At 51.1% G+C, this 70,249-nt stretch overlaps 1 protein-coding gene and 1 long non-coding RNA gene across 4 annotated transcripts; both read left to right on the plus strand.

Annotated features, from left to right (window-relative positions):
- Positions 1 to 9,628: 9,628 nt before the first annotated feature.
- On the plus strand, positions 9,629 to 36,203 carry MAB21L3 (mab-21 like 3). 2 transcript variants are annotated; one of them, XM_077346280.1, is made up of 7 exons: positions 9,629 to 9,898; positions 10,048 to 10,192; positions 12,342 to 12,482; positions 13,342 to 13,633; positions 15,549 to 15,730; positions 19,264 to 19,458; positions 34,218 to 36,203. In XM_077346280.1, exons 2-7 carry the CDS (start codon positions 10,145 to 10,147, stop codon positions 34,296 to 34,298), a joined length of 939 nt encoding a protein of 312 aa, XP_077202395.1. In that variant the 5' UTR covers positions 9,629 to 9,898; positions 10,048 to 10,144; the 3' UTR covers positions 34,299 to 36,203. The 2 variants fall into 2 exon arrangements, with proteins under 2 accessions (XP_077202395.1, XP_077202394.1); XM_077346279.1 differs by lacking the exon at positions 34,218 to 36,203 and adding an exon at positions 21,250 to 22,956 and having other exon boundaries at positions 9,631 to 9,898.
- A 9,505-nt stretch (positions 36,204 to 45,708) lies between these two features.
- Positions 45,709 to 53,832, plus strand: LOC143841918 (uncharacterized). Of its 2 annotated transcripts, none has more exons than XR_013232942.1 (3): positions 45,709 to 47,237; positions 47,600 to 47,701; positions 51,485 to 53,832. It is a non-coding gene; the product is annotated as an uncharacterized LOC143841918 (long non-coding RNA). The 2 variants fall into 2 exon arrangements; XR_013232943.1 differs by having other exon boundaries at positions 47,600 to 47,687.
- The last annotated feature ends 16,417 nt before the right edge of the window (positions 53,833 to 70,249 follow it).

Consider the following 70,249-nt stretch of genomic DNA (forward strand, 5'->3'; position numbering starts at 1 on the left):
TGTCCACTAACTACAATTACCATGAGCCCCTGCAGGGTATCTCCAGATGTCCATTGACTACAATTGCCATGAGTCCCTGGATACTTTCCGGACAGCCTTCAAGGGCTGCCCCATGTGGAGTTTATTGCAATAATCTGATGTTACCAGGCCAAAATGGCCATTTGAAAGACCTTAATAAGAATTCTTAAACTGATCAGAGCTAAGTTGTTTTTTATATCCTACTTCTCACTATTCAAAGGGGTCTCAAAACGGCTTACCATCACCTTCCCTTCCTCTCCCTACCCTGTGAGGTAGGTGGGCTGGGAGAGCTCTGATAAAGCTGCTTTGTGAGAACCACTGTAATAGGACTGTGACTAGCCGAAGGTCAACAAGGTGGCGGCATGTGGAGAAGTGAGGAATCAAATCCAGCTCTCCACATTAGAGGCCCCTGCTCTTAACCACCACACCAATGATATAATTTCATTGGGGGGGGGCTGCAGGATGAGGGAGAAATAAGAATGAAGACTAATTGACTCCATACTGCACCCCACATGTTTTGATGATATCCATGTGCTCAAAGAGATCTCTGGTCACTTTTTAAATTTTGGCTGTCCTACCATGTCTACTGCCTCAAATAATACTCAAAGGTCATCCATTGCTAAAATGTAGGTAAGTCTATAAAGAACTGTCCTGATGTGCTCCTCTTGAAGAGTTTACCTTCTAGGATCAAATTTGGTTTGAAGACAATCTAGGAAGGCTAGACAGACCAGGATCTAGGAACTCACCAAGCTGTCCAGTGACCTCATCTCAGTCTTTAGTCCACCAAAAAAGGTGAAGAACCCCTCCCACAGATAGGGTTGCCAGCTTCCAGGTACCACCTGGAGTTGTTTCACCATTACATTTTATCTCTGGGTGACCAAGATCATAGAATCATAGAATCATAGAGTTGGAAGGGGCCATACAGGCCATCTAGTCCAACCCCCTGCTCAACGCAGCCCTAAGCATCCTAAAGCATCCAAGAAAAGTGTGCATCCAACCTTTGCTTGAAGACTGCCAGTGAGGGGGAGTTCCCCACTCCCTTAGGCAGACTATTCCACTGCTGAACTACTCTGACTGTGAAAAAATTTTTCCTGATATCTAGCCTATATCGTTGTACTTGTAGTTTAAACCCATTACTGCGTGTCCTCTCCTCTGCAGCCAATCAGTTCCCCTGGAAGAAGAAGAAGAAGAAGAAGAAGAAGAAGAAGAAGAAGAAGAAGAAGAAGAAGAAGAAGAAGAAGAAGAAGAAGAAGAAGAAGAAGAAGAAGAGTTGGTTCTTCTTTGGAGAAAATGGCTGCTTTGGAGGGTGGATTCTATGGCAGAGGTGGCCAAATGGTGGCTCTCCAGATGTCCATGGACTACAATTCCCATGAGTCCCTTGGGGCTCCAGACATCCATGGACTACAATTCCCATGAGTCCCTAGGGGCTCCGGACATCCATGGACTACAATTCCCACGAGTCCCTAGGGGCTCTATGGACTACAATCTCCAGATGTCCACGGACTAGCTGAGGGGCTCATGGGAATTGTAGTCCATGGACATCTGGAGAGCCACCTGTGTTATTGGCAATCTACTTGGCGTCATCCCCTTCTTGGTGGATGATGTCGATGGGCTAGAAGCACTCAACAAAGTGATTAACATCTTGCTGGTCTGTTTTATCATCACCGGGAGCAGATGGAGCTGCCTCTGGAGGATTCCTCTGGCTCCCGTGGGCCGCCGCAAGAAATGCTTCAGAGGGCAGCCATCTTGGTTTACAGCTGTATCGGAGTCCAAAAGCACCAGAGAGACCGCAAAGATCCTTGGGGTGTAAGCTTTTGGGAATCAAAGGGAGCTTTGACTCTTGGAAGCCTATAACCTTGGTCTGTAAGGGATTACTGGACTGAAATGCAGTGGGGAGAAATGTTGTGTGGCTCCCCTTCTTTTCAACTGACCCTCCTACAGCAGCAATTCCTGCTCCTCACACCCTCAAGGGCCTTCTCCGCAGACTCCGCACTTCATCTCTTCGTTGCCTGGCGAAGGTCAGCTGGCTCTGGTGGGAGTAGAAGAAGAAGGTTCTTAGATGCCACTTTTCTCTACCCAAAGGAGTCTAAAAGTGGCTTACACTCACCTTCTCTTCCTCTCCCCACAACAGACACCCTGTGGGGTGGGTGAGGCTGAGAGAGCCCTGATATCACTACCTGGTCAGAACAGTTTTATCAGTGCCGTGGCGAGCCCAAGGTCACCCAGCTGGCTGCATGTGGGGGAGTGCAGAATCGAACCTGGCTCACCCTGTGAGGGAGGGGAGGCAGAGGGAGTCCTGATATTAGGAGAAGAAGAAGAGTTGGTTCTTCTATGCCGCTTTTCTCTACCCAAAGGAGGCTCAAAGCGGCTTGCAGTCGCCTTCCCTTTCCTCTCCCCACAACAGATACCATGTGAGGTGGGTGAGGCTGAGAGAGCCCTGAGATTCCTGCTCGGCCAGAACTGCTTTATCAGTGCCATGGTGAGCCCAAGGTCACCCAGCTGGTTGCATGTGGGGGAGCGCAGAATCGAACCTGGCATGCCAGATTAGAAGTCCGCACTCCCAACCACTACACCAAACTGGCTCTTTTTATTTGGTAGCCAAATGAAACAGGGATTCAGGCGCCCCGTGCCGCGGCCAAGGAGAATAAGTCCGGCTCGTTGGGTTTGTTTCCCAGGATGGGCCACGGTTTGGACAGGAAAGTGCGATCAGGCTTTCAAGGCAAGAGATGCTGAGGGTGGTTTGCCGTTGCCTGCCTCTGCACAGTGACCCTGGACTTCCCTGGTGGTCCCCACCCAAGGACTAACCAGGGCCCGCCCTGCAGAGCTTCTGGGATGTGATCACCAAGATGGCAGACGAGAGCCATCCTCAATTAATTCAAAAGAAATTCCGTCTAAACATCCGGAAGAAGTTCCTGACAGTGGGAGCGGTTTCCCAGTGGAACAGGCTTCCTCGGGAGGTGGTGGGTTCTCCATCTTTGGAGATTTCTAAGCAGAGGCTGGAGAGCCTTCTGACGGAGAGGCTGATTTTATGAACTCAAGCAGACTGTGAGTGGGTGGGCAGGGAGGGATGGGCCAGTGCTTGGGTCTCGCGACCCTTTCTTGCATGCCCAGGGAAATGCCCATTGGCACTTGCATGCCAGTCAGAGTAGAAAACGGATGTTCACACAAGACCTGATATTTCTTACGAGTAAATTCACTCCATAACTCATTCCAGTACCAATCCTTCTAGAGCTATATATATATATTTTATTTTCAACATTAATTAAACGACAAAAACTAATGTATCGGACGTAATGTGTGAGGATTTTTTAAAAAAAGAAACAGAACATCTAACAGTAACTGTGAACGTATCAATCTGAGGCATTTTTCAACCCCAAAAGTTTGCTAAGTAATTGTCCTCCAGGTTGTCAGGGAGCATCTTCTGGGTTCTATAAACATCTCTGCAAAACCCTTGAAGTGCTTCCTCGCATCGGTGTTTTCTGGGGGGGAATGCATGGATATTTTTGTACCCCAAAAAGGAAGACTAGGGGGAGAAACAGCCAAAACACCAGGGGCAGAATCAATAGAAAAGTATTCATTATTTTTTTGTTTAAGATAGATGCCCAATAGATAAGATATTGTTTTATGCTTTTAAAACATTTTGGTGCTCTAATAATAAATTGTTTCTATGTTTCTATATTTGGCTTTATCCTTAACCTTTGTGGTTCTTTCATGAGTTTACGGGGGGGGGGGGCAAACTGTGGCTCTCCAGATGTCCACGGACTACAATTCCCATGAGCCCCTAGGGGCACCAGATATCCAGATGGGTCCCTAGGAGCTCATGGGAATTGTAGTCCATGGACATCTGGAGCCCCTAGGGGCTCATGGGAATTGTAGTTCCAGATGTAGTTCCAGATCCAGGCTCTAGATGTCCATGGACAACAATCTCCAGATGTCCGTGGACTACAATTCCCATGAGGCCCTAGGGCTCATCTGGATATCTGGAGTCCCTAGGGGCTCATGGGAATTGTAGTCCATGGACAACTGGAGAGCCACAGTTTGGCCACCCCTTATCATAGGCCAACCCCCAGTGACAACCTAGGTTTGCCAACCTCCAGGTGGTAGTTGGAGATCTGGGATTACAGCAGCTCTCCAGGCGACAGAGGTTAACTCCTCTGGAGAAAATGGCTGCTTTGGAAGGTGAACTCCATGGCCTTATTATTATTATTATTATTATTATTATTATTATTATTATTATTATCATTATTATCATTATTATCATTATTATCATTATTATCATCATCATTATTATTATTATCCTTTAATTTATATCCCACCTCCCCCCAGAGGCTTGAGGTGGGTCACATAAAATCAATCCCCTAAAAACAGTACAATAAAACACAGTACACCAATCACAACAAGGCAAGACCAGAATGGCGGCCAGGTTCATGCAACTAACCCAATTTCCTCTAAAAGGAAGAAAAAAAAGAGGGGGCTGATGGCACATGCAACCACCACATTTGTGTGTGTGGGGGGGGTACATCTCCCCTGCTGCCCGGCCTCAACCAAAAGCCTGGCGGAAGAGCTCCGTCTTGAAAGTTCCCGCAAGGCCCGCAGCTCTTCCGGGAGCTCATTCCACCAGACTGGGGCCAGGACCGAAAAGGCCCTGGCCCTGGTTGAGGCCAGGCGAGCTTCCTTGAGGCCAGGAATGACCAATAGGTTAGCCCCCGCAGAGCGTAAGGCCCTGCGGGGGGTATAGGGTAATAGGTGGTCCCTCATATACGCTGGGCCCAGACCACGGATGGCCGTGAAGGTCAAAACCAAAACCTTGAACCTGATCAGCCTCAGCACTGGCTGGATATGGGCCCCCCAAGGTGTAGCTGTGAGGACCCTAGCAGCCGCATTTTGGACCAGTTGCAGTTTCCAGGTCAAGCCCAAAGGCAGGCCAGTGTAGAGCGAGTTACAGAAATCTAATCTGGAGCTGACCGTCGCATGGATCACTATGGCCAAGTGTTCAGGGGACAGATAGGGCGCTAGTAGCTGACCCTGGTGAAGATGGGAAAATGCCTGGCCAGCTACCCGCTTAAACTGTGCCTTGAGTGTTAGTGAGGCATCAATGGTCACTCCCAAATTTCTGGCCTGTGATCTTAAGTTGCGTCCCGGCCAGAGAGGGTAAGTGCACTTCCTGGTCTGCTCCCCTACAGCCCAACCACAGGACCTCCATGTTGGGATGAGAGAGATTCAGACACACACGCAGGTATCTGAGTGTAAGGGAAGTCTCCTGACTTTCAGCCGAGCTCCCCCCGAAGAACAGCATCTTTTATTAACGTCACTTGCACATAACATGTATCCATGTATCTCTTTTGGCCTTCGGGCCTGTACTCAAACCCAGAAGCTTCTTGCATGTAAGTGTACAAGCTGCTATTGTTCTTTGAGGGGTTGAGTTTCAGGCGACTCTGCTCGAGCCATCCAGCCACGGCTTCCAAACATCTGGTGAATGGTTCCGGGGGAGAGTCCGGGCGGCCGTCCATGAGGAGAAAGAGCTGGGTGCCATCAGTGTACTGATGGCAACCCAGCCCATAACTCCACACCAGTTGAGCCAGAGGGCGCATAAAGATGTTAAATAATGTGGGGGAGAGCACCGAGCCCTGTGGGACCCCACAAGGGAGCCAGTAAGGGCCCGATAGTTCATCTCTCACTGCCACCCTCTGTGTCCAGTTTTGGAGGAAGGAGTGTATCCAGGGCAAGGCTGTGCCCCTTATCCCCATACCGGCGAGACAGCTCGCTAGCAGCTCATGATCGACCACGTCAAACGCGGCCGACAGATCTAAAAGAACTAGCACAGCAGAGCCGCCTCGGTCAAGGTCATCGAACAAGGAGACCAACACCGTCTCAACTCCGTGACCAGGACAGAAGCCAGACTGGTATGGATTGAGCGCCGAAGTATCTTCCAGGAACGCCAGGAGCTGGTCTGCCGCAGCCCTTTCCACCACCTTACCCAGGAACGCTAAGTGCGCTACCGGGCGGTAGCTTGTGGGGTCCTGTGGGCCCAGGGATGGTTTCTTGAGGAGAGGGCACACCACCGGGTATGCCCCATTGAAGTTCCTCTCCTCTTCAAAGCCCAGCTTCTTCAGGCTCCATCCCGCAAGATCTCCAGGCATTTCCCACGCTAGAGCGGGAAACTCTAGTGTCACCTTTTGCAGGAGTCAAAGTTTCCACGGCTGTCTTTGAGGGCATCTGCAGTCCAACCACAAAGCTACAGAATGCAGAAAGTAGCAAGGCTGGGTCAGCTGAAGCCAGGGAGGGAACAGAGCAGCAGCCGTCTGTGAGCCACACGTGGGAAAACAAACTCAGCAGAGGAGGCTGTGCAACAACCATTGATCTAATCGGATGAGAAGCGGGGGGGGGGGAAGGGTTCCATTTGGCCTCGGCGCATGACTTTCCTGCTGTCACCATGAATTAGCAGCAGCAGCTCTTCTGTTTCCAGGCTTCTGCCCCTTGACCAGCTCTATTGATAAGGCCTCCACACCAACAAGCATGCATGAGATTCCAAGCTAGCCAGGTCAGGAACACACTTTGCGTGACGACGGATATTGCAGAAAGACCCCTTAGATCAGCCTTCCTCAACTTTTCTTACCACTGAGAAACCCCCGAAACCTTCTTCAGGCTTTGTGAAACCCCAGAAGTGGTGCGCTCAATTGTGCAGAATATGGTCGGGAAGCAGAGCTGGGGACACGCCCACCCGGGGCCCCTCCCCTTCCCACCCCCTCCAGGCCCATCAGTGGCCACTTTGGAAGAGAACAGGCCAACATGATCATATATGGTCATATCACCTGATGAATGTTGAACAAATTTTTAAAAATATATAAAAAATGAATGAACTCCCACCCATTGGGAAACTCTTCCAGGGTCATCAAGAAACCCCAGGGTTTCACAAAACCCTGGTTGAGACGGCCTGCCTGAGATATATGCATGTGTATGTGTATGTGTGTATAAGTGTATGTGTGTATAAGTATAGTATTTGCTGGCATCTAAGACTACTTTCCCCCCCTGAAAAACATGCCTCCAAGTGGGGGGGGTTGTCCTATACGCCGGGTGCACTTCAGTTGGGATAGACAGAGCTGCCCATAGTGGCCCATAGTACTGTATTTTGAGTGGAAATGTTGGGGGGTCGTCTTATACGCCGGCAAATACGGTATATATGTATATATACAGTATATATACTATATATTGGGTCCTATCACCCGATAAATAGTTAACGAATTTATATATATACCCTATATATTCACGTATAAGCTTAGTTTTTCCAGCACCTTTTTTCACACTGAAAAAGTCCTCCTCAGCTTATATGCGGGTATATACGCTAATTGAAATAAAAGCCTGCTCCAGCCAGCCAATCCCGTGGCTTGTAAGACATCAACGGTTTGACTGAGGGACCCTGATCTTCTTTTCCTTTTGCCTTCCCTTCTTCCAAACTGTACTTTTGGTTTCTGTGGGTGGGGTGAGGGGGGGGGGGTCTGGGGGTGCTTTGGGATTTCTTTCTCCTAGTGTTTCTTTCTTCTTTTATCTGAGGGGCAGCATTTTTTGCCTTTTCTTCTTGGGGTGGTGTTTCTTTAGAAAGTTGATTTTTACAGTTCTTTCTTTCAGTGTTTTGTTCTGGGGGGGGGGAGGCACTGTAGCTGTAGTTAGAGTTGTCCATTCTCCCAGTCTGGTAGCTGTTGTACTTGTTGTAGGAGCTTGCCAACTTTGAGTGCTGTTGTTCTGCTCTGGTTTGCTGGCCTGGGGGGGGCACTATTTGGTTCTTCTGTCAGAGCTGTTCTCACAGAGCAGTTCTGTCAGTGCTCTCTCAGGGTGTCTGGCATCAAGAGAGGAAGGGAAGGCAATTGTAAGCCACTTTGAGACTCCTTTGGCTAGTGAAAAGTGGAGTACAAAATCAGCGGCTATTCATCCTCTTGACTTTTCTGTATTTGTTGCGGGGGGGGGGGGAGGCTGGATGGGAGAGCCTGTGATGATGGAGCATTTCCCACCCTCGGCTTCTATGCGAGTCGATAAATTTGCCCAGATTTTGTGGTAAAATTAGGTGCCTCGGCTTATACGCGAGTATCTATCTATCTATCTATCTATCTATCTATCTATCTATCTATCTATCTATCTATCTATCTATCTATCTATCTATCTATCTATCTATCTATCTATCATCTGTAATTAATTAACTCCTACCCATTCAGAAAACCCTTCCATGGTCATCGAGAAACCCCAGCATTTCACAAGACCCTGGTGGAGAAAGTGTGCCCTAAATTCAAGCTATTACTAGTTAAAAAAAAGCATCTGACACCCTGAGAATTTTGAAGAACAAATTTAGCATGAGAGAAGTTTATTTTGACACCCCACTTTTCACTGCCCGAAGGAGTCACAAACTGGCCGATGATCACCTTCCCTAACTGTTCAAGACCACCACTGGATGAAATCTTTTCCAGAGCCTCAGCCCCACCCTGCTTGAGTGAGAGAACTTCACAGCTCCTACTAGTGGCTCACATCGTTCTTCCCCGATTTATCCTCACAACTGCTCTCTGAGGTAGGTTACACTGAGAGGGTGTGAGTAGCCGAGGAAGGAAGGAAGGAAGGAAGGAAGGAATAGTGTCCAGGATAGAGGAAGGAAGGAAGGAAGGAATAGTGTCCAGGATAGAGGAAGGAAGGAAGGAATAGTGTCCAGGATAGAGGAAGGAAGGAAGGAAGGAAGGAAGGAAGGAAGGAAGGAAGGAAGGAAGGAAGGAAGGAAGGAAGGAAGGAAGCCTTTTTAACCATACTGCTCAAGCATCCATTTTTTCTCTTTTATCTCACAGCTGTGGGCTCCTAAGCAACTTCTTGTTGCATGATGAAAACAGGTTGAGCAGATTCCCATTGATTTCCAGGTGACAGAGAGGGGAGTGCCCTCAGGGAGAACACTGGCATAGAGTACCCCACCCTGGCTCTACAGATATGGATCTCTGCTGCCTGGAAATCAATTGCAATAGCAGGAGAACTCCAGGTCCCACCTGGAGGCTGGCAACCCTAACCTCCAGCCACTGGCTCAAGAATCCTGGCTCCCCCCAATGATTCCTTGCTGCTTGTCAATAGAGTTTCCAGCTCTGGGTTGGGGAATTCCTGGAGACTTTGGGGGAGGAGCTAGGAGCGGGTGGGATTTGGGGTGGAGAGGAACCTCAATGCAGTATAATTCCGTCGAGTCTACCTCCGAAAAGAGGAGCTATAATTCCAGGAGATCCCCAGGTCCCTCCTGGAGGCTGGCATCCCTGTCTGTCAGGAGCTTTCCCCTTGTGGGCAGGCAAGCCACGAGGAGGGGAAAGCACTTGACGGGCAACATGGGGCAGATTTCTGGCTCCGGCGGCTGCTTCCCAGAGACTTCCCAGCCGTGCTTGGGACAGAGTGCCTTTCCCCAGGGCTCTTGCCGCATGCTCCCCTCCACAAAGTGACCTTTTTGCAAAGAGCCACCCGCCCTCGTCTGATCGATGAAGGCGCGGATCAATTCTTTCCCTTTCAGAGCCAGGGGGGGGGGTCTGTGGGACTATGCATGCGGGCCGGGCCTGGCTGTGTTTGGCACCTCCCGAGAGGCGGCTCCAGCAGTGTTTACAGTCAAGAGAGCCAAGTTAGGGGCAGGCCAGGCCCCGAGCGAGCGAGCGAGCAGCGTGGCATTTACTGTCAATACAGCAGGAGAGAGAAAAGCGAGATAAGAAGCCCAGGCTGAGCTCCGGAGCCCTGCGTGTCAAAAGAACCACACCGCCGGAGAGGGGAGAGGGGAGCTCGAAAGCCGGTATTTTAGGAATGATCCGCAGAAGGGCACGGCCGAACGGCTGGGAGGTCGCGGCAGGCAAGGAAATGCTGAACCTCCAGCATGGCTGAAAAAGTGGGTTGAGGCTGAATTGGGGGTGGTTTGGGGCTTCCTTACCCTTCTCTGTTTTTTTTAATAAGCCACAAACAAATTTGGAGGGGGGGGGCAGCCTTAGGAATGGCTTGAAGGAAAGGTGGCTTCCTTCCCTCTTTCTCCGCCTGCAGGGAGCGCTGGCCTTTTCGGCTGAGAAAAGTCCCCCGTGAGAATCCAGCTCTCTGCCAGAATCGCTGCACCAGAGGGCCAGGCTCTGCCAGGAGGAAAATGAAACCGCTGACAGATGAGGCTCTGCAGCACTACCTCCGGAGTAAGGTAGGCGGGTTTCGGTAGGGGGTTTCTAGTGTCTTTACAAGGATTAGAACTCAGGACTGGAGGCTGTGCCCAAATATAATGACGGACAAAGCAAATACACCCCTAAGCCTCCCGTGTAACTCCAGTTGGTTAGGGGTCCCCAAGCTGCCTAGGGAAATATGAAGTTGCATTGCTAGGAACATAGAATCCAGAGCAAGGGAAAGGATAATCTCTCTCTATTTCGCATTGGTTGGACCTCCTTTGGAGTATTCCATGTCCAGTTCTGGCACCACAGTTCAAGAAGGACCTTGACCAGCCGGAAGGCGTTCAGAGACTAGGATGGCTGAGGAGTTGGACTCCATGCCTTACGAGGAGAGCTGGGTCTGTGTTGCATGGAGAGGAGGAGGACCAGGGGCGAGAGGAGGGCTGTGCTGAACTATGTCAAAGGTAGCCTATGTCGGAGGGAGAGGGGGCCAACTGGTTTACTGCAGCTTTAGAGACAAGGACAAGAGCAGCGGGTTCAAATGACGGGAAAGGAGGTTCCGCTTAAATATTGGGAAGTCTTTTCTGAGAGGGAGGAAGGTTCATAGATGGGATACGCTGCCCCGGAGGGTGGTGGAGTCTCCTTCCCTGGAAGTTACTTCCCCTGTCAGGAGGGTGTGATTTTTAAGCCTCTGATGAGGTGGGGGGCTGGTCTGGATGGCCCTCTGGGGGCTCTCCCACCTCTGTGTCATTTTGTGATTCTGGAATGATTTTGTAAAGTATGCCAGTCACAAAATCTTGGCAGATTCTTGGGAGTCATCGCGTTTGGGCCTTTCCCTAAGCCCCAAACAGGACTTGGTCTCCCCTTTGTATTGGGGATATGAATGAGTCGAGACAGAAGACCTGGCCCTTGTTAGAAGTGTGAGATTGCTTGTAGTAAATAAACTCCCAGAAAGTAGACGGCAAAAGGCAAACTGTACATTTGTGGAGGTAGATTCAGCTCACATCCACATGGATGAGGAGAGGAGAGAGCAAAGCCCAATCGAAAGAATACGATCCCCATCCCTACCCCAGGCCTCCAGCCCGTGCTGTTCCCCCTGCAGCATGAGAATACGAGGGGATGGTTTCTGCAGGAGAGACCAGCAAGAGGGTGGCAGGGGGTAGCGTTGCTGGGTCTCGGTTGTGAAACTCCTCAGTGGGGGACATGGTCATAGAATCCAGCCCCAATTCTCTCAGAGCTTTCTGAACCCCACCTCCCTCACAGGGTATCTGATGTGGGAGAGGAAGGGAAGGCAATCACAAGATGCTTAGAAACTCCTTCAGGTACTGAAAAGTGGCATACAAAAAACTCAGCTTGTTTCCTCCTCTTCTTCCTCAGATGCACTGAAGAGAATGTCCTTTTCCTCGTATTTATCAGTCATGTTAGGGTCGGAGAGGTCTGGTGTTGTAACTCAAAGGTGACCAGAACTGATTAGGTTGTGTGGCACATAATGGATAACATGTTTATAAACAGTGGCCCCTGTTGAGTTATAGAAAAGAATAACGAGTCAGGAAACCCAAGTCCCTGTTTAAACCTAGATGACAGGAAGAGTTTATTATCTTGCATAGCTCGCATTCCACACTTTCCTGTTGTACCTCTTGTGGACTTTCATTACATGTTTTGTCTTGTCGTGTGGCAGCAGCCCACCTCCTTTCTATTCATTCTCAGTTGCTGGTCAAGAAACACCACCAAACAGCCAGGTTGCCAACTCTAGGTCAGGAAATACCTGGGGATTTTGGGGGTGGCGCTTGGGGAGGAAGGGGGTTCATGGGAGAGTGACCTTGATGGGATATAATGCCATAGATTTCACCATCCAAAGCAGCCATTTTCATCTGGGCAACAGTTCTCACCTGGAGATTCCAGGAGATCTCCAGGTCCCACCTGGAGGCTAACAATCTTATATACACACACTCCATTATTCAAGGATCTACATGCCTACATGCAGGGGTGGCCAAACTGTGGCTCTCCAGATGTCCATGGACTACAATTACCATGAGCATGCTGGCAGGGGCTCATGGTAATTGTAGTCCATGGATATCTGGAGAGCCACTGTTTGGCCACCCCTGCACTAACAGATCACTTGTTCAAAGGCAAGGGGCTTGGGGCCATATGTGGCAATGCGCCTGATACACTGGCTTATGCTCACAGGTGGACCCGAGGCATCGTGTGGTGTCCGCGGCTGTGGCTGAGGTGCAGCAAAGAATCCAGCGGCTGACTGCCGAAATTAGCAAGAAGGACCCCCGGTTTCAGCCCATCTCTGTCTCTGGGGTTCATCACGAAAACCTGAAGGTGAAAGGCTGAGACCCTGTTGGAATAAGCAAGATCTGCAGTATGAATCTTTGAGCAGAATATAAAGGGTGTCCTGCAGGGGGCATCGGAGGAGACATAGATTTAGCATAGTTAAAATTGCAACTTCCTTTTCGAATTCTCTCCTTCAGTGTCTTGATTGCCTCCTGCTTTTTGGAGCACACTTTCTCCCTGCTTGCCTGCAGAACAGCAGTGAAGGCACACATGAATTTGCCTTCTCTTCACTGCCGGTCTGTTTGTGAGTTCGATTCAAGGTCCTGGTCCAGACAGGGATGCCAGCCCTCAAGTGGGGCCTGGGGATGCCCTGGAATTAGAACTCATCTCCAAACTAAAGAGATCAATTCCCCTGGAGAAAGGGGCTGCTTGGGAAGGGGGACTCCAGAGCATTCTACTCCACTGAGTCCCGCCCTGCTTTAAGTTCCAGAATCACATCCCCCCCCCCCGCCTCAATGGTTGCAAACTCTGGATTGAGAATTACCTGGAGAATTTGGGAGGGAAGGTGGGTATGGGAAAGATTTGGAGCAGGGACTATAATGGAGGGTATTCCAACACAGCCATTTTCTCCAGAGGAGCTGATCTTGTTTGTCTGGACAGCAGGTGAAATAGTGGGAGATCTCAGGAGCTAAGCAGGTCCCACCCTGGCTGGGATTTGGATGGGAGACCTGCAAGGATGTGGGTGGCAGTTCCTCCAGGGAACACCAGGGGTCAGGACGCGGAGACAGGCAACGACAAACCCCCTCCCAGCGTCCCTTGTCTGTCTGCCAGACAATTCCCAGATCTTCTGGCTACGCCATACGATCAATAAATAAAGCAATCCAGCTCCCTTTTGGCATTTCTTCAGGTCTTAGCGCCCAGCCAGTTCCTTGTCACCGTCCCGTTGGCTGGCTTGACAGGGTACAAAGAGCGCCAGGTACGGCACTGGCGTTACTACACGGTGCACGGAGCAAAGCTCCTGTCTCCTGTGAGGGATCCCGAGGAGCTGCACCAGTGGCTGGAGGTGGAGCAGTTCTCCAAGAGCTTTCCACAGTGGCACGTGGAAGACGTCAACATCGAGGGAGATCTCGTGCCTGCCAGAGTTCTTGCTGTCTTCCGAAATCTGGTGGAGAAATCGATCCAGAGTTGTGGTCTTGTGGGTGAGTCTCCCGCAGGAAGAAGCACAGTTTGCTTTGCATTGCTTGTTTGTTTGTGTAGTCCGTGGGCACCTGGGTGTAAGACTAATTTGCATGCTTTTCCTGGGAACTGGGGGAAGCCTGCCTGTTGTCAGTGGGGGGTGGGGTTTGCAGGGGTATATTGGCATTGCCTATCAAGTCAGCTTCAGCAAGAATAGTCATGAGCTTCATCTCACTACCTCAAGAAACTGCCTTTGCTGCTCATGCCAGGAGTGTTCATTGAGAAAGTTGATGGGGATCTGACCTTGCTATTGAAATGAGCCATGCTCGACACTGAAATGGTATCCGTCCTCCATGCGCCATGCGCTAAGTATCAATCTGGGCTGATCTCTGACCACAGCCAATAAAATTTGCTTGACAGACTAGGGTCAGCCTTCTGTGCAGACTGCATGCTTAGCCCATCCTGTTTCTTTGCAGGCAGGGAAAGAATGCAGCCATGGTAGGTGCTCTTCAGTCCAAATCCCGGTGTGTTTGTGTGTGTGTGTCTGCGTGTAGGTGTGCACCTTTTTGTGGAGCACCAACCTCCCCATTGGATGCCATTGTGCAGGAGACAGCTGGACTTATATTGGCCATGTTCAGAGAAACTGTAGGGATATGCAAATCTGCAGTGTGCATAACTGAGCAGAATATAAGGAGTGTCCTGCAGGGGGCGTTAGAGTAGATGTGCATTTAGCACAACTAGGACAGTGACCTGATTGGTCCAATAGAGACTTCCTGCTCTTTTATTTATTTATTTATTTATTTATTTATTTATTTATTTATTTATTTATTTATTTATTTATTTATTTATTTATTTATCATACTTCTATACCGCCCTCCCCGGAGGCTCAGGGCGGTTTACATTATAACAGAGAACCATACATAAAACAGTCTGTAGAACATGTACATCAATAACCAACAATTGCAACCAAACACAACACAGTATAACAATAAACAATCATAACACAAACAGGTCCAGGGCTTATTGATGGGATTCTGAGGGGGGTGGCTTATTGATTGAATTCTGAGGGGGGGGTGGGGGGGAGCAGGGGCCCTTGGTCGCTGTAGATTACATCTGGTCTCAGCCAAATGCCTGGTGGAGGAGCTCTTTTGAGAGCACTTCCTCCCTGCTTGCCTCCAGAACACTTGAACAGAAGAATGACTGCAGACACCAGTTAGAACAGTGGCCGGCAACCTTCTGGCTGCCGCGGCCCGCTGCTGCTGAGTAAGGGGAGAGGGCAGCCCGGAATCCCTCGCTTGTGCGGCAGCCCCATTGCAAACGCGCATGCGCGGACTTACCGCACGCGCGTGTTTGCATCCAGTGGGGGCACAAACGTGCATGCGCAGAACTGCCGCACATGCGCGTTTGCGTCGCCGGCATGCCGGCGGCCGTGGCTCCCTCTCCCCGCCCCACCAGACCGCCAGCATATCGGCCGCCAAAGCGGCCGATTAGCTTGCGGCCCAGCAAACTTCTCCCTCCCCCCCCCGAAGCAAGAAGCCTGCCGGGCTGCAAGTTAATTGGCTGCTTCGGGGGCCAATTTGCTCACTGCCTGGCGAGCTTCTTGTTGTGGGGGGTGCGGGAAGAGGGAGCTGCAGCCCGGCGCCGGGCCACGGCCCGGGGATTGGGGACCACTGAGTTAGAATAGTTAGTGAGATCTCTCTCTCCCTCCCTCCCTCTCTCCCCCCTCCCTCCCTCTCTCCCTCCCCTTTCCTCTCTGTCTCTCTCTCTACCTGTACATGGTTATTTTTCTTCTGAAACTTTCGTCATGTGTATTTTGTTGGCCACCTTGGCTGCCCTTGTAGAGGCAGGAAGACGGGATGCCAATGTTGGTGTTGTTGCTGCTGCTATTGTTAATGATGACGATAATAATCCAGGTCCTATCGGTGTCGCTTCTCCCAGGCAACGTCAGTATTGTGGAAGGCTTCGGCTCTGCGGTCCGTGTCCGGGTCCAGACCTCTGATTCCCAGGTGGAGGTGGAGCTGGTTCCGGCCATCGAGATCCCAACGGGCTGGCCTCAGAAAAGCAAGTGGCCCCGGTGCATCAAGCCTTGGCCGTGCCGGGAAAAGGTGCAGTGCGTTAAGGTATCGGCAGCCCTTGCAGACCCTGCCTTTGGGCCCCAAACCCTCTGGGTGCTCAGAGGGGGAACAGCAGGACTCAGGCCACAACACTGGCTCATCAGCTTGTCCAGGGATCCCAGCAGGTGGTTGTGGCAGCTACAGGGTAGCAAGGGGAGGCTCTGGGGCAGTTGTCTTCTGGGCTGAAGAATCAGAGAATCAAAGAGTTGGAAGGGACCTCGAAGGTCATCTAGTCCAAACCCCTGCCCAGTGCAGGACGCTCACAATTACCTGCCCACCCACAGGGACCCCAATCTCATGCCCAAGTGATCCCTCCACACCAGAAATCTCCAGAATCCACCCTGGCCTGGAGGAAATTCACCCACCATCCCTCAGTGGTGATTTCCCTGGGCATGCAAGGAAGGGCCACAAGGGCCAGGCATGGACACTATTCCTTCTGCCCACCCACTCTCCATCTGCCTCAGTTCACAGAATCAGCCTCTCCATCAGAGGGCTCTCCAGCCTCTGCTTAAAAATCTCCAAAGATGGAGAACCCACCACCTCCCGAGGAAGCCTGTTCCACGGAGGAACCGCTCTGACTGTCAGGAAGGTCTTCCGGATATTCAGAATATCCACTCCCCCTCTCCAGCCTCTCATTCCACCCCCTTCCAATGTGCTTTTGCTGCCGGATTTTCCTGTGCAAGCTTGGAAAATCTGCTTCTAAAGTGCAATGAAAGGGCACGATCCAACTTGCATGGGGTGAGCCCTAGAGGTTGTTTATGGCCCGAGTGCCCACAGTCAAAGAACCAAGGGGGACGGCTGCTGTCAGAGCAAGTCCGGGAGCAGCAGGTTAGCTGGCTGCTCTTAGAGGCCTCTTACTTACGGCCCTGCTAGACCACGGCTGTATTTCTGCGTAAGGTAAAATGGAGAAGACTTCTTTGAGTTTGACAGGCAAGACGCAGAGGAAGATGAATGCCGAAGGAAAAGGTATTTAATCAGAGGACTGTGGGGTGTGGGCGACTTCCATAAAGGAAAGGTGGCTCTCACAGCCAGCCAGCCAGCCAGCCGCCTCCGAGGGGAGCTCTCATCCCCCTCCCTCTGGACGGGTCGTTTCCACACTTGAGGGCTGCTCTCCTCTTTCACTGAGCATTTCCCCACAGAACTCGCACGACTGGCCAGGAACGTCTGGCCCCAAACAGGCTTCTTCGCACCACTAAAATCGGCTTTTTTTTCTCAGCCGACCCCCCAAGCCCTAATGAAAAAGCCAAATGGAAGCCTGGCAAGCCAACAGTCCTTTCCTGGGCAACACAATCTGGCTCCCCCAAGAAAAATTTGTTTTCTTCACCCATTCGTAAGGCTGGGGCTGGCTTACCCCCCCCACACACACACACACAAACACCCAGTGGATTTTCATGGGCTCTGATTGGCTGACGCCCGAATCAGTAGGGTTGGTTCAGAGCCCTGGAGGAGAGGCAGGACTTTGAAGGAGGATGCTCTTTCTGGTAGAGACCTGCCCCACATCTCCCAGAAACGAAGTTTATCTCAGCTTCAAACCTTCCTGAATCAGACCTTGTGTCCACCAAAGTCCGTAGTATCTACTCAGACCAGCAGCCGCTCTCCAGGGACTCAAGCAGAGGTCTTCTCATCCCCTCCTGCCTGGTCCTTTCAACTGGAGATGCTGCTGGGGATTGAACCTGGGACCTCCTGCCTGCCAAGCAGAGGCTCTGCCACTGAGCCAGAGTCGCAGTCAAGGTCTTTCTCATCCCTTCCTGCCTGGTCCTTTCAACTGGAGATGCTGCTGGGGATTGAACCTGGGACCTTCTGCCTGCCAAGCGGAGGCTCTGCCACTGAGCCAGGGTCTCAGGCCAAGGTCTTCCCAATCCACTCCTGCCTGGTCCTTTCAACTGGAGATGCCAGGCTTTGAACCAGAGACCTTCTGCCACCAAACTGCATTGCTAAGAGTCTAGAATCTAGAGCAAGGGAAATGATAATACGACTTTATTCGGCATGGGTTAAACCTCATTTGGAATATTGTGACCCATTCTGGGTGCTGTAGTTCATGAAGGATCTTAACCAGTTGGATTGTGTTAGGGGTAGGGCAGCTAGGATGCCTGAGGAGTTGGACTCCATGCCTTATGAGGAGAGGTGGGGAGAGGGCCAGGGGCGAGAGGAGGGCTGTGCTGAACTATGTCAAAAGTAGCCTATGTTGGAGGGAGAGGGGGCCAATTCACTGCAGCTTTAGAGACAAGGACAAGAGCAGTGGGTTCAAATGACGGGAAAGGAGGTTCCGCTTAAATACTAGGAAGCCTTTTCTGATGGGGAGGGCTGTTGGTAGATGGAATCTGCTGCCTCGGAGGGGAGGGGGTGGAGTCTCCTTCTCTGGAAACACCTGTGAAGCGTGTGTGGTGTTGAAGTCCCTGAGAAGCTGCAGGTTGGGGGACTTGACTGGATGGCCCTTTGGGGTCTCTTCCAACTCTGCCTGATTCTGAGCCATGGCCCTTCTCTCTCAAGAGAGCCAGTTTGGTGTAGTGGTTAGGAGTGCAGACTTGTAATCTGGCATGCCGGGTTCGATTCTGCGCTCCCCCACATGCAACCAGCTGGGTGACCTTGGGCTCGCCACGGCACTGATAAAACTGTTCTGACCAAGCAGTAACATCAGGGCTCTCTCAGCCTCATCTCCCTCACAGGGTGTCTGTTGTGGGGAGAGGAAAGGGAAGGAGATTGGAAGCCGCTTTCAGACTCCTTCGGGTAGGGAAAAGCGGCATATAAGAACCAACTCTTCTTCTTCTTCTTCTTCCTTGGGGGCAGGGCCTGGGGGAGCCTTTCTCAACTTTTCTCTGGTTCAGAAACCCCTGAAACGTTCCTCAGGCTTCAAGGAACCCCAGAAGTGGTGCGACTGTGCAGAATATGGTTGGGAAGCAGAGCTGGGGACACGCCCAGCTGGGGCCCCTCCGCTTCCCATCCCCTCCAAGCCCATCAATGGCCATGGGGGGGCGGCCAGTCAACATGACCGTATACAATCATGTCACCCAATAAATGTTTAATCAATTAAAAAAATAGATAGCAAATTAACTAGCCCATCCGTGAAACCCTGCCAGGACCATAAGGAACCCTGTTCTTTCCCATTACTCCTTCAGGGGAAGGTGGTCACTTCCAGATTCTTTAACGTGTTTCTCTGAAGATAGCAGAGATTGCATGGAGAGATTTTCGCCATGTTTTGCCTGGCCCCTCAGTGCAAGGGGAGGAGAAGCTCCTTAGCAAACTCAACTCCTGCAGGAGAATCACAAACGCCAACGCTTGAGTGTCATTGTTGTGAGATTTTCCACGAGCACTAAGTGCTCTGAATGGACCATCGCCCTGTTAAAACTTTAAGTCTCCGTTGGGTGCTTTGGTTTCATCGTCTTGGAGCCCACCCAAGGCCTTTGGGATAGGGAGGGTGGGCAGACTTGAGTCCATGCACAGTGTTCTGTTGAGCCCCTTCCCTTGGGCGAATTCTGGCAGTGTCCACACTGACCTTCCTTCTCCCCCCTGCCCCCGCTCTCTGCTTGCTTCGGCCGCAGTCTTTTGGCTTTGACCTCTGGGCCGCCTCCAACTACCACTGGCAGCTGAACCTCTCCCGTGCTGAGCGTGTGTTGATGCAAGGCCTCGACGAAGACGGCGGGTGCCGCCGGGTGTGCTTCCGGGTGATGAGGCAGATGAAGGAGGACGTTTGGTGTCCAGGGAGCAGGCCCGTCCTCACCGCCTTCCACCTGCAGGTAAGGACCACTTTGTCGGCTCAGCACATTCCAGCAGTGTGCGCCACAGGGCCTGTCATGAGCCCTCCCACGGCCCTTTTGGCAGAGTCGGTAACACTAGCCCCCTCTGCGCAGCAGCTGGAAAAATCAAATCAAATCAAGGCCGTTAGCCAACAATGCGGTACAATCTGAAAGTAAAGTCAGAACACTCTAGGAATTGGCCAAAACTCTGTGGTAAAACCATAGAGTTTTCAGTGCTGCTCAGGGAGATGGCAACACCATAGAGCAGTGGTCCGCAACCTTTTTGGGTTTGTGGACTGGTGGGGGGGGGGACCTGCCGCGCATGCACATTTGTGGCCCCACCAGGCACAAACGCGCATGCGTGGACGTGCCGTGCATGCGCGTTTGCACCACCAGTGGCCACGCTTCCCTCTCCCCCCCAACTCCCACATAAAAAGTTTGCCCGGCCGCAAGCTAATCGGCCACTTTGGCGGCCAATTTGCTCGCAGCCTGGTGAGTTTCTCGCGGGGGGGGGGAGCCACGGCCCGGTGCCGAGGCCTTCGGTTGGGGACCACTGCCATAGAGTGTTCAACAATTCCTAAAGAGGGCTGACGTCATTTCTCTTGAGGGAGTGATTTACACCAGGGTAGTCAGCCTGTGGTCCTCCAGATTTCCATGGACTACAATTCCCATGAGCCCATGGACATCTGGAGGACCACAGGTTGACTACCCCTGATTTACATGGCAAAGATGCACAACCTGATAAGAGAGTAGATCAGTGTTTATTCCGGAACTGCCACAGTGCAGAGGAGAGATTCTTGACAAAGTGTCTAGCTGAGAGGCAGAGAGGAAGAAGCTGGGGCACTTCTGGGAAGAGGGAGGAAATTGCTCCTAGGTGTAGGAATCTGAGGGCAGGCAAGGCATGGCCAGGGGCTGCCCCCACTGTCTCCTTGCTGCTCCCTGCAGGATCTATTCTTCTTTGTGCACCAGAGATTACCTTTTCCCAAAAGGCCTACTCTCCCTTTTCCTCTTATAAAATTTTGTTGGATTTTTTGGGAGGAGAAAAGATTTTAAACTACTATATTGGGGGAGGGGAGAAAAAGAAAGAAGCAGAAGAGTTGGTTTTTATACTCTGCTTTTCCCTACCCAAAGGAGTCTCAAAGCGGCTTCCATTCACCTTCCCTTTCCTCTCCCCACAACAGACACCCTGTGAGGTGGGTGAGGCTGAGAGAGCTCTATATATCTGTATCTTTCTTGGTCTAGGGGTTAAGAGTGGCGGCCTCTATTCTGGTGAGCCAGGTTTGATTCCCTGCTCCTCCACATGCAGCCAGCCAGGTGACCTTGGGCTCATCACGGTCCTGATAGTGCTGTTCTCACGGAGCAGTCCTATCAGAACTCTCTCAGCCTGCCTACCTCGCAGGATGTCTGTCGTGGGGAGAGGAAGGGAAGGTGGTTGGGAGCTGCCCTGAGACTCCTTCAGGCAGTGAAAAGCGGAGTATAAAAACCAGCTTCTTCTAGTGATGTCCACGCTCCTTTCCCCCCTGCCTGGATGGAGCATGCCTCCGTGCCGTCTTAGTGGTGCTGCTGGGTCCAGCAAACTGGACATTTGATGCCACTTGGACCATGGTGGCCAGAGCATGGGCACGGAAGCTGATGGCCAGAACTAAACTCCAGCTGGTCTCCAAGGTGCCCCTGGCCTCCCACACCTCGTCCCTGGGAGAGCTAGGTGGTCTTTAAGGTGCTCCTGGGGCCCAGATTCTGTCATGGAGTGAATAAGCAGCATTCCCGTAACATTCCCGTGGCCGCCTGCAGATGGTGCTGTTCTGGGCCTGCGAGAAGCACCCTCGCTCCAAGGACTGGCGCTGCTTCCCCGAATCCTTCCTGCGCCTGGTCCGGAAGCTGCACAAGTGCGTGAGCCAGCACTTCCTCAAGCACTACTTCCTCAAGGGCACCAACCTGCTGAAGTACGCAAACACCAACGACTTGGACGCGGTGGCGGGGAAGCTGGCCCTCTTCTTGGAGAACCCCCTGCTGCCCCAAGACTGAGAGGACGGGGAGGGTGGAAAGGAATGCCTCCCAGCCGGCTCAACTGCGATTGCAGCGCTGAGGTGCGAGGATGGAGGCGAGAGAGGAGCCGGGCGTTGAGATGCTCTGCCTCCCCGGATTTCTCCGGCTTCTTCCCCCCTCCCTTCTCCAGGACAGACATTTTGGACAACGCCCATTGGGTGTGGTGCTGTCCTTTGGCTCTTCACAAGGCCTGCTATAGAGCTGCTGATCCAGTGAGCCACTGCTGGAGTTTTGAGATAAGTTTGGGCGTGCCAACACACCAAGGCTGCCGCGGGAGCACGGACAATCGCAAAGATGTTTGTTTGTTCTTCGTTTTCTGTTTTCCTGCAAAGGAGAGGCCTTGCTCCAGCACACTCCTTGGGAGAGATCCAGAGACATGAAGTCTGTGTTCAGGGCCGTGCCAAGGGCACGGGACTGTAATGTGCCCACCTTCGGGGGATATGCTTCACATTCTGCTAGCCCAGAGATTCTCAACATTTTGGAGTCCGTGGGCGTCTTTGGAATTCTGACACACCACAAAATGGCTGCCATAGGAGGAGGAGTGGGCCACAAAATGGCTGCAGCAGGAGGTGGAGCCACAGACGCAAAGGAAGCCAGGGAAAAGAGGGGTGGGGTACTGGATTTGAATTGCACTCTTCCGAGCCTGAAACGACATGGGTAGCCACTATGAGTCACACCGCCGGCCTTTTCTGGGACAGTTGTGGGAACTGCAGGGGCGAATCCTGCCCTTCAGGAGCCTGCTAGGGACAGTCATGTTCAACCCCTAAGGACCGGGAGAAGGGCGATGCCAAAATGGGATGCCAAGATGGCTTCCAGCCCTGCTTTTATGGGATGGCTTGTGCCGTCTCCACATCAAGGGACTCCCTGCGTTTCAGTTTTCTTCATTTTTTCACATGACATCATCCACTATTTGTGCATGGACAAACACACACATGCACACAAATATCAGCTTTATTTTGCTAACATCCCCCACATAATGCACATTCAATGTGCTTTTTGCAGCTAAGGCAGTTTCTGCACTTGCGATATCCAAAGAGCCTAAGTTGGCATCTGTTTCCGCACTTCAGTCTCCCTTTTCAGGCTTTGTAATAACAAGACTTATGACGTGCTGGTCCAGTTCTCCCCTGCAGAAATCAACATGCTCCGGAAGAATCTTTTGAAGGGAGGGCAGGGCCATTGGGGGATTTGAAAACACAAGGAGGTTTGTTTTTTTAAGGATGTAAAGGTGTTCTGTTATTCCTATCCAGTGTTACTTGTATTCATAGAGATTTTTTTTTAAAGAAGAGAAGGGCGTCACCCACAGTTCAGCCTACCTTTTAAAAAGTGGGGAAGGGGCTGCCAGATGCACCTGTAAGTCCATGGAGGTTCTTTAAAAGAGTGTTTTTAGAAGGTCTTATGTTATTCCTGTGCAGCATTATCCATGTTCCTCAAAATAAAATAATAATAAAACAGGGTGGGCAGAGAATTCGGAGATTCATGCGGGCACACAGCTGGGGGCAGGTTCAATGTGCATCAGGTGTGAATAGGGAACCACGACTAACAACAAAAAGAAAATCGATTACGGGGGCTACCCAGAGCCCCTCTTGCCTGGGCCATTTCACACCAACTGGGAACACCAACAGCGACTTTGGAAAATCACCCTGTCTTGGCAATCTTGGTTCTAGTTCTCCATAAGAATACCTAGTTGGCATAAACCACGGGTGGCCAGACTGTATTTCTCCGGATGTTAATGGACTACAGTTCCCATGAGCCCCTGCCAGCATTCTTTCCACCTTCCTTTCCTCTCCCCATAAAAGACACCCTATGAGGGAAGTAGGCTCTGAGAGGACTGCTCAGTGAGAACAACTCTAACAGGTCTACGACTAGCCCCGGGACACCAGCTGGCTGCAGGTGGAGGAGCGGGAAACCTTACACAGTTCTCCAGATTAGGGTCCATCGCCCTTAACACAACATCATGCTGGCTCTCAGTACCACTTTCTTGGGGATACAGTGATGCTACGGAGTCCCTGAGTGTGGTGTAGTGCAACCTGTCAGCCTTCCATAAGCGCTCCTGAAAATCACCAGTGAAAAATCCAGGCTTGGGCCTGAAGGGGATGCTTTGGGATGCTCAGCACACCTGTGGCTTTCAGGTGAGCAGAAGGTGATGCATGGAATACCTGTGTGGTTATGCCCATATCTGTCAACATCAGAGGGATGGACGCCATATAGCAGGGGCAGCCAAACTGTGGCTCTCCAGATGTCCATGGACTCCAATTCCCATGAGCCCCTGCCAGCATGCTGGCAGGGGCTCATGGGAACTGGAGTCCATGGACATCTGGAGAGCCACAGTTTGGCCGCCCCTGCTAGAGCCTGTCCTCCAAAGCAACCATTCCCCACCCCACCCCCAGGGAACAGATCTCAATTGCCTGGAGATCAATTGTAATTCCAGGTCTCCAGGCCCCACCTGGAGGTTGGCAACCATTCTAACTGAACACCCTTCCAGTGCATTCTTCTGCGTTCTGATAATGCTTGACTCTCAGGATCAAGCCAGACAAACCACACTGCCTGAACCCTCACGGTATTTCAAGGGAAATGTTCTTTTCATTGCATTGGGGGGTCCAGATCTGGACTGGGGCCACGGAGGGTACAAAGAGCATTGAAGTTTCTTTCCCCTTCATCCCGCAAAAGAGATTTCTCCCTCTGCAATGCAAGGAATGAGAGAGGAAGCCTGTATTTGGGGGGGGGGGGATTTACAGTTGCCAGCTCCAGGTCAGGACATTCCTGGAAATTTGAGGGGTGAAGCCCGGGGAGGGCAGGGGTTGGGGAGGGTATGGTGTCATACAATCCCCCTCCTCAAGGCAGCCATTTCTCCAGAGAAACCGGTGCCTAAAAGGCAGTAGCCATCCCCAGAAATCTCTAGACTCCACCTGGAAGTTACTTTAGCGAAACAAAACACAGTTCAAGGCTACATAAAATTAATGTGCGTTATGCACACACGCTTCAGAAATTAAGTGCAAGCAATTTTACACTGGTAGTAATGCCTGTCACCTACCTCTTTTTCCATTTCACAATTTTTTTGGGGGGGGGGGTGTATTCAAGTCCTTATGTAGATGTCACAAGTGACCTCGAATATTAATGTTTTTTAAAAGGTAGGAGAATCCTTTAGACTAGGGGTAGTCAAACTGCGGCCCTCCAGATGTCCATGGACTACAATTCCCATGAGCCCCTGCCAGCGAACGCTGGCAGGGGCTCATGGGAATTGTAGTCCATGGACATCTGGAGGGCCGCAGTTTGACTACCCCTGCTTTAGACGTTTAATGCGGAGTTGCAGGGTGTCATGCCTCCATTTCACCAGATGGTGGCAGTCTCTCCACACCAAAGGATTTGGCTCCAGATGGGTGAGCAAAGGATGTTCTGCCTGTGATAAATGCAGTGAAATGCTTCCCTTGAGAAGCCACTATATTCCAGCTGCTCTGTGTGACGTCGCCAACCTCCTGCGTCTGGCCAGCAAACTGCTCACTACATCCACCATTTTAAACCACTACTTTGGGAACTGCAGAAAGTGGATTCACTGAACTTAAAGCGCTTTCCCCCAGCGGACAACCAGCACACTCCACGCTAAAGAAATGTATGGAAATGAAGAAGCGCTATCTCTGCCTCCACTATCCCGCCTTCGCACCCTCCTCCCTCTCCCTTCTCCCAGGGACAGGATTTTTTTTTAAGTGAACGGCCTGGAGCAAAGAATAGGCGGACAAGCGTGCAGGCAAAGCCAAAAAGAATTCCCCCCCCCAAAGTTGTCACACAAGGCATGCCTCTCTACAGCCCCCCTCCCAAATCAGGAACAAGATTAATTTTTAAACAATTCACGACATGTGATTCCATAAGGGGTGGCGTTATAATAATCACTATGCATCTATCATTAGATGCATAGGCATTTCAACAGAGAACTATTAATTTTAAAAAATGGCGGGCATCGAAGGACCTTTAAAAAAAAGGAGAAAGGGGATTGGCTGTCTGGCTTGATTGACAGGCCATTTCCAGCAGCGCTTGTGGAGGATAAGAAGCATGAAAAGGTGGCACACAAGACAGCAAGGTGAGGAATGGCTGGAAGTGCAATAATATTTAGTGCTACACCATTCAGCTGGCGTAACGCCATTTTTTTTCAATGTACGGAAATGCCCAATGTTATATTATATTATCCCCTTGGAGGTTAGCAACTCTGTATCATGTCTTGGTATGGTCATCCATTTCAATGGCAAGTGCCCTTTCTCCTCCCTGCAGCAGCCCTGATTTGAGGTGGGGGCTGCACCACTCATATTAATGTTTTTTTAAAAAGTGGGAGAATAGTCCTGTTGAGTTGCAGGGTGGTGTCATGCCTGCATTTCACCAGATGGGGGCAGTCTCTCCACACCAAAGGATCTTGCTCCAGATGGTTGGCCCTGTAGGTGGGTCTGTAGCAAGATGGAGAGTCCAGGAGCCCCCGAAAGAATGGACACGATTTGTGGAAGGCAGGAAGCTTTTGTGCATCACAAAGAGCACACGTTGGAGAATGCACTTTTGGTGCACTCTAGAAGTTCCTGTTTCGCACAGGAAAACCCAGCTGCAAAAGCAGACTGAAGCTGCATTCTCCAGCAAGCACAGAATTGAGTTGTGAGTGACCACCTTCTGGACTAACCCAATTTGTGAGTCCTCCCCTGCCACAAATGCTGTTAGTCTTTCGCGGCCTGCTGGGCTCTTGCTCTTTACAAAGGCAAAAGGATTTGTCCCTGTTGTTTAGGTGCAGCTGTGCAGGGACCGAGCCCAGCAGGCCTCTCCGTCACTCTTTCCGTGTGCATGGGCGTGTCCCTCCTGTTCCCCAGCCCGTAGCCCCGGGTCATGGCGAGGCAGCAACCTGCCAGGTGAGCGCTGGTTTGAGGCGGAAAAGCTCCCCCGGCAGAGAGTTCTGCTCCAGGCCCTGGTGAAAGATGCCGGTCGGGCAGGTCCAGCCAGTTCCCCGCGTCCCCTCCGGAATGGATGGCATTCCACCACCCCCTGCTGCAGTGAGGCTCCAGGGAACGAGTCAGGCCAGCGGTGGCTTCTGTGGGCCGTCTGGCTGGGCCCATTCTACCCTTTGCAGGAGTCCCTGGCACCAGCAGCCAGACAGCACTGCGAAACAGGGGATGAGGAGTAGGACTGCCTCTCTCCTCAAGGAGTCTCCCAGAATTACAACTGATCTCCAGGCCTCCAATATAAGCCCCCGAGAGCAGCCTTCCTCAACTTTAGGGCTGTTGGAATACCCCTGGGAACCTTCTTCAGGCTTCGAGAAACCCCAGAAGTGGCACAATCGTGCAGAATAGGGTTGGGGAGCACAGCTGTGGACACGCCCATCCAAGGGTTTAGAGATGGTTTTCTCAACCAGGGTTTCGTGAAGCCCTGCAGTTTCTTGATAGCCCCATAACAGACACCCTGTGAGGTAGGTGGGGTGGAGAGAACTCCAGGAGAACTGGGACTGGCTCAAGGTCACCCAGCAGGCCTCCTGTGTCTCAAAGTGGCTGTCACTCGCCTCCTCTTGTGGAGCTGAGAGAGCCCAAAGAGAACAGGGCTTTGCACGTGCCTTCAGGAAGCCTCCGTGTCCCCAAGCGTCTCCAGAGACCGTGGCACAGGCCATATGTTCTCTCACTTCCACCCTTTGGGAGCGACAGACGCCGCCCGGGGAGGCCAAGACCGGCTGCGTCATTTTTAAAAGCGCATCTGCCTCCCGTGCCAAAGCAGCCCCGGCAGGGTGCGACTGCTGCAAACCGTCCAGGGAACGTGAGCACAGCACTGGGAGCCTTCAAGGTCACCAAAGGTCTCCGCAGTTGGCAGGAAATGAGCATCCGACTCCAGCAGGGAAGGGCACCAGGACAGACGCAGACCCCTCTGGAGGCTCCTCCTGACCGCCCCAGGCACAGGGGCAGGCCGGAACTAGCATATGGCGGGGTGGGGTGGCGGCCAAGCCCCAGGGCGTCTGGTGGGGCTCACAAATGCAGATCCCACAATCGCTTCCTTGGTAACCCTCCACCACGTTCCCAGCTCCTCTGGCTGAGCCACGCGGGAAATGGCTGCCGGCAGTGGGGAGCGTGGGTGGCGGAAGAAGGAAGGCCACGCAGGCAGGCAGGAAGCATAGGCAATGTCTGTTTGCAGCAACCCCCAACCACTTTCCCAGCGGGGGGGCTGCTTTCCTGAGAACCGGTGGTGGAGAACAGCAGTGGCCTCTAATCCGGAGAATTGGGTTGATCCCCCACTCCTCCTCCACAGGCAGCCAGCTGGGGGACCTTGGGCTAAGTCTTAGGGGCTTTACGCACCGGGATCTTTGTTGCAAATTGGTCACTGAATGAAAAATCGCCATTTAAAGTAGTGGAATTCGTCGTTATGCATACCTGCCTTTGTAGTGGAATCCAGTTGCGTTTTGTAGCGTTTCCCACAGGCTTCCGGTCTCGGCAGAAATCGCTAGAAAGGAAGCTCTATTTCCAAGCTCATCCTGCCCCTGGCCGTCAAGCAGCCAATGGGCAGCCGTTAGCATGCTCCCAAACAGCCCCTTTCCCTTTAAGAAAGGTTTTTTTTAAATAAAAAACACACCCATAGCAACGAATCTGGGTAGATTCGTTGCAACGGAGAGACCCATCCAGCTGCCTAATGTGTTTGAGCTGTCGTTTGATCGTTGCCACGCTTCCTCCAAGTGAAACCCCCCCCCCTCTCACGGGCCTGATTTTCGGCTGAATTAATGTGTAAAAAATAAAGGGACTTTATTTCAGCAAACGGGCTTTTCTGTGGTTTGTGCTTAGTGACTAAAGGGGAAGGACTGAAGCCAGGGAAGCCTCTAAACAGAAGAGGCTCGCTGGTGCGTTTATCCCCGCTCGCTCGGAGAAAAAAAAATGGCGATCGCTTCGCCGGAAGATCAGAGAAGACAGCCAGGGGGAGGGACTTTGTAGAAACCGCAACAATGTTAACGCACAGGTCTTTTTCGCTACTGTTGCAGATTGGTTGCAGGAGTGTATCGCTTTCCGGAGGGTGAATCCACTTTTGGGGATTTCCCTGAAAGCGCTACAAGGAAGCGCTTTTTGCAGATTGGTTCCAGGTGTGTGGCAGATTGTCGGCGACGTCGTGCGTTATGGCAAATCAATAGCGTTTTCAATTAGTAACCATTGTGCGATTTTGAAGGCGTGCAAAAAGCCCCTTAGTTTTCTCAGAGCTCTTGTGGGAAGAGGAAGGGAAGGGGATTGTCAGCCGCTTTGAGACACAGGAGGCCTGCTGGGTGACCTTGGGTCAGTCACAGTTCAGTTAGTGAAAAGGGGGTCTCAAGAAACCTGTGCTTCTCTTTGTAGGAAATGGCTTTGTTCTCTCTGAGCTCTCTCAGCCTCCTTCGGGTGGTGAAAAGTGAGTTTCAGCTCTTCTTCTCCTTCCTCCTCCTCCTCAGGCTATACCCCGTATCCTGCAGCCTGCTTGCCTGGGCAGGTAGCATGTGGTCCACCTCTGCATTTCCCTCCTGTGGAATTCCCACCCCGGGGGCAGGGCCGGGCATGCAAATTCGGGGCCAAGGAAAGGAGGCCAAGTTTTCTCCGCAAACGTTGGAGCCGCCATCCTTGTGCGCGTCAGTGGCGTGCCTGGACAACGCGGAGCGGAGGCGAGCACTGAAGGCCCCTCAGGGCCAGCAGCCTCTACTTGGCAAGCCCAGCAGAGCCCAGCAGCTGCAAGACCCGGCGCTGGACGGAGCAGGAGTCCCACTGCAGAAGCAACTCCTAAGGGAGGGGAGCCAAAAGAGCCACTGGGACCGGCAAGTCCTCAGCGAGGCCGGAAGCAGAAGCAAAAAAAGAGGGGAAAGCACAAGACGAAACGGGCGTGTCTGGCACTACAGTCCCAAAGCCCCTTCCCGGTGAGGAAGCCCCCCTGAGCAGAGTTCAGTAGGGTTCTGAGCAGACCTGCTTATGGTTGCCCTACTGGCCCTCAAGGAAGGAATCCCTGAGCTAACAAAAGGGTCCCCATAAGACGGCTCAGGGAGGTCACCCGGTCCTCCACATCACCAGATCCTGTTTCCCTGTCGGGTGAGCCTCCCTTTCCTTGGGGACATCAGGCATTTTTCCCGCCTTCTGGCCCGGTCCTGGCAGGGCCACGAAAGTGCTTTCTGCCTGGGGCAGAGAAGAGCAGTTTGGAAAACGGGCTGAACACCCAAGTTCACACTCCTCTGTATGCAATGTACCTGGCTAGGGAAAGATTCTTGGGGAGGACACGAATGTGTGAAGGGACTGTGAGTGGACAGGGTTTGTCTGCTTGGAAGAGAGCCAGTGTGGTGTCGTGTGGCAGACTCTAATCTGGAGACATGGATTTGATTCCCCACTCCTCCTCCACATGCAGCCAGCTGGACAGTCCCAGTTCTCTTGGAGCTGCTCCCATAGAACAGTTCTGTTGGGAGTGCAGCCAGCAAGTAATTTGGTGAAGTCAGCCATGGAGGGCTGTTGTCAAGCTGTTAAAGTTGCTAAATTGTGCCTCTGTGCTCACTAGTGGCATCAAGGCTGCAGTAGGAAAACCACGATTACATGTTCTGGGGATTCCTCTGTTTAAGGTGGGCTCCTGCCCACTTCCTGCTTCTTCGGGAAACAAGGAGCAGCTACCATAAGGCTCTCAGCTCTCTCCATCTGGAATGTAATCTGCTTGCAGCCCGGCCACAGAGGCTTGCAATATGCCGATTTTGTAACTATTCTTGAAGCTTTTGTAAAGGTAAAGGTATCCCCTGTGCAAGCACCGGGTCATGTCTGACCCTTGGGGTGACGCCCTCCAGCGTTTTCATGGCAAACTCAGTACAGGGTGGCCTTGCCAGTGCTTTCCCCAGTCATTACCGTTTACCCCCCAGCAAGCTGGGTACAAGCTGGTAGATTTTGGGTAGAAGGGAGCGACCTCAACAGGGTATAATGGCATTGAATCCATCTCTCAAAGTAACCATTTTCTCTGGGGGAACTGATCTCCTGTGATCAGTTGTAGTTCCAGGAGATCTCCAGGCTACACCTAGAGGTTGGCAACCCTTCTCAGAGTATATCACACGTGTGTTTAATGTGCAGCCAAGGCTGTGAATTCAGGATTATGTTGGAGAGGCCGAGGTCACCTGAAGGACCCTGTCCTAGAACAGGGCTTGGCTGGGTTGTTATGAGCAAAACATCTCCCTTAAATCCTTGACAATCAAAAGCTGGAAATGTCATTTGAGAGTTAATTTAAAAATATTAAAAGGAGGCAGGATCTCCTTCTCTCTCCTTTTGCCTCTGATAACGATCCGGGAACTGAGGTGATAAAAGAGCATCCGCGTACCACAACAAATATGTGTCTGTCCTGCTTGTGCCTCTACTCCACATTTGGCGCATTTGTGTCACTTCCTGTTTGGCGCTTTGGGGGAGGTTCAGATGTGCGGCCCTGACAAGATGTCACATCGTCCGTGTGAAAAGTGCCCAGTCCCAGCGATTCTCCCCCACTGAGAGCAAAGTCCCCGGAAGACCAAAAAGGCCGTCGCTGGCTGAAAATTCATTTCAGGGCAGGTTGCTCATAGGATCTCATAAGTAGCTACAAACACAGTCAGGCGACTGTAGGGTTGCCAACTCTGGGCTGGGAAATACCTGGAGATTTGGGGGGTGGAGCCAGCAGAGGGCAGAATTTGGAGAATCCACCCTCCAAAGCAGCCATTCTCATCAGGAGAACTTGATCTCTATTGCCTGGAGATCTCCAGGCCACATCTGGAGGTTGGCAGCCTTCAATGTGGAGGTCGGAGGATTCAAAGTACATTATTTCTTTTCTTTTCTTTTTAACTCTCTGAACAAACTTTAAGGTTGACGTTAACCCCCAGTTTACGATGCCCTCCCAGATTTCTCTCATGCTGCTCAGGCCCCCAACTGAGGAGAATTGTTCATTTTCTACCCCACCCTCCCCCATAGCTCAGGGCAGACAGCAGCATCCGCTAAAACCAAGGGACCAAGCCCTATGAAGATAGGTTGAGGGACTTGGGAATGTTCAGCCTGGAGAAAAGGAGGTTGAGAGGGGACATGATAGCCCTCTTTAAGTATTTGTAAGGTTGTCACTTGGAGGAGGGCAGGATGCTGTTTCCATTGGGTGCAGAGGAAAGGACGCGCAGTAATGGGTTTAAACTTCAAGTACAACGATATAGGCTAGATATCAGGAAAAAGTTTTCACAGAGTAGTTCAGCAGTGGAATAGGCTGCCTAAGGAGGTGGTGAGCTCCCCCTCACTGGCAGTCTTCAAGCAAAGGTTGGATGCACCCTTTTCTTGGATGCTTTAGGATGCTTTGGGCTGATCCTGCGTTGAGCAGGGGGTGGACTAGATGGCCTGTATGGCCCTTCCAACTCTATGATTCTATGATTCTAACCATCAGACCTCCCTGTTGGTTTTCTATTGTGATTCTGGCAGCACTGCCTTGGCAAATTAAGAGGATCGGAGAGGTTGGGACATCACTTCTGGGTGACACTCTAGAATTTCCCCCTAGTCTCTATGGCAAAGGCCTTAGAGACCTGGGGGGGGGGATTCCTGGGTTGATTCTGCACGGGGCTTTTTAGCCACTCCCAGCCCGAATAAATCCCTCCCTTCTGCACTGATTTTGATTGAGCTTCCCCGATCCAGTGCAGACGGCTTTCTGTTTCAATTCAGGGGGGGAGGGGGGAAGGAGGAAGACCCGGGTTCAAATCAGCCTGAATTCAGCAGGATCGACAACGGAAACAACAAAGTAAGTGCAGAATCAGCCGTAGAGAACCATTTTCTCCTGCAGCCGTTTCTCAAAGGGGGGAGATGGGGGCCGAGAGCAGGGAGGCAAATGGCAAATCATAATAGTGTCCAGTTCTGCTCTCCAGGGCATAACAAATTCCTGTTCCCCCAAAATGCATGTAAATTCCTAGAGTCTCCAGTGACTGTGAGGCCGTGGAGGAGGAGGCTGTGAGAGGGGGTTAGGAGAGGAAGAACTGAGTCAGGGCTCAGCCAGATATACATAGAAGGAGGGATTAGAGGAGGATTAGATTAGGTGTCCCAGATTAGGGAAACGCGGGGGCTGAATATATACACTTTAGAGGGGCCAGACCTTCCATGGGCCACCCCTATTTTTTAAAAAAATGTTGACATTGGGGGTACCAAGGCCTCACTTCCTGAAACCACAGAAGTGATGTTGGGTAGCTCTAGGAATCACCAGTTTCACCACAGAGTTTCTGCTGATTCTTAGAGCTACCCGAAAGGACTTCCATGTTTTCCCAGAAGGGAAGTCCTGCTCCACATGGCAGCATGCTCCTGGCTCTTGATGAGAATGGTGGTTCTGCCAGTTCTGTGGCCCTGGCCATGGGTGTGGTTTCCTAACAAATCTTAAGGATTAACGACCGGCTTCACCGTTAAAAACGTTACACTTTTGCGATGTCTCACTTGTCAACTCATTATTGTGTTGTCAAAATAAGGCATCTGTGTGAGCCAGGAAGGGGGTGGAGGGCGAGAAGGAACCATCCCCCGAATCCCGGGCTGCCCTCTTTGGGTCCACGGTTTCTCGGCCTCGTAATATTTACGTTGAGCTTTATTGACCGTTCACCCAGGCACCTTTATTGTACATTGTTAATTGCCCATTGAGAGGTTTGCGATGGGCGGAGGGACTGAGAAAGTGTTGAGTGAGTGTGTGTGTGTGTGTGTGGGGGGGGGAACCATGGCATCGATCTGTGCTATCCAGAAAGGTTAACCTAGCGTGTGCAGGATGGTGTTGGTGGCTACTTGGGTTGGGTGCACGCAACCTTAGCAACTACTGAGTGCAATCTCTGGTTTTGCTATTAAGCTGACAGGACAAGTGTTTACTTAAACTCTGGCTCTCCAGATGTCCATGGACTACAATTCTGAAATTGTTTTCTTTGGCGATAGTTGTTGGACCTTCCATCCAGCTGGCCGTTCTCTCCTGAGAGGTTTATGAGGCAGACGGATGGTGTTGGTTCTGCTGACCTGATCAAACCATTGCAGTCTGCACTGGTGGATTTGTTCTTTAATTTGTGGCTGCTGGTCACATTTTGTCCAAATGGTCTCATTTCAATTATGATCACACTGAGAGACACCCAGAGTCTGCTGCAGGCATCTCATTTGGAAAGTCTCGAGTTTGTTTATGTCAGGTTTTAGTCAAGTCCATGGCTCTGGTCCATGTAGGTGGACTGGTAGGATTAGTGTCCAGAAGAGATGAATTTTGGTCTTGAGAGAGATGTTCATCTTCTTCCCGAGGCACCATTTGCGTGTGGCAAATGCTGATCTTGCTTGGCCAGTCCTGTTGTGGGCTTCAGTGGCAGATGGCACTTTTTTTTCTTGCACCAATGAGCCTTTAAAGTCTTTGAATTCTTTGCCTTGCTCAATTTGGGCTCCCTTGAGGCATACATTTGTCGGTGATCCATCTGTGGTTATGACTATGGTTTTGTCATAGGCAATGTCCTAGAGCCAGTTTGGTGTAGTGGTTAGGAGTGCGGACTTCTAATCTGGTGAGCCGGGTTTGATTCTGCACTCCCCCACATGCAGCCAGCTGGGTGACCTTGGGCTCGCCACGGCGCTGATAAAGCTGTTCTGACCGAGCAGTGATATCAGGGCTCTCTCAGCCTCACCCACCCCACAGGGTGTCTGTTGTGGGGAGAGGAAGGGGAAGGCGACTGTAAGCCACTTTGAGCCTCCTTTGGGTAGGGAAAAGCGGCATATAAAAACCAACTCTTCTTCTTCTTCTTCTAGAGGATGTTAGTAGCCTCTGGGTCTGTATCGGCAAAGATGGCGCTATCTGCTGCAAACATCTGTAAGACTAGAGTTCTCTGAACCCTGAGTGAGAGTGAGGAGGCAAAAGCATCTTTTACACTGAGGCTGGACACTGCACACATCTGACGAAGAGACCTCTGACTCATGGAAGTTTCCGCTGGAACCAAGTTAGGTTCATTTTCACGGTGCCCCCGGACTTCATTTTAATGCACTTAATCTCTGAGCATCAGCCACGCTGTCATGAGCGGCGTATTTCCCATAGTAAATTTCCACACAGGGAAGAAAGCCAAGAGCCCTCTGGCCTCGTTCTGGTCTTCTTTTTGTCCAGCGTTTCAAAGGCTTCCCTTTTTAGACATTTTCCAATAGGCCTCTGCCCTCCCTCCTTCTTAGGGCTCAGGCCAGAATCGTAACCTGGTGCCAAATGGGTGAGGAAGACTCGACCAAGAATTCATGAGCATTCTGTTTCCACAGTGGGAGCTGGTCTGGTGTCCCCATTCCAGTCTGGAGGGACGTAACTCACATGGATGGCGTTTCCTTGCATGCATTTTTTTTAATTTATTAGTATATTCTTTTATTTAGAGGGCTACAAAGAAGAAAGATATGCTGCCTACTGTGTACTACAAAACTGCTTATAAAAAGGATATATAGCAGGGATGGCCAAACAGTAGCACTCCAGATTCCATGGACTGTAATTCCCATGATCCCCTGCCTGCTGGCAGGGCCTCCTGGGAATTATAGTCCATTGACATCTGGGGAGCCACAGTTTGACCACCCCTGCATAGAGCAACATTCTTTTTTCCATGAGGGACTTCTCAAACTGAGCTTTCCCTTACCCTATGTTAATAAGGCTCACTGTTGGGGGTCACGGCATCCGGCAGCTTGTTCTTTGATACTCTGATATGCCTCAAGCCAGGAGTAGCTGCATGTAGAATTTGTTATAATAGCCTTTGGTTTGCTGTCTGGTATTCAGGTGAAAAACCACATATACCAGATTCTCTGTTAAGAGATGAAAACAATTTGAAATGTGCATCCCTTGATAAATGTACAAAGTGAAACACATTGGATTTATTTAGGATTCTGAATATTAAAGAATCAACTGAAGCTTGAAGACACCCTTGAAGTCTATTTATTATATTGAATTATTTGATGTCCCATAGCAGAATCCCAGTGCCCTCTTGCTGGCTTTGCTTTCTGCCTGACAAGGGAGCCACAAGTCATCAAACAAGGGCTTTTGTCTCAACAATGACAGAGTCAGTCCCTGGTCTATATTCTTCACCTCACCCAAGGAAACACATTAACTACATTGTTTTAGGGGTTAGCCGACCAACCTTAGCCTCCAGATATGAAAAAGGGTATTTAAACTCCAACTCTCATCCAAAGCTAGGTGTGAGTAATCCTTAGATACAAGACGATGCACACCACATGGCTCAGATTGTATTTGCTGACTACTCCACCTCAGAAGATCGCTATGAATCTTTCTCTGGCCCATATTTCATTTCCCCTATCGCAACATCTCAGCCTTTTACTTTCTTCTTGTGTGTCTGTGGTTTTTGCGTTAGAGCATTAAATGTATCAGTAAAGATCCTTTAAATTTTATTTCAAATCTGGCCTCTGCTTGAGTTTTATGATGGAGATATCCCCACCACGACTACGTATATGGAGGTGGAGCTCTCACTAGTTATTTGCCTGTCACTAAATCTCTAGAATCCATGAATCCTCCTATTTAAATTCAGGAGACATTCCCTTTTGGGTAACAGTATCATAAGATTACCTGCTATTGCAATCAATCTCCAGATGACCAAGATCAGTTCCTTTGGAGAAAATGGTTGGTCTGGTGGGGGGATCCGTGACTGAGGTGTCTCCCCTCCCCAGGCTCCACCCCTAAAATCTCCAGGTTTTTGCCAGCCAAGAGCTGGCAACTCTATAGGTTGCAGTTGCTGCTCAGCTATTTCCCACTCATGTCCCTCCCCCCCTCAGGTTGCCAACCTCTAGCTGAAGCCCAGAGATCTCCTGGAATTATAACTAACCTTCAGACAACTGAGATCAGTTCCCCTGGAGAAAATGGCTGTTTTGGAGCAGGAGACATTATGTCAGCACCCCCTGCTGTGGTCCTCCCCTTCTCCAGACCCAAACTTCCTCAGGCTCCACCACCAAATCTCCAGGACTTTGTCAACTTGGAGTTGAGGACTGATGGACCCCAACTCCCCCCCTTCCCCTTGAACGGGGAGCCCAACCCCCCTTCCCCTCGAATTGCTGCCCAGGCAGCCCAGGATCTGCCTCCCCTTGGCTGTCTCTTGGCCTTAGTGAGAGCCTCCCTTGGAACGCTTCTGCCTTCGCTTATTGTTACGTAAATGCAGAGATCCCTATCTTCACCAGCAGCAGCACTTATCGCTGGGATCTTTTCCATGAGCACAGCACAGTGTCCCTCCGCAGAGCCATTTGGCACGGACTGGATGGCCAGATAACCGGATGCTCCTCTGCCTGAACTCCGCCTGCAGCCTCCTCCGCACCCAGCAGGGGCCTTCTGTGTTGTGTTTCTCCACATGGCCCCCCAGCAGGTTTGGAGGCAGCCCCGGAACACGGGCCAAGCAGGGCGGGGGATGCACAGCTGCGGACAGAATCAACATGTTTGCACAGCTGGGAGAAGCTGGTTCTGGAGCTCCTGTGCTCAGCTGTGTTTGGCCCTTGGTGACCCCACCGTGTGGGGGGCACCCCTTCCTTATTTAGCCACTGAGAAAGCCACAGGCAGCCACGTGCAGACAGCAGCCGTTGGCAGGAGGAAGGCATTCCCCACTCCTCCTGTGCTTGGAAGGGGAAAGGGGGCGCAAAGGGCTGTCGGAGGGGAGCAATGTGCTGTGCTCAGCTGCCAGGAAGGCAGCGCAAGGGGCTTTACCGTTTGGTTTGGCTGGCCTGTCAGTGCGCTGCAAAGAGCAGGAGGTCCACCAGTGGCCGAAGGAGCCACACTGAGGCCAACCCTTGGCCAGCTGGCCTGCTTTGGAAACAAGGGGCGGCGGAGAACCTCTGACCACACGTGCTCATGTCCAAACAACAAATAATGCACACTGGATTCCAACAGTCATATCAGCTGGCCCGTTCAGAGCAGACTGATGAGGGTCGCCAACTCCAGGTGGGGCCAGTCCCGGAGATTTGGGGCAATGCCTGGATGGTGTGGTTTGGGTACCGGAGGGAGCTCTTTGAGGATGGGAGGCCATTCGGTCATTCAGAAATGCCTGGAGAAGTGGGGGGTGGAGCTGGGCAGGGTCCGGGAAGCGCATCCTGAACACTTAGCTGCGCTTAATATTTGATCAGTGGACAAGAAAGCAATTTTCAAGCTGGTGATGGCAAAAACCTTATTCAAACAATAGAACAAGTTCCTAGATATAAAACTTCATTTTCATATTTTACTTCATCAGTGAACTGTAACAAAATCAAAGTAAATCATGTCTTTGTGCAGATCTTCGGCTGACGGGTCGTCTCTGCTTCTACTAATTGACTTAATATTTGATCAGCGGCCTCCTGGGTGGAGCCGGTCCAGCCTCTGTTTCCGGTCCATGGGCCAATCAGGATGCGCACAGCTTTGCTGTATGCACCCTGATTGGCCCGTGGACCAGAAACAGAGGCCGGGCCGGCCCCCTGACTGCCACCGGGAGAGGAGGGCAGTGGGGCTGGCCATGAGGGGGGGGTTCTCTGCCCCGAAAAGGCCCACTGAACCTTGGAGAGGCTGCAGCATGTCTTTTCAGGGGAGGGGGGAGAGCTGGTGGGAGGGGGAGCGAGGAAAGGGGATGCTAGCTCCTGTGTATTGACAGATGGCACCGGCTTAAATCTAGTTGGTCTGTAATACTGTGGAGTCCACACTCCATTTTATCCTCTGTCATCAGGAAATGAGTTGTAATCCTGAGAGATTCCCCAGGCCCCACCTGGAGATTAGCAACCCTAGACATCCTACAGCAGGGGTAGTCAACCTGTGGTCCTCCAGATGTTCATGGACTACAATTCCCATGAGCCCCTGCCAGCAAACGCTAGCAGAGACTCATGGGAATTGTAGTCCTTGAACATCTGGAGGACCACAGGCTGACTACCCCTGCCCTACAGCACAAAGCTTCCATTTCCTCCAGGAGAACTGACCTCTGTCGTCTGGAGACCAGCTGGAGTTCCAGGAGAACTCCCTGTCCGAGCTGGATATTGGCAACCTGATGAGGGATGTCCACAACCACATCCACTTTAGAGCTGCTGTTTGGAATGTTTTGGAAGAGGATGTGAGGGTGGCTTGGTCAGTCACTGGGCTCAAGGCACTCCCAGAGGTGGCTCTCCAGATGTCCATGGACTACAGTTCCCATGAGCCCCTGCCAGTAAGGAAGAGTGACAACAATGTCAGTGCAGGGGTGACCAACGTGGCGTCAGTACCTTATTAACTGTTTCCAGGAATTAAACAGAGCCAACAGCGTTCATTTTCTTTATTTTTCATTCCTTATTCCCAGGACATTTTAAAAATCACCCCCTCCTCTTTGAGAGCCAGCATGTTGCTGTACTGATTAAGAGCAGCAGCTTCTAATCTGGAGAACCAGGTATGATTCCTTGCTCTTCCACATGCAGCCAGCTGGGGACCCCCCCCCCCATCACAGGGTGTCTGTTGTGGGGAGAGGAAGGAAATTGGAAGCCGCTTTAAGATGCATGAGAACAAGTGGATCACCTTTGGGCCACAGTTATTTCACAGTTCTCTCAGAGCTCTCTCAGTTTTTCTCGAAACTCTGGCAACCCCACTTGCCTCACAGGGTGTCTGTTGTAGGGAGAGGAAGAGTAGGCAATTGTAAGCCACGTTGAGACTCCTTCAGGTAGCAAAAAGTCGGGTACAAAAAAACAGTTCTTCTCCTCCTCGCCTGCAGTCAGACTTCCTTAGGGTGGCTACACCTCCCCCATCAACCATTTTGTGGTTCCCCCCCCCAACCCCCATGTGGGTTCTATGGGTGCTCGCAGCCTCAAAAAGTTGGGGACCCCTCCTCTAGAATAAGACATAGTCCTCAGTTTCCTGTTTGAGTCACGAGAGCCCTTGATCTCTGCTAGGAAAGGGAAGGGAAGGAGCACTGCATTGGGAAAGTGACTGTTTCTAAGCAACCACAACAATATTACCAGCCTTCAAGCCTTGATTTCTGCCAGTCAGAGGAAGGGGGAAGAGCCCTTTTGGGCCTTCCTAGAAGTCCTCATCAGGGCCAGGCCTGGCAGCAACCACAGACAATTTGCTACTATACAACTAAAATGACTTACCCCGGTCAGCCTGTTTGTTGCTGCTCAACAACAGCCACCTCGCACAAGCCAGTGTGTGGCAATGATGAGAATTTCAGACCAGGATCTGGGAAATCTAGATTGAAATCCCCACTCCACTATGGAACCTCGTTGGGTTACTTTTAGGCTGACCCACCTCGCTGGATTGTTGTGAGGATACAAGTAGCGGATGTAAACTGCTTTGGCTGCCCATTGGGAGGGAAAGGTGGGGCACACATATGAAGTAAAGGAATAAGAAATATAGCTGAAGAGCCAGGGGGACAGATGAAAGGGAGTGTAGGTGGAAAGTGTATTTTTTAATAGTAACAGAAAGAAAAGCTTCCTTTTTACAGGCAAATCCACAGCCCTGCTGGGTGGGGGTTGGTGGTTCTGTGAGGGGAAGCGTCGCCCGGCCTCTCCTTATAATTCTGTGGTTCTCCTTGGCTAAGCGGCCTCTGTTTATTGATGCGATGTCTGGAAAATTCCCACAGACGGCGGATTATTAGAGAAGGGCAAGCATGTCATTTGCGAGGTGGAGCTAGGGAGAGGAATTGCACACGTCCGTGTAAGATGTCCCCGTCCCCCACCGGAGCACAGTTCTCCGTTTGGTGGGCCTCACGTGATCCCCCGCCTGGTCCCCACGTCCTCCGGTGGCCTTTTGGCATCGCGGTGGCGGGAAGCAGATCACAGCCGTTATTATCTGCAGCAACCCAGGCATAGCGCTGCCGAGAACAATGCCTCTTTCTTCCACGGGGGAAGGTTTTCTTGGCAGGAGGAGTGGAGAGGCCACTGCAAGCGACTCCCGCCCTGCAAACAGCGTCCACATCCGCCTCGTGTTGACATCACCTGCCTGGATCAACCAGTTCCCAGTTCCCAGCCCCAGTCTTTGGCCAAGGAAGCTCAGCTCCACCAGGCAATGAGAAGGGGCAGTGGGGCGGCTGACCCTGGTGATACCTGGAGATGTTGGGTGGGGCCTGGGGAAGGTGGGGTTTGAGGACAAGAAGAAGAAGAAGAAGCCTTTGCTGCTCGAAGGAGTCTCAAAATGGCTTACAATCATCTACCCTTCCTCTCCCTGAAGCAGACGCCCTGTTAGATAGGTGAGGCTGAGAGAGCTCTGAGAGAACTGGGACTGGCCCAAGGTCACCCAGCAGGCCTCACGTGTCTCATAGTGACTTACAATCACCTTCTCTTCCTCTCTCCAGAACAGACACCCAGTGAGGTAGGTGGGGGTGAGAGAGCTCTGAGAGAACTGGGACTGGCCTGGGGTCACCCAGCTGGCTGCATTTGGAGGAGTGAGGACTCAAACCTGGTTCTCCAGAATAGAGGCCTCTGCTCTTAACCACTATAGCTTGCTGGGGCAGTGGGGTTTAGTAGCATCCCGTTTTGCAAAGTGAACTGATTTCTGGGGTCTGGCGTGTGCTAGGTCTGGGTTAAGGAATATCTGAAGATTTTGGGGCTGGAGCCTGAAAAGGGCAGGGTTTGGGGAGGGGAGGGACTTCAATAGGAGTCCCCCTTCCCAAGCAGCCCTTTCCTCCAGGGGAACTGAGCTCTGCAGTCTGGAGAGGAGCTGAAATTCCAGGGGATCCCCTGGCCCCACCTGGAGGCTGGAATCCTTAAGCCCAAACAGCCCTTTTCTCTCTCCCAAACAGCCCTTTTATTCCATAGGAACCTGGAACGTCAGATCCATGAATCAAGGCAAGCTGGACGTGGTTAAACAAGAGATGACAAGACTGAACATCGACATTTTAGGAATCAGTGAACTAAAATGGACAGGAATGGGTGAATTTAATTCAGATGACCATCAGGTATACTACTGTGGACAAGAATCTCGCAGAAGAAATGGAGTAGCCTTCATAATCAATAAGAAAGTAGGAAAAGCAGTCTTGGGATACAATCCCCAAAATGACAGAATGATCTCAGTTCGAATCCAAGGCAAACCATTCAACATCACAGTGATCCAGGTCTACGCCCCAACCACTGCTGCTGAAGAGGATGAAGTTGATCAGTTCTATGAAGCCCTACAACACCTTCTAGAAGCAACGCCCAAAAATGATGTGCTTATCATCATGGGGGATTGGAATGCTAAAGTAGGAAGCCAAAAGATAACCGGGATAACAGGCAAGTTTGGCCTTGGAGTACAAAATGAAGCAGGGCACAGGCTGGTAGAATTTTGTCAAGAGAATACAATGGTCATAGCAAACACTCTTTTCCAGCAACCCAAGAGACGACTCTACACATGGACATCACCAGATGGTCAACACAGAAATCAGATTGACTATGTGCTCTGCAGCCAAAGATGGAAAAGTTCTAGCCAGTCAATAAAAACAAGACCAGGAGCTGATTGTGGTTCAGATCATGAGCTTCTTGTTGCAAAATTTAGGCTTAAATTGAAGAAAGTAGGGAAAAGCACTAGGCCACTCAGGTATGAACTAAATCATATTCCCGACGAATACACAGTGGAGGTGACAAATAGATTTAAGGAATTAGATCTGATAGACAGAGTGCCTGAAGAACTATGGACGGAGGTTCGCAACATTGTACAAGAGGTAGCAACTAAAACCATCCCAAAGAAAAAGAAATGCAAGAAATCAAAATGGCTGTCTGAGGAAGCTTTACAAATAGCTAAGGAGAGAAGGGAAGTGAAAGGCAAGGGAGAAAGAGAAAGATACACCCAATTGAATGCAGAATTCCAGAGAAAAGCTAGAAGAGATAAGAATGCCTTCTTAAATGAACAGTGCAAACAAATAGAAGAAAACAATAGAATGGGAAGGACCAGAGATCTTTTCAAGAAAATTGGAGATATGAAGAGAACGTTTCATGCAAAGGTGGGTACGATAAGGGACCAAAATGGTAGGGACCTCACAGAAGCAGAAGAGATTAAACAAAGGTGGCAAAATTATACAGAAGAACTATACAAGAGCGAGCTTAACATCCCTGATGACCACAATGGGGTAGTTACTGACCTGGAGCCAGACATCCTGGAATGTGAAGTCAAATGGGCCTTAGGAAGTCTGAGCAACAATAAAGCTAGTGGTAGTGACAGCATTCCAGTTGAACTATTCAAAATCTTAAAGGACGATGCAGTAAAAGTGCTACACTCAATATGCCAGCAAATTTGGAAAACTCAACAATGGCCACAGGATTGGAAAAGGTCAGTTTACATTCCAATCCCAAAGAAGGGCAATGCCAAAGAATGTTCAAACTACCGCACCATTGCACTAATTTCTCATGCTAGCAAAGTTATGCTCAAAATCCTACAAGCTAGGCTCCAGCAATATGTGGACCGAGAACTTCCAGAAGTACAGGCAGGATTTCGAAGAGGCAGAGGAACTAGAGATCAAATTGCCAACATACGCTGGATCATGGAGAAAGCTAGGGAGTACCAGAAGAACGTCTACTTCTGCTTCATTGACTATGCTAAAGCCTTTGATTGTGTGGAGCACAACAAATTGTGGCAAGTTCTTAAAGAGATGGGAATACCAGAGCATCTTATTTGTCTCTTGAGAAATTTATATGCAGGTCAAGAAGCAACAGTGAGAACTGAACATGGAATCACTGACTGGTTCAAAATTGAGAAAGGAGTTTGGCAAGGCTGTATACTGTCGCCTTGCCTATTTAACTTGTATGCAGAGCACATCATGAGAAATGCGGGATTAGAGGAGTCACAAATTGGGATCAAGATTGCAGGGAGAAATATCAACAACCTCAGATATGCAGATGATACCACTCTAATGGCAGAAAGTGAAGAGGAACTAAAGAGCCTGTTGATGCGGGTGAAGGAGGAGAGTGCAAAAGTTGGCTTGAAACTCAACATCAAGAAAACAAAGATCATGGCATCCGGCCCTCTCAATTCCTGGCAAATAGAAGGGGAAGAAATGGAGATAGTGACAGATTTTATTTTCCTGGGCTCCAAGATCACTGCAGATGGGGACTGCAGCAAAGAAATTAAAAGACGCTTGCTCCTGGGGAGGAAAGCTATGGCAAATCTAGACAGCATCCTAAAAAGCAGAGACATCACCCTGCCAACAAAAGTGCGTTTAGTCAAGGCTATGGTCTTCCCAGTTGCAATGTATGGCTGCGAAAGTTGGACCATAAGGAAGGCCGAGCGTCAAAGAATTGAGGCTTTTGAACTCTGGTGCTGGAGAAGACTCTTGCGAGTCCCTTGGACTGCAAGGCGAACAAACCGGTCAGTCCTAGAGGAGATCAGCCCTGACTGCTCTTTAGAAGGCCAGATCCTGAAGATGAAACTCAAATATTTTGGCCACCTCATGAGAAGGAAGGACTCCCTGGAGAAGAGCCTAATGCTGGGAGCGATCGAGGGCAAAAGAAGAAGGGGACGACAGAGAATGAGGTGGCTGGATGGAGTCACTGAAGCAGTAGGTACAAACTTAAATGGACTCCGGGGAATGGTAGAGGACAGGAAGGCCTGGAGGATCATTGTCCATGGGGTCGCGATGGGTCGGACACGACTTCGCACATAACAACAACAAAACAGCCCTTTTCTCTGTGGCCTGGAAATGGCCTGCAATTTCTGGGGACCGGTATCCGTAGCAGCAGGGCAGTAGAAAGGAAGGATGCCTGCCCCCCCCTCTGCCTCTCTCCAGCCCCCCTCTGAAGTCTGAGGCTCAGAGACAGTGTCAAGGCCTTCCCTTCCATCTGACTCCCCCTTCCAAAGCGGCCATGTTCTCCAAGTGAACCAATCTCTGTAATTCCAGGGGATCTCCAGCTGCCACCTGGAGGTTAGCAACCTGGCCTTGGAGGTCCGGCCAAAATAAACCAGCGTTCTGGTTCCTTGTGAGAAATACCCAACTGAAACGGGAGAACCAGAGGAGACAGGCCTGTCCCCAACTCCAAGCGAGGTCTGAACCATTCCCAGAATAACCACTGAGACAAGAAAATGGCTGCTTTGGTGGGCAGATTGGATGGCAGCAGGATCTAATGCAGGGGTAGTCAAACTGCGGCCCTCCAGATGTCCATGGACTACAATTCCCAGAAGCCCCTGCCAGCATTCGTGAATGCTGGCAGGGGCTCCTGGGAATTGTAGTTCATGGACATCTGGAGGGCCGCAGTTTGACTACCCCTGGTAATGGTTAAAGAACAGCGGCCTCTGATCTGGGAAACTCCTCCCCATGGAGCCAGCTGGGTGACCTTAGGTCAGCCGTAGTTCTCTCAGAGCTGTTCTTGCAGAGCAGTTCTCTCAACCCCACCAACCTCACAGGATATCTGCTGTGGGGAGAAGAAGGGAAAGGTGTTTGTAAGCTGTTCTGGGACTCTTTTGGGTAGTGAAAAGTGGGGTATAAAACCCCCAGCTCTTCTTCGTTATACCCCTCTGAGGTCAAAGCAGGGCTAGGCCCCCCAAGTACCAGTTCCAAGACAGCAGCTTCCTGGTGATTTGGGGATGAAGCATATAGATGAGGGGGTGGGGGGCTGGGGAGGGAGAACCTCAGCAGAGTGCCTGTTTGCCCCTCAGAACAGCCTTTTTCTCCAGAGGAAATCATCTGTAGTCATGAGCTCTCCTGGTTCCCACCTGGAGCCAGTTTGGAGAAATACAGAATGAGAAATACAGAATGAGACAGCCGCCAGTTGGCCACGTCACTCGTGAATACTGCCCATAAGAAGCCGGAAAGAATTGTCCAGGGCCTAGTCTGCACACAGTAGATAATGCACTTTCAATGCACTTTCGAAGTAGATTTTCCTGTTCCGCACAGGAAAATCCAGCTGCCGAAGCACATTGAAAGTGCATTATCCTGTGTGTGCAGACTAGGCCCTGGTCAGGAAAAAGCACCAGTTCAAGCTGTGATGCTTGATGGAAACAGCAGCTGATGGAAACAACATGGCCTTGTTTTGGCCCAGACTGGCTCTTGCGGCTATCAGAGGAGCCGGCCTGCATTGTCTCCAAAGGCGAGATTGTGCTTCTCCCTCCCGAAATAGAACGCAGAATGTTTATGAACCTCTCTCGGTCTTCACAGAAATGGAGCTGAGGGTGACCCGGGGTCTCCTGCCCCCTGTTGTGGGGTCTCTCCGCAAGCTCGTTTCTCTCCCAGACAAAAATAAATAGAAAAAGACGAATGAAAGAAGCATCTCCTTTGATGAATCCCAAGAGCAAGGGTAGTCAAACTGCGGCCCTCCAGATGTCCATGGACTACAATTCCCATGAGCCCCTGCCAGCATTCGCTGGCAGGGGCTCATGGGAATTGTAGTCCATGGACATCTGGAGGGCCGCAGTTTGACTACTCCTACCCAAGAGGCTGGCTCTGGAACTGCAGATAGGGCTGGCTTGTGCGGGAGCCTGAAGACAAGCGTGAACCCAGCTGGCCTTGAGAGAGGGGCTGTTCTTAGACTGGAGGTTTCCCTGGCTAGAAAGTGTTGCAAAAATTGAATTTGGGGCCAGGTTTGGGATTGAAACCAGTATCCTTCTTGAATGTGAGAGTAAATCTGTGGGATGGACTTTAGACTTCACAGGGTCCTGGACAAAGCAAGCGGGGAAGTTTTGTTTTGAGAAGAGCAGCTGAGATCAGTTTGGGTTTCACTTGAGCAGTTCTTCTTCTCCTTGGAATAATCCTTCCGTTGGCTTTGAGTCCCTGCTAAACAGATTCGCTTGCCTGTATTCAGAGCTAACCAACATGAAGTACACGCCTTTGACAGCTGACAGGCTTCTCCCGGTTGGTAAAATTATAACAACAAACATTGTTCATGACACACTTGGTTTTGTTGCAGGGACTTATTGAGACACACAGGGGCCTTCACGGACTGACTGACCAAGAGAGATTCTGTTAAAGGACTCTGGAAAAACATAGCAGAATTCTCCCAGCATTCCCAGTTGTAGAGCAGAGTAATTAAAAGAGAGCTGTTACCAGCCCCAGCTTTCTCCACCCAGGCATGGAGGCATCCCCACAAACGACCGGCCATGCTGAGCCCCCAGACCAGAAATACGCATGTTATTCTGACCTCTGTGGAAGAATGGCAGGATGGAGAGGCCTTCAAGAAACACGGGCCTAGGGCCAAGGCTGCAGACGGTTTTTGGGTACTCCCCCTGTTGTGCGAGACCCCAGACACACACTTCGCCTGAGATGCCACCGGGGAGGGTCTGCTGACACCCAGGAGCAAACTGTCTGCGGGAGCTCAGGGGTCTGCCGCAGGAGGGGGAAAGAGGGACGTCCCATTTTGTGAAATCAGCCGACGGTTAGGTTGGCGGCAGGCCATGGGCCATCAGAAGGCCCTTCTGAAATGCCCTGGCTGCTCTTTGGTCAGCCATGACCGCAGGGCAGCCAAAGCCCCAGCAGGACTTTCAGCCACGGCAACAGGGCTTCGCGGTGGCAGTTTTGTCGTTTTGTGCCAGCTGAAAGCGTCCTCGTGGAAATGCGCTCTTCAGGCCCAGCGTGCCGGGTGGCACTCCGCGGAAGGGAGGCTTCTGGCCTCTCCCGACAGCCCTCCTTTTGGAACATGCTGCCATTTGTCAGTGAAACTGGAGCTCCCCACCTGGGCTCGCTTTCAAAGGCTCCTGCTTGCCAGGAGGGAGGGGTTCCCCCCCCCCCCGATATTGTGCAACTTGCTGAGAGATCCGCCCCTGATTCATCTGCTCAGTTTACTGTGTGGGAGATTAATAGAACTGTAGCCCTAGTTCAAGCCCGGACAAATTCTCTCTGCCCCACTGGGTCTCCCTGTGAATGCAAGAGTCGTGCCTGGGCCAGCCTCTGCGAACTTCCCGAGCCTGCAGCAGTGCAGCCCAAGATGGCCCAGGTGAGCCCTATCTCATCAGATCTTGGCACCTCAGCAGGGCCATCCCAGGTTAGCGCTTGGACGGGCAGGGCTGCAATGCAGAGGCAAGCCATCGAAAACCCTAAGGCACAGGTTTGGAGCCTGTGGGTGTAACCCCCCCCCCATGTGCGAATGGTACAAGCCAGGGTGGGTAGGGTTGCGGGGTTCCTTGTAGGCATCAGTGGCAGATTGGGGGGGATGCGAATTCCAGGGGTGGGGAGGAGAAAATTAACATGACACCTGGCCATGATGCTGTGGCTTTGGGGCAAAAACTCTATGGTAGAATTATTATTTATTTATTATTAGACTTGCTGACCACCACTCGCACCCCCCTTTCTTTTCAGTTTAGACGACCAAGACCACAAAACCTCTCCAAAGCTACCGCCAGAGGACTCCTCTCTCAGCCCTGTGCAAAGTGCAGTGAAGTGGCAGGTGACTTTGTACAGGTGTGCACACGCACACCTGTTGCCAATGATCAAAATTTTGCAAGGCCAGTGTTGGTGGGTTCTACAGGGTCTTCCCTCACATTATGAGATTGTGTGATCCTTTCCCATTTTTCACAGTGTCTGATAACACAGCAGAGAATCTCCGTGTGCTGCAATATGGGAAACTATGAGGAAAAGCTGAGGGCATTGGTGATGTTCAGCCTGGAGAAGAGGAGGCAGAGAGGGGACAGGAGGGCTCCCTTTAAGGATCTGAAAGGTTATTACTTTGGAGGAGCGCAGGGAGCACTTCCTGTTGGTGGCAGAGGAGAGGACGTGTAGTAATGGGTTTAAACTACATGTAGAATGGTCCCAGCTAGATAGCAGGAGAAAATGTTTCACAGAGTAGTTCAGCAGTGGAATAGGCTGCCTAAGGAGGTGGTGAGCTCCCCCTCACTGGCAGTCTTCAAGCAAAGGTTGGAGACACACTTTTCTTGGATGCTTTAGGATGCTTAGGGCTGATCCTGCGTTGAGCAGGGGGTTGGACTAGATGGCCTGAATGGCCCCTTCCCACTCTATGATTCTAGGAGTCTAGTTCAGTCGTGGAGTGGGCTGCCTAAGGAGGTGGGGAGCTCCCCCTCACTGGCCGTCTTCAAGCAGCAGCTGGACAGATCCTTCTCCTGGATGCTTGACGCTTATCCTGTTTTGAGCAAGGGTGGGACTAGGTGGCCTGCATGGCCCCTTCCCACTCTATGGTTCTGTGAGTCTATAAGAGGGGCTTCACAGCTACTTGTCAGTTTCCAAAGAGTCTTGTCAGTTTCAGTGTCAACCCCCCATCCCCCCCCCCCGCCTGCTTTTCTTTCTGTCCCTTCCCATTCATGGAACTGGTGCTAAAATGCAGGCAGGGTTTAAATGAAAAGCACTTGCTGGACGCTACTGCGCAGTTGCGAGAGGGCAGATGTTATAAAAAAAAAACCCTTGGACACTCCCCCACATGTCACCCACCCCCACCCCCACCCCCACCCCCACCCTGGTTTAGAAAAGTACGTTTAAAAAAAATGTAGCTGCAGAATAAAAACGCTGAAGGGAAAAAGAATGGCCCGTAAGGCGGGCACCGGATTTGAAGTCCAGATTAAAGGTTTACGGCTCTGAAAATCTGCTTTAAGATGAGAGTGCGTAATGGGACACCGGCAGAGCGATTAAACGCCATAGCAACAAGTCCCCCAGTGTCTCTAATGACCATATAAAGCTCTGGTAATTACAGGGTGGTTAAAATGAAGGCACCATCAACTGGCTAACGTTCAGCTGTAGTCCAAACACGAGTTGGTGGAGCTTGATTGCTTATCATGCCAGTTCCTCTAAGGCCAGCAGCAGTTCCAGGAGCCGTCATGCAATTGCAGACAGGACGGAGATGCTGTGTGGGAGAAAGCCGGCTTGGTGTCGTGGCTCGTGTGGCAGAATAGGAGCAGGGTGCAGTCTGCACGGGGTTTTTACCCAGTCCCAATTCGAATGAACCCCTCCCATCTACACTGAATTCGATTTGCCTTTTGATTTTGGGTGCTTTAAATCTTCCCTCTGCAACATGCATGATTGATGCAGAGTGACCCTACCTTTCCCCTGTGATATCCTGGAGTGGATATAACCCTTGACATTTGAGCTCACCACCTCCTTGGGCAGCCTATTCCACTGCTGAACTCCTTTGACTGTGAAAATCTTTTCCTGATATCTAGCCTATATCGTTGTACTTGAAGTTTAAACCCATTACTGCGTGTCCTCTCCTCTGCAGCCAGCAGAAACAGCATCCTGCCCTCCTCCAAGTGACAACCTTTCAAATACTTAAAGAGGGCTATCATGTCCCCTCTCAACCTCCTTTTCCCCAGGCTGAACATTCCCAAGTCCCTCAACCTATCTTCATAGGGCTTGGTCCCTTGGCCCCAGATCATCCTCGTTGCTCTCCTCTGTACCCTTTCAATTTTATCTATGTCCTTCTTGAAGTGAGGCCTCCAGAACTGCACACAGTACTCCAGGTGTGGTCTGACCTGTGCCGTATACAATGGGACTATGACATCTTGTGATTTTGATGTGATGCCCCTGTTGATACAGCCCAAAATGGCATTCGCCTTTTTTACCGCTGCATCATACTGCCTGCTCATGTTTAGCTTCCGGATCCACACCGGAAAAAACAAAGTAAGTGCAGAATCATCCCTGGTTTGAGTCCTCTGCTGTGCCATGAAAGCTTGGTGAGTGAACTTCAGCCAGCCACACAGTCTAACCCACCTCACAGGGTTGTTGTGTGGATAAAGCAGAGGAAAGGAGAACAATATAGAATGCTTTGGGTCGCCCTTGGGGAGAAAAGGAAGATATAAGTATTGCAAATGAATGAATGTTGGAAAAATCGCTTTATCCCCGTTCTTTTAAAAGGCAGGAGGGCAGCAGGGAAACAACTGAATTGCAAAGAAAAATAACAAAGCTCGAGTCCAGTGGCACCTTGAAAACAAACAAAATTTAAGAGCAATGTTCGGAATGAAACTTTGTTGGTCTTGGTGCCACCGGCTTCAAACTTGGTTCTGTTTCTCCAGACCGACATGGCTGCCCAGTTGACTGTGGGTTCTCCAAAGCTCTTGACTTCCATTCTAAACAAAGAAACTGTGGGGGTGGGAAAGCAGCCAGAGACCACTAAAAGCTTGCAGTCTGGCATGATGAAACTAGAGTTTGTTGGGGTTCTGGACTTTGGTGTTAGAGTCATGATCCGTGGCACAAAGTGTGGCATTCTATGCCTTGGGGGGTCCTTTCCAGGAGAGGTTTGGGCCTCCTGAACCGTGTCTAGAGACACAGCTTTTGTGTGGAGCTCAGAGCCTCTCCTTTGAAACTGTTCCATCTTGCTAATGAATATTTTACAGTGCATTATCGATGGTTGTGCTAGACAGCACAGTCATTCTAGCCATTCTCTTCTCCCCATCTTAGCAAAGCCTTGATGGATCATGAGTAGTGGGACCTGTGCTATGGGCCAGCCATACCCAGAAAAGTTAGGGGAGGGCTGAATTAAGCTAGTGTGCACGCTGGCTAGCGAGTTCATCTAGGCCAAAAACAACACCCAAAGAAAGCGCAGGCTCTGGTTGTGCTACTAAACATCTTGATGCCCACCAGGCAGCAGGCAGGCCAGGGGGAAGAGAGAGAAGCAGGAAACAGGAAGTTGTCCTTAAGACTATTTCCGCATTAGCGATATTGTTTGGATTTGCATTTTTAGAGTCAACTTTGTTGTCCATTTCTGCACTGAAATTTGTTTTTTCAGGTGCAGTTCTGAATTGTCCCCCCTCCCACTTGCCCTGCAGCAAAGGAACCCCCTCCCCCAGAAAACTGGATTTCATCTTTTGAAGTGGGGTCTGACGGGGTCTAATTCTGGGCTGCCCAATGTGCAATGGGGTCTTCCACTGCACCCGCCATTTTTAGACATTTGGCTATGCCAGGGGTAGTCAAACTGCAGCCCTCCAGATGTCCATGGACTACAATTCCCATGAACCCCTGCCAGCATTTGGGGGAATTGTAGTCCATGGATATTATGGGAATTGTAGTCCAGGGGCATCTGGAGGGCTGCAGTTTGACTACCCCTGGGCTATGCCCTTTCCTCATCATGGTCCACCTTCCCTCTCCCTTCCTCTCCCTCTTTCTGTTCTGAAAAATCTACCTTTAAAAAAAAGGATGATCATGTTACAATGCTTTTTCCAAGTTATTTTTAAAGCAGACTTGCATGGCAGTGTTGTAATGTTATAACCCTGTTTTTTAATATATATATATATATACATTCAGGACACTCTGGGGCAAACGGAAGAGGCCATGGAGGGCACAGAACGATGGGATTAAGGGCACAATGAAAACAAAGGTGCAGGTAGGCACCATTTTGCAAAAAACACATTGTTGGCAAAGGGGAAGGGAGAAAAGCATGATGGGAAACTGCCTCCGTCTGACTCAGTACAGAGAGCGTATGGCAAATGTCATCCTGGGAAATGAGGTGAGGAAAGCCCAGATATAGAAATGCTAGAGTCCATTCACAGCATTGGAAGGAAATCCAAAGTGAGGCTAAAAGAAGGTATATCTCCTAATGCGGAAACAGTCTAAGAGGCTCAGTCTAGCCTTAAACAGACCGCATCAGAGAGACCAGAAAGGTCTGTCTCACTGACTCTATGGGAAGGGATCTTCTCTGGCTACAGGCAGAGGCAAGAGACATCGTGAAGGGCACCACTTCCAGCTCTTCTGTCAACCTAAAAATTCCCTACACTGCCAAGCCACTCTCCCAAAGAGTCACCTCTTCCCCAGACTTCTCGTGTTTAGAGTTTCTTCCATCCAGCTGGGGTATGTTTCCTTGGAGCAGGTGCCATGAATGATTGATCATTGTATTCATCGTCACGCTGACTGGCTGTGCAAACAAGAAACACGCTAGCAGATGGTGAATGAGAAATTAGAGGGGCAGAATGATGATGATAAAAGAAGATTGTGAGGCTACCTCCATCATTCCAAAGGATGGTGCTTTTTGATGACCTTCGGTAAGCTGAAAATTATGTGAGATGCTAGGTTTCAAAGCCCGGCCCCCTCCCTCTATCTCCGGCAAAGCTAAAGGGCTCCCCGGCAACTGTATGACCATGCAGATGGTCAAGGGTCTGGGAAGCTATGAAGAATGGTCAAAGGAGATGACCTGATTCACATGCCTTGATGTAACCCAGATGCTTTCGTTTGACACCTCAAGGTTGATTTCCTGCTGTTGCATTTTATGCATACCAACCTCCCCAACATTCCTCACCTCCTGTCCCTTATTGCCCTATATTTTCCTCTGAGTCTGGTTTCCGTAGTTCCCAAGTCTTCCTGTCCCTTGATGCTTGGTTGTTATCTCTATATTATGACTTCTTTTGAACTGTGGCTGGTTCGAGTTCCCAGGGAAGGTTTTGTGGGCCAGTTCTGACTATGCCTTCAACGTAGATGCTTACATTTTAAATAAAGAAACTTCAATTCAAAGAGTTTGCTTATTTAGAATTGAAGTCTCTCACAGCTGGGGATGTTTAGCCTGGTGCAAAGAAGATCAAAGGGAGATGTGACTGCAAATTTAAATTACCTGATGGGTTGTCCCCTAAAACGGGGCTGTGACTAACAAGTCTCTCCTGTTCAAATGGGCAAGACTGGACCCAGTGGCCTTCTATTACAAGTGAAATGGTGATTGAGCATGAAGAAGCGTGAACTGGAGAGGGAAAATCTCTCGGACTGGTAGTCCTTGATCAGAGCTGGGTGCTCACCAATTGATGATGCTCTTAATCTGGATCCACTACCATGATCAGGGGGTAGGCTAGATGGCCCTAAAGACCTTTAAGGGCTCCTATGGCTTGGGGTCAGCATACCTTAAGGACCCCCTTCTCCTGTATGAACTTCTCCTGTCAACTCTGGTCACATTTGGAGGACTGGCTTTGTGTGCTCCTACCATGCAAGTACCCACCATCTTTGGTGGTAACCTGAGGGAGGGGCCTTCTTGGTTGTGGCACCAAAATATTGGAATTCCCCCCACAGAGAGATTTGTCTGTCTCCCTCTATTGGTGTCTTCTGCCAACAAGTGAGATTTTTAATGTTTTCTTTGGCATTCCCCCATAACTGTTATTGGTCCACCTCCTTGGTTTTGGTGTTATGTGTGTTGAAATGTTTCTTTTCCCCTTAATTATTCTATATATACTTTATTTTTAGTGTTGCTTCAGTGTTTTGATGCTTCCTGCCTTGGGGAGAAAGGTAACAGTTACTGTGTAACCACGAGCTTATGCAATTGAACCATGAGCTCCAAATGGCTGCTGCAGCTCTTGACGGGATCCAAGACTTAAAATTCAGTTACTAACTAAGCATTTCTTAGCTTCTCTGCATGTCTCTGGCAGCCGTTGGGAGCTCCGACCTTCTTTGAGTGAATTTCTGAACAAGACTGTGGCCGGACATGAGCTTGAACTGGTGGCTTTTTGGAATTACTTGATGGATTTTCTAGCCATTGTTGGTTATTGATCTGAAAGAATTGCAATTTGTACCATTTGAAATAAAGTTGTCTGAAAAGAGACATAATCGTCATGGTTTAATTGTATTGGTTCATGTTTACACAATAACTGCTGTTTGCATTTTCATTCTGTTGACTGTGGCTCTGTTTTTGCTTGGGTAAGAAGGAAGCGTAGAAATGTTTTGCAGGCAGGCAGGAGGAAGGAAGGAAGGAAGGAAGGAAGGAAGGAAGGAAGGAAGGAAGGAAGGAAGGAAGGAAGGAAGGAAATTCAGGATCAAGCTTATTGTACAGCCATAGGCTTTACAAATATCAGCAAATGAAGCTGCAAGATGCGTCAAGACTTGGTGGAGTCCCCTTATTAAAACATCCTTCCCTTTCAGTTCAAGTCCCTCCTTCTTTCTAACTCAAGGGTCCCCACTGTTTGTGAGCCTGTCCCACTTTTGGAGGGACATCTGGGAGCACCTGGCAAGTTGTACTAATTAAAATATATATATTACAATACTATTTTTATGTTCTATGCGTTCTATGAAAATTTTTGTTGCTCAATATAGACCAAATTTTAAATCAAGAACACCCCCCCCCCCCCGGTCAATGTTGTCCCGCTTTACCAGTGTTAAAATCTGGTCACCTTAGCCTGTGGGTACTTCTGGAATTCTGAAACCAGATGGTAGCTACAGCCACAAAATGGCTGCCACCAAAGGCCGTCAGCTACAAAATGGCTGCCATAAGAGGAGGAGCAAACCACAACATCTCAAGGAATGGGATCCTATATAACGCTTGTAGGAACTCCAACATTTCAGGGGGAAGTTTCTGTTTAACATGATGCCTTTAAAAATGAACAGACTATTTACAAATGCTTTCCTGCCTATTCACAGAGTCAGCTGGGTGCAGTGAGCCAGGGTGCAGTGAGTCCCTGCTCCTTCTCCACATGCAGCTAGCTCGGTGATCTTTGTTTAGTTGCAGTCCTGTTAGAGCTAGTCGCAGTCTCTCTCAGAGCTCTCTCAGCCCCACATCCCTCACAGGGTGTCAGTCGGGCACAGAGGAAGGGAATGTGACTATAAGCCGCTTTGAAATACCACTTGGTAGAAAAGAGCAGGGTATAAAATCAACTCTTCTTCTTCTTCTTCTTCTTCGTGACGAAACTTGTGTTATGATGGCAGCTGTGATTTTTAAAAAGCTGCAAAACCCATGGCCAGTCCGAAGCCTTGAGGGGCAAAGGCTCCCCATGGCCCAGCCCACTTACTTAAAAAACTTTGGTGGGTGCCAGAAACATGTCCGTGGGTGCCCATGAGCACCAGATTGGGGTCCCGTGCTCTCCTAGCTGTACCCCAAGGCACGAAATGGGAGCAGAAGAAAAGGCCCTGTGTCTTCAGTAGGGACAGGACGGCCAGCTCTTGGTTGGGAAACACTTGCTGGTTTGGGGAGGGGTGGCATTTTGGGAAGGTGGGGGCTGGAGGAGGGCAAGGGCTCAGCCAGGTCAAATGCCCCATCACCCACCTTCCAAAGCAGCCTTTTTCTCCAGGGGAAGAAAGGTCCCTTCTCATTTGAAGAGATCCCCCAGCATGGATGAATCCCTGGCAGTGTGCTTCATCTCCACTCGCAAGACCTGCCCCTTCCGTGCCTCCCTGTCCCCACGCGCCCCCGTTCCTCTCCTCTCCCTGAGGCGGGAGACGGCAGGCAGGCTTTCCTCTGTGCAGGGCGTTAGCTGGCCAGCTGGAGCGGAATCCCACACCCAAGTCATCCGTCACCACTGGCAGTTTATTTAGGGACACTCTGCCTTGCCAGCTGCAAACAGAAGAGAGGACGGGCATTGTTCTGGCAGGCCAAGGGCTTCGGGGACTCCTTGTCCTTAGAAAACACCTTTGCTGACATTGGACACCTGCCCATGCAAGGGCCCCGCTCCAGGCAGCAGCCAGCAGGAACTGGAGCAGGCAGGGCCCTCAGGTGCGGCCAAAATCGGGCAGGTCTCACTCTGACCTTTGCCGGGGGTTGCCAGGGCCAGGTTGGGAAATACCTGGGGGCTTTGGGGGTGGAGCTGGAAATGGGTGGGATTTGGGGCGGGAAAGGACCTCAGCTCAATGTAATGCAAGGCAGCCTTTTGCTCCAGGGGAACTGATCTCTGCTACCTGGAAATAATTCCAAGTGATCCCCAGGCCCCACCTGGAGGCTGGCATCCCTACTCTCCACCATATTTTCCGTAAAGAAAGAAAGGCTTTTTATTCTTTGCTCAAGAACATTAAATCAAAGGAGCCGTTCAAAAGGTTTACTGTATACGTGTGCCACTTCCTTTTATTAAAAAAGAAGAAGAAAACCAACTAAAAAACCAACCAACCAACCCAAAAACTTGGAATTGCAGAACTAAACCAGTCAGTGAGGAGGTTTTGTGACTGGCTGAGCACCCCTTCCCACCCTAGTTTAAACTTCTTGTGAGCCTCCACAGATAAGGTGATCAGATTTCAAGATTGGAAAAAGAGGGACACCACTGACTGGGGGTTGCCAACCTCCAGGAGAAACCTGGACGTCTGGAATCACCTCAGGCCTGCATAGCTTGGAGACACTGGGGGGTTGCCAACCTCCAGCCAACATTCAACAAATTTATTATAGATTCTCCTTTCCACATGTCTGTTTGGTATTCTACAATTTCATAACCCAGTAAACTTACAATGCTTAAAAATACTGAAAACACTAAAAGACTGCTGGATGTATATTTTTGATATAGGTATATCTCCCTTTTCTCCTTCCCCTTCTGCAAGAAATTGAAGACAGTGCATTTAGTTCTCGTCCTGCCACGGAGGGGGAGCGGTGGCTGCCGGCTGCTGTCCCCCCCCCACAGCTAACCAAACGGGCAGGCGAGGAGCTGCCGCCGCGCGCGTAAGTGAGCAAGTGCTCTGTTGCCGCTCTCTCCCCCGCACTCGGCCCTCCACGCTTGGAGCGATCCTGAGGGCCCCTCCTCCCCACGCCGTGCCACGCTGGCCCAGCCAAGGCCGGACCTGGGGCGCACGTGCTAGCGCGCCTACCTTTCAGCCGAGTAGACAAAGCACTTCAGCGGGGCAAGATTGTGGCCCCGGTGAGCCCAGGGGAAGGGCAGCCGGCAGGCAATGGGCGAGAGGAAGCACGGCACACAGCAAAACGCGGGGCCACCCGACACAAAGGGGAACCACTGAAGAGTTACTCGGCTGCCGAGTGCCGGACCTGCAGGTGGATCGTTGGCCAAGTGAAATGCTAGCGTGGCTGGCGGTTGGGACCCAGCTGGCTCATGAGCCCTGGAGAGGCGCGTGCCTCAATCCGGGTGTGGGAGGCGGGAGGGGGGCTCCACGGGGCTCTGCCCCCCTGGGTGAGGGGACGGGGAGGCCCATGAGCGCGTGTGCTAGAGGAACTCCGGCCTTCAGACACATGCCTTTCGTGTGGTGGCAGAGAAAGCCCCGTGCCACGGATTCTTCTTCTTCTTCTTGCCTCTCGGCTGAGAGCCTCAGCCACACGCACTTGAGCAGCCCCAGAGCATCGCACACCTCCATGCAGCCTCGCCGCCTGCTGAGAGTGAGAGCCCTGCTGCCCCGCATGCCTCCCTCGCTACACGTGCTTCCCTCTCAGGGCAGGTGCAGGACGTGCGTGGGGCGGCGCTCAGCAAAGGCGGGTCTGCTGGGGCCAGGGAGAGCCGCAACGTGCCATGTTGGCCGCATCACGGGACCTCTAGAGAACGCGACGGGACCCGGGGCATTTTGGATTTTAGCGTGGCAGTCCTGCGAGAGTCGGGATGCCTGGTCTCCTTATCCCCAGGCCAGCAACTATGGGAGTGGCAGGATAAAACTCAAAAGTGTGAATGAATGAAAATAACAAATAAATAAATAGATGCCTATTAGCTTCTCAAGCATGCGTAGATCACACTTCAGTTAAACAATCTCTGTGCCTCGGTCTTCTTCATAAAATGCATCATTCCTCACACGGGATCCGGAACAGAAATCACTGGCCACTGGGCAGGGCTGGCCAGTCCATTTCTCATCCAATGGCACATTGATATGTTCCCACCTTCTGCTTCACCTTCCTCTCACCTGCTTCCGAGATGCCGTCTACACACAGTGAACTGTCCTCCATTTTGGAGAGCATCAAGCAGACATGGTGGCCGCCTTCGTGTTCTGCAGAAAACGGGCCGGCCGTCTCTTACGTGTGTTTGCTGACTTTTAGCCAACCTAAGCTGCCTGCGACCGTCTCAAATTACTTTAAGCCAAAATGACTTCAAAATGGTTTCACTCTGGCCCATCAAAGGGACAAATTACTGCCACAAGGAGTGGAAGAGAAAGCGGAAATAACGGCATACTTTCTGGTCGCAGCCGTGACAGACTGAATTGGGTTCAGTTTCCTTTGTGGGTTCTTTGGCCGATGATATTTGCTGAAATCTGTAGCAATACTCATCAAATCCAGTCGGCTCATTAGACCCAGTAGGCCAGGGGTAGTCAAACTGCGGCCCTCCAGATGTCCATGGACTACAATTCCCACGAGCCCCTGCCAGCATTCGCTGGCAGGGGCTCCTGGGAATTGTAGTCCATGGACATCTGGAGGGCCGCAGTTTGACTACCCCTGCAGTAGGCTTTTTGGAGATGAAAATGTTTTTGTGCTAAAATCAGAAGGGGAAAAAAATAAACTGTTGGGGCTGAAGACAATTTTATTATTTTTCCTCATGTCCGAAAAGAATAAAAGTTCAGGACCCACAAAAATCAATTAAATTTGGCCTGAAACAGGGAAGAATGACAGGCGCATTTAATATAATATTAAAAATAATTTTAATATAGACATTATTATGGGGGGAGCAAGAAAACGAAAGCACCAAGGGCCCAGGGCAATGAGATGGGGCCCCGGCTGAGCAGTTGCCAGGGCAGGTATAAGCTGTTATTCCACCGCTTGACTGGTTATTTGATAACTCTTTGAATTCCTCTCCGAAGACGCCCAGCTGCTTCGGGCCCTGCCTCCCGGGCTGGTTAAACAATAATCCGACCTCCTTCGATCCCTGAGAAGAAATATGCTCGCTCGGCTACCTGAACCTCTTCCAGACCTTGACCTGCCTCCAGCCGCCAGTTGCTTGGCGTGGAATATTCGTGCTCACCACCGTTCCCTGAAGGAGGTGGAAGTTTTCTGACTGGCGGGGCGACATTTCCATGCGTCACTGCAGGGTTGCTGGTGGCCAGGGAAGGATGCCGGGGTTTATTTCTTTGACTTGTGGTCTGTCAACCTCTTTCTCTTCTACCCGTCTGTTCCAAGTTCTCTCTGTCGGGGATGGGATGCCAAGTCCACTGCCGAGAAAGCAGAATGGGGATGTGTTTTGCAAACCGGAAAGTTCAAGCAAATGGTCGGTGGGGTAGGGGGCCAGGTCTCCCCTGGCTACCAGTGGGGGCGGGGGGGTAGGGTTGCCAGCTCCAGGTAGGAAAACGTCTGGAGATTTGGGGATGGAGCCTGGGGAGATCAGGGGCTGCAGTGGGGCACAACATGCCATGCAGCCCCTCCTCCCAAGCAGCCATTTCCTCCTCAGGGGAACTGATCTTTGTGAACTGGAGATGGGCTGTCATTCCAGGAGGTCCCCAAACTGTTCTGGGTTGTTTGGAGATCAAAGGTCATAGTGTGAGACCTCTAGGTGCCACCTTAGGGCTGCAGGTCCTACCCCCAAGTAGACACGACTGCAGCCCAGTCACTGATGGCCATACAGCTGATCTGGACATCGAGATCTGTTGCTTTGGACACATCCGTTGAACAACAGAGTATGTGTCCTGCCCATGCCTGGCAGCTGCCATTTGACCTATGATTCTGGTTCCCCAGAAGAAGAAGAAGAAGAAGAAGAAGAAGAAGAAGAAGAAGAAGAAGAAGAAGAAGAAGAAGAAGAAGAGTTGGTTCTTATATGCCACTTCTCTCCACCCAAAGGAATCTAAAAGCAATCGCCTTCCCTTCCTCTCCCCACAACAGACACCCTGTGAGGGGGGTGAGGCTGACAGAGCCCTGAGATTACTTAAGAACAAGAAGAGCTGGTTCTTTTATGCCCCTCAAGATCTGCACCCAAGACAGTGGTGGGGCTCTCCCCTTCTCTCACCTTTCCCTTCCGCTCCTTGTTACAGTAAATCCTCCAGGTGAGGCCTGGAGATCTGGAATTACAGCTCATCTCACCAGAGATCAGTTCCCCCAGAGGAAACGGCCACTTCAGAAGGCAGCCTGGGTGGCATCACAGCTGTGAGTTCTCACTAAGGGTTCCAGCTGTGGGCTGAGAAATGTCTGGAGCTTTTTGGAGGGTGGAGCCTGGGGGAGGTGGGGCTTGAGGAGGGGAGATCCTGCGCAGGGTAGAAGACCAAACAGATCACCCTCCGGAGCGGCCACTGAGTCTTCATAGCCTGGACTAGCGATGTGTGCTTCGGCTTGGTCCAGCTGCCTCAGGGATCACTGAAGCCCCAGGCAGTGCGTAGGAGGCCAGCGCCATGGCGTGGAGAGGAGGGGTGGCAGTGATCACCAAGGCACCTGAGCTGAGCAGAAGCCTGGAAACCAGAGGCCATTTCAGGTGATCTCCTGCAACCACCCAGAGGTTAGAATGATAGAATAATAGAGTTGGAAGGGACCTCTTGGGTCATCTAGTCCAACCCCTGCACTAAGTAGGACACTCACAACCCTCTCGCTCATCCACTGTCACCTGCCAGCCCCTTGAGCCTTCACAGAATCAGCCTCTCCGTCAGATGGCTATCTAGCCTCTATTTAAAAATTTCCAAAGATGGAGAATCCATCAACTCCCGAGGAAGCCTGTTCCACTGAGAAACCACTCTAACTGTCAGGAACTTCTTCTGGATGTTTAGATGGAATTTCTTTTGAATTAATTTCATCCCATTCGTTCTGGTCTGTCCCTCCGCGGCAAGAGAGAACAACTCTGCTCCATCCTCCATATGGCACTCTTTTAAATACTTTAAGATGGTTATCAGATCCCCTCGCAGTCATCTCCTCTCTAGGCTAAACAGACCAAGCTCCCCCAACCTTTCTTCACTGCCAAGACAAGTCTACCTAAATGCAGAACTTTACATTTGTCCCTATTGAACTTCCTTTTATTCAGTTTAGCCCACTTCTTGAGCCTGTCAAGATCATCCTGTATTCTGTTGCTGTCTTCGGTTGTGTTTGCTTCCCCTCCCAGTTTAGTATCTGCAAATTTAACAAGTATCCCCTCTATTCCCTCGGCGGGCTTTGCGTCCTTCTGGCGGGCCCAGGGGCAGGGGAGTCTGCCCCAGGGTCCAGCAGAAGGCTCCCTGGGCGAGGGGAAGCCGGCCGGAGGACTTACCGCTGGGGGAGGCTTCTTCCTCTGAGCAGCAACTCCCCGGCTGGCCAGGCCAACCAGGTGAGGCCAGGCCAACCAGCCAATGGGGAGCCGCGCTCCTGATTGGGCCCTCCGAGTTTTTATCCCAGACAGAGCCCACCCTATCTCCTCCCCTTCAGCCCTTACTGCTTTATTCGATCCGCTCCGCAGGAGCGGTTAAAGATACGTTGAACAACACAGGCCCCAGGACAGATCCTTGGGATACTCCACTTGTCACTCTTTTCCAAGAAGATGCTGAACCGTTAACAAGTACCCTCTGGGCACGATTTGTCAACCAGTTATTGATCCACCTGACAGAGTTAGGATCCATACCGCATTTTACCACCTTGTCAACAAGAATATCATGTGGAACCTTATCAAAAGCTTTACTGAAATCCAGATGAACTATGTCCACAGCAAACTATGTCCATGAGATTGGCACCCCTAGTTCCCTCCCCTCCTCAAACAAGATGATATTGGCAGGGGCTCATGGTCATTGTAGTCCATGTACATCTGTAGAGCCCCACTTTGGCCACCCCTCGTGACGGGCGATGATTAGCGACCCGCTCCTTCTTCTTGGAGTGGGGCCTTAAGAGAGCAAAAAAGATGGTTCATGGGAGACTTGAAGCCATTGAGCGGAAGGGCAGGACAGCCGTTCGCTAGAGGGCTGGGTGGGTTTTCCCCCACACCCGCTCCTTTTTCCAAATCCCCTCATGGGCCTTCTCCAGGGCTCGTGTCAGTACTTTTCCATCGGCTTTACTGGACGGGAGATGCCAGAGTCTGCCTACGGAGGTTCGGCTTTGTCCCAGTAGCTCCAGGGTGATTGAAATGATCGCTCACATTTCACTGCACTGTGATTTTTATTGGGATGTTCCCATTTTCAAGCTTTATTGTCATTTAAAAGTATAAACTACTAACAGTCAAGCCAGCCTTCCCACACATAAACGCAACCTCTCTCTTAACCCTAAACGGGACATTAAAAAAAAGGAAAGAACAGAAAAACACCTGAAAAGAAAGGAGTGAAAGGGAAAGAGCCAGCATGGTTATGGTGCTTAGGAGGGGCAGCTTCTAATCTGGCGAGGCAGGTTTAACTCCACATGCAGCCAGCTGGGTGACCTTGGGCCAGTCACAGTCCTGTTAGAGCTGTTCTCAAAGATCAGTTCTCTCAGAGCTCTCTCAGCCCCACCTCAGCCTCATAGGGTCTGTTGTGGGGAGAGGAAGGGAAGACGATGGTAAGCTGCTTGGAGACTCCATTGGACAGTGAAAAGTGGGGTAGAACAAACATCTTCTCCTCCTTCTTCAACTAAACAAACAAAATCAATAAATCAAACAAAGCCAGACATAGTGGGAGGGGGAAGGGGGGAGGATGAACCTTATCCAAGCAGTTACATATAAGAACAAAGCTCTATAAATGCCATTCAAATTTCATCAGATTAAATATCTACACCCAATGTATTATACGCTATTGCTACTGCTAAACAGAGCTGCCAACTCTAGGTTGGGAAATTCCTGGATATCTGGGGTGCAGCTTGGAGTGGAGAAGAGGGGGAAATCCCACAGATTCCCCATCAGTCATTTCCAGGGGGACAGCCCTCTCTTGTCTGGAGAGGAGTTGTAGTTCCAGGAGATCTCCAGGCCCCACCTGGAGGTTCCACAAGAATTCCTGGCAGGCCAACAAAGTGGAAAAAGGAAGACACAAGGACTAGCAATTGCTGCACAATCAAGTTTGAAATGACTCCAGAAAGGTAACGTCACTGAGGAAGTGTTTGAAAACGAGCCATTTGTCTCTCCGGAACTCGTTTTGGCATTTAGACCTGTTCATCAAGCATAATAAAGAGACACAGACTTTTCCCAAATACTTTCTTGTGTGTTAATGGTCGGTCCCTGTTTCTTCGTTTTTCTTTTTCCCACCTGGAGGTTGGCATCCCTACCATCTTCTTCCAGATTTTCACAAGGGGTATTACACAGCTTTGCTGGGATGAAAGAGGTGACTCCAGCCAATAACAGAATCCTTTCCAGTTTGGTGGACCCAGGTCCTGGTAGGAGGCTGCAGAGCGGAGAGCAACTGGGTCCAATTAGATTCCTTTCCAGTGGTGCCAGCGTGAACCATTTCAAGGGGACCAGCGCCAAGGAAAACCAGTCACAGCAATAAGAGTTCTGAGTCGCTTGAGACAAGAACAAATGATCTCTACCCCCAGTGTGCAAAACTCTCCAAGTATCACGAGAAAAGTTGAGATGAGTTTTCCCGAGTCCCGGCTCGCAAAGACCAGAAGTCCGGGAGCCCCTCCGAGACTGACCCTTTTTAAGAAATCCACATCGCTCGGGGCTGGTAACAGCATATAAAATATGCAAGGATTAAAATTCTAAAACTTTGCTGTTTTCCTGAGGCCCCCCGCTAAAAGTTCCCAGGTGGGTACGTGTGTGTTTTTGTAAGGAGCCCGTCTGCCACTTTCCTCCTCCCCCAGCGGTGAGGCCGGCCTTTGCTGGTGGTTGTTATGCCAGGCCTTGGCCATGAGCTGGGTGGAACGGCTCCGTCCAACAGGCCCTGTGGAGCTGGGCCTCAGACTGTACTGTCAACATGGCTGCCTAACTGGTTCCACGTCGGAGCAGCATATAAAGAGAACCAAGGAAAGGAATCTGTGAGATTTATCTGGGAATCTGGAACAAGCTCTAGATCACGGGTAGGCCCTCCAGATGTCCATGGACTACAATTCCCATGAGCCCCTGCCAGTGTTCGCCTCCCAACATCCCTTGCCTGGTTGCCAGACAATCCCTGGATCTCCGGGCGACACGACACACACGCCACAGGAGAAATAAATACACAGCATTACACCGTGCTGGCGTGCTCTTCTGAGGGATCTGGGTATTCTGTTGCCCCATTTGAATCTAATGCCCAATCCGTTTACTCGCCTGCACTGGAATCGGCACGGGAAACGGAGGGCAGTACAGTTGGACAGGGACTCACCCGCTGCACAGGGCAACTGGGCCCCGTTCAAGGAGTCCTGAGGCCGGGGGCACCAGAGGCAGCAGGGCCCTTGCAGAGCACCAGTGGGGCTCTTCTGTGCGGCACCAGTCCCAGCGGGCACCCTTCCCCGAGGGAGTTTGGGACTCCTTCCCTTGGCAGAGGAGAACATTTAGTAGTATGATCCTGAACTCTGAACTTCCTTAACATAGAAGAGGGGGAAAAACTATCTTTAAACAAATTGGGTACCCCCAGGGCCTGTCATTGTCTTTGAGGGCTGCAATTCCCGTTCTGGAGTGTTAATCTCTCCCCCAGGGACCCTTTTACTTGTGCCAGCTACTTGCTGCTGTTCAGAGGGTGACGCCAGCAGCTCCGACCAAGCAGCCTCCCCCCCCCCCATGCTGCCTTCAGCTTTGCCCTTCAGTGGGCAGGGTGGGGGGGAGCCTCTGGCATTCCCTTCAAGGGTTTCCTTGCGGGGGAGTCTCTTTCTTCGGGGGTGGGCTGCCTGGTCATTTGGCAGGCTGTGGTGTTGGCCATCAAATGCAGCGTGTGCTGCTGCCAGAGCATCCCCAGAGTCCGTGGGTAGGGAAGGGACTGGGAGTGGGGGGAAACTCCAGCCCCTGAATCTGATCTGTTCCCTCCGCTTTCAGTTCTTTGTTAGTTGGCATTGAGTTGCAATAAAATATTGTGTTCTGCAGCTCCTGTGAAGACATAGATGTATTTATTTTTCCCCATTACAAAAGTGAACGTCTGGGATTCTTCTGGGATCTTAGCCAAAACCAGCTGGCTTTCCTCGGGGGCTGAGGCGAAAGGGGAGCCCCTGAACATGGGGGAGGACGGACAGGCAGACTTCTTGCACAAGGAAGGCTGCAAAGCCCATCTTCGGCCACCTTGCAAAGAACAAATCCCTGCAGAGTGTTTAACGCAGGGGTAGTCAAACTGCGGCCTTCCAGATGTCCATGGACTACAATTCCCAGGAGCATTCGCTGGCAGGGGCTCCTGGGAATTGTAGTCCATGGACATCTGGAGGGCCGCAGTTTGACTACCCCTGGTTTAACGGGATGGCATCCAAAACCTGCCCCAGATCTGGCCGGATGACTCGGCCCCCACCTGCCTCCTCCTCCTCCTCTCCAACTCCATGAGGCTCCTTGCCCCAGTCAAAGCCGGTGGGGCAGAAGAGCCCCAGGAGTATGTCTGCGCTGCACATACACTCTCCAGCAAGCTCTCTGTCACGCAGTTCGGGGGCTTTGCCAGCAAGGCAGGGGTGTGACCCCTTGAACTGCGGGGTCCATAGCACACGCTACAAACCAGTACTGAAGACAACCGGAGAGGCAGGGCCGAAACCCTTCCCCCAAACCCAGAGAAAGCATTGATCGCTGCAGATCTGCCGATCCCAAAGTTTCCCACCCTGTGGGGATGGGGGAGCCTCGAACTGCCGAACGGCCTCTGGCTATCTGTTTCAAATGGCCATCTTTTCCAGGTTCTTTTCCTTGGGCCGTAATGCTGAGAAACCTGGCCTGGGACGAGGCCCCATTGTTTTAAAACCCCAAATCCCAAATGCTTTGAGCACATACCCTTTTTAGGGAGGGTGAAAGTAGAAACCTGAAGAGGGTCACCCCCCAGGGACCCGGGCAACACGTCTAATGTCCGGTACACACTGAACCCACGCTCTGTGTAGGGAAATCTGAGAGAGGGATGTCAAAGAGGGTGTCCAGAAAGCCCGTCATGTCTCTGGGCCGGGCACCTGAGGGTTCGCACTGACCATGTCTCCCCTCCCCATGGCAGGTGCCTGCCTTTTAAGGGTTGCCAGCCGCCAGGTGACACCTGAAGATCTTCTTCTCTTGACCTGGATCTCCAGGCACCCAAGATCAGTCCCCTGGAGATCATGGCCACTTTGGAAAGTGGGCTTCTACCCAGCTGGGGTCAGAAGCAGCCATTTTAAGAAGGCCTCATGATGGGGGGATCTTTTTGCCAGCCTGAAAACTAGCTGAATAGGTCAGAGGCTCCTTCCCCAGGAATTTGGTTCAGTTCCCACACAATTGCATATCTGTGGGCTCTCCATTTCACAGGTCAGAGCTCTGCAAAGGGCAGTGGCTTCCCTTGGAGATCCTGCCTGGACGATCTCTTTCTACAGAACTTCAAATCTGGGTTTGGAATGGGACCTAACTTGGTCCCTTTGCTGGGATGCAACCCTGCTGGTTTTCTTTCAGTACCAGCTACACATTATCTGGCTCGGGGATACTCTGTAATCTTGGTGGTTGGGGGGCCACAGTGGGAGGGCTACTGGAGTTGTGGCCACACTGGTGGACCTCCTGAGGGCCCCGGGGTTTTAGCCACAGTGTGACACAGCCATTGGCCAGATCCAACACGGCTTCCTTTATGTTCTTACATATGGGGCACGGATGTTCTTCATTCTAGGGGGTTGGGAACAGTGGGGGGGGGGCTTCTGGAGTTCTGGACCCACTAGTGGAGCTCCTGAGAGCACCTGGATTTTGACCACTGTGGAAGACAGAATATTGGACTGGAGAGGCTTGGCCTGATCCAACATGGCTTCTCTTAGGTTCTTTTTGAGGGGTTCCATGAGGTGGGTCCTGAGTGGGAGGCACCCCTTTGGGGCCTGTTCCTGCTTCGACGACCAGTTCCCTTAAGGTGCTGCTGCTGCTCAGCTCTGTGGCATATGAGGTAAGGGGGATGCGGCCCCACAGGGATTGCTTTTGTCCCTTATACTGGTATTCAGCTCTGCTTCTGTTTTCCACCTGAGAAGGGAGCCAGTGGAAGAGACCTGGATAACAATCACCATCCCTTCCTTTCCTGACAAAAGACACCCAGTGAGGTCAGTGGGGCTGAGAGAGCTGTGAGAGAACTGTGACTGGCTCAAGGTCACCCAGCTGGCTGCCTGTGGAAGATGAGTGGGGAAGCAAACCCCGTTCTCCGGATTAGAGGCCATCGCTCTTGACCACGACACCACGCTGGCTTTGCAAGCAGGCCTGGCGCTCAGCGTTCCAGAAACCTTCTGGCATTTTACCCTCCTCTCTCCCTCCTGCCATCGTCTTTAGGACAAACCATTCCACATTTGTGAAGAGGCCTTCCGGAGAGGACGGGAGGGGTTTGTAAGAGCTGGTGTGACCACCCCTCCTCTGTTGTCTCTGCATTTTTCTCTCAGCCCTGTCAACTTGATTCTCGTTGACAACTCAACAGTGAGTGTCAGGAGAAGAGAAAGACAAGAGGGAAAGAGAGGCTTAACTCAGTGAGGAGCTGGTGCCGGGACATTCTTCACATGCCTCGTGTGTGAGGAGCCCTAGGGTGAGGGGACCCTGGCTGGCCCCGGAGAAGGGTCTCCAAAGCAGCCTTTTGGGGGAGGGCCTGAAGTCACAGCTCACTTTGGGTCCCCATTGGGTTTTCAGGGAAGAGAGAAACACAGACGGTTTCCCATTGCTTGGCTACGTGTCACGGCCAGGGTGTCCCTCTTGGTGGTCTCTCTTCCAAGGGCTGCCCAGGGCGGACCCTGCTTAGCTCCCAAGAGTTGATGAGGTCGAACTAGCCTGGACCACCCAGGCCCTGCCGAATATTTTATCTGCCATGCTGGGGGAATTGTGGCGAAGAGAAGATCTGGTTCTTAGTACCCTGCTTTTTACTACCCGAATTAGTCTCAAAGAGGCTTGCAGTCACCTCCCTCTCCCCACAACAGACACCCTGTGAGGTGGGTGAGGCTGAGAGCATTCTGGGAGAACTGGGACAGGCCCAAGGCCCCCCAGCAGACCTCCTGTGTCTCAAAGTGGCTTCTAAACACCTTCCCTTCCTCTCTCCACAACAGACACCCTGGGAGGCAGGTGAGGCTGAGAGAGCTCTGAGAGAACAGTCACTGGCCCAAGGTGGAATGGGTCTCTGGATTAGAGGTCGACACCCTCTTAACTATTGCACCACGCTGGTGTTAAGTAAAAAATAGCAGGGACAGTTTGTTCCCCTCATGGTTGCCCAAGGAGTGAGGGGGCCAAGAGGGTGGATAATTCCGCTGCATCCTCTGAATGCCACCAGTTCGAAATCTAGGTTGGCCAATTCTACGAGGCCCTGCTCCAACATTGTCTGTTTTCTCCACGGGAACTGTTTTCACTTGTTTTGAGAGCCAGCTTGAAGTGGGTAGGAGTGTGGACTTCTAGTCTGGTGAGCCAGGGTAGATTCCCCGCAGCCAGCTGACAGACCTTGGGCTCGCCACAGCACTAATAAAGCTGTTCTGACCGGGCAGTGATATCAGGGCTCTCTCAGCCTCACCCACCCCACAGGGTGTCTGTTGTGGGGAGAGGAAGGGAAGGCAACTGGAAGCCGCTTTGAGACTCCTTCGGGTAGAGAAAAGCAGCTCATAAGAACCTACTCCAATTCTAGGAGATCTCCTGTTTCTAACTGGACGTTGGCAACCGTAGTCAGTAGGGCAGGGGTAGTCAAACTGCGGCCCTCCAGATGTCCGTGGACTACAATTCCCAGGAGCCCCTGCCAGCTTTTGCTGGCAGGGGCTCCTGGGAATTGTAGTCCACGGACATCTGGAGGGCCGCAGTTTGACTACCCCTGCAGTAGGGGTAAAAGTGCACAGTGTGTGTGTGTGTGTGTGTGTGTTTCTGAGGGTGGGGATGCAGAGAGGTGCCGGCCGTGTGTTCCTGGAGGCCTTGGGAGAGGGCGGGCTGGCAGCCTTTGAAAGTGTCTTTTGATGAACCCAGCATCAACCTTGGTGCGAGATAAAGTCAAAACGGCCGTCCTGGAAATGGGCCGGGGGGGGGGGGGAGGTATTTTAATCTACGCACGCTCCCGCGTTGTTTTGGCCAGGGAAGAGAAACACAATCGGGTGTTATCTCCGCAGGCCTTGCTCTCGTCTAGTCTGCTTTGGACAACTCAACAAAGGCGCTCCTAATCGCTGGGTGCTTAAAAACCCGGCGGGAGCAGCGCCAAGCGACGGGGAAACAGGAGCAGCCTGAAGTCTCCCAAGGACGACGTGGCCACCGGCAGGATGGGAAATGGATGCTGCAGAGTTAGGCCGCTGCCCTCTGAATGGCTGGCCCTAAAAGGGCCCCGAGGGAACATCTTGGGGCCCGAGGCCCTTTCAAGGTACCACTCCTGGGTGCAAGCCAGAGGGGTTGGGTGGGGTCCAGCTCGTGGCCCCAGGAGTCCAGGGGGTAGGATTCCCAGCTCTGGGTTGGGAAACACAGGAAGATTTGGGGGGTGCAGCCGGGAGTGGGCAGGATGGGACCACTCCCCAAAGTAGTCCTATTCTCCAGAGCAGGGGTAGTCAAACTGCGGCCCTCCAGATGTCCATGGACCACAATTCCCAGAAGCCCCTGCCAGCGAATGCTGGCAGGGGCTTCTGGGAATTGTGGTCCATGGACATCTGGAGGGCCGCAGTTTGACTACCCCTGCTCCAGAGGAACCGATCTCTGAGTCCGGGGATCAGTTGTCCCCCGGGAAGTCGAAAAAGGGAAAGGAAAAGAAACAAACCCAGAGTGTGAAACAAGCTAGGAAGCAAAAGTGATCATAAAAACACATTAAATGCAGATTTTATTGCACAGCGCTAAAGGTCAATTAACAGCAACGCCTTAAAATCTCAGTAGAAAATATACCAGAATGCTACGAGGAGCACAAAACACACCCAGGTGGCACAATAAGCAATACGAAAATGACAGTTCAAAAAGGTCTTCTTTAGAGCCATAAACACCAAGCAAGAAAAGAATTAGGTTTCTCCTGTGGGAAGGAAATGCTAAGGTATTCAAGCAGATAGTTAATCACCAACCGCAGCGATTTAACCCTCTGCTCCATGGGAAACTAAAGAGAGATTCTAGTTTTGTTTTAAAATGCTCTCATACTACATGCCATATCTAACACGATAATACTATATTTTATCAATAAAGCATAGCTTCTGCATTAATATGCTTTTCCGCCTGCATCTGTTGAGGATATTCTACAATGGCTGGCATTATGCTGTATTTAAATAAATATCTAGTAATTTACACATTTCTCCCCACACTTCTTAGAGCCATATGTATATTATTACTGGTTTAAAAGAAGTTATTGTATTGGAAAATTGACTAAATTGGATGACTTCCCACTGAAGAGAGTTGTTTTCCATTGAAAACGGACAAGACCAGGATGCCGTTCTGGTAGAATTCCCAACAAATAAAGGGATAAGAAAAGAAAGGACAGATAAAGGTAAAGGTATCCCCTGTGCAAGCACCAAGTCATGCCTGACCCTTGGGGTGACGCTCTCCAGTGTTTTCTTGGCAGACTCAATAAAAGATGGCCTTGCCA

Source organism: Paroedura picta, chromosome 7 (genome assembly GCF_049243985.1).
Source record: "Paroedura picta isolate Pp20150507F chromosome 7, Ppicta_v3.0, whole genome shotgun sequence".
NCBI lineage: Eukaryota > Metazoa > Chordata > Lepidosauria > Squamata > Gekkonidae > Paroedura > Paroedura picta.

What these genes read in the sequence shown, in the direction of transcription:
- MAB21L3 (XM_077346279.1), top strand. Translation starts at nt 10,145, where the DNA reads ATGAAACCGCTGACAGATGAGGCTCTGCAGCACTACCTCCGGAGTAAG. An exon ending in TTCATCACGAAAACCTGAAG is followed by an intron (nt 12,483 to 13,341) that starts GTGAAAGGCTGA and finishes GCATTTCTTCAG; the next exon opens with GTCTTAGCGCCCAGCCAGTT. An exon ending in TCACCGCCTTCCACCTGCAG is followed by an intron (nt 19,459 to 21,249) that starts GTAAGGACCACT and finishes GGCCGCCTGCAG; the next exon opens with ATGGTGCTGTTCTGGGCCTG.